This window comes from Diceros bicornis, chromosome 40 (assembly GCF_020826845.1).
Source record: "Diceros bicornis minor isolate mBicDic1 chromosome 40, mDicBic1.mat.cur, whole genome shotgun sequence".
Taxonomy (NCBI): Eukaryota; Metazoa; Chordata; class Mammalia; order Perissodactyla; family Rhinocerotidae; genus Diceros; species Diceros bicornis.
In genome coordinates this window covers 19236312-19308400 of record NC_080779.1, presented here as the reverse complement: position 1 = coordinate 19308400, position 72089 = coordinate 19236312, and the positions used below count along the sequence as shown (strand labels likewise).

The 72089-nt window shown below is 42.0% G+C and overlaps 2 protein-coding genes across 2 annotated transcripts; both read right to left on the bottom strand.

Annotated features, from left to right (window-relative positions):
* Positions 1–4219: 4219 nt before the first annotated feature.
* On the bottom strand, positions 4220–30534 carry POLR1B (RNA polymerase I subunit B). The gene is made up of 15 exons (XM_058534618.1): positions 30326–30534; positions 25761–25928; positions 25362–25508; positions 24019–24151; positions 23194–23330; positions 21975–22198; positions 20790–20961; positions 17526–17697; positions 16507–16788; positions 15387–15520; positions 11613–11783; positions 10836–10992; positions 7568–7764; positions 6589–6842; positions 4220–5683 (listed from the first exon to the last, which is right to left on the bottom strand). The coding sequence occupies exons 1-15, from the start codon at positions 30500–30502 to the stop codon at positions 4801–4803; spliced, it is 3408 nt and encodes a 1135-aa protein (XP_058390601.1). The 5' UTR covers positions 30503–30534; the 3' UTR covers positions 4220–4800.
* Positions 30535–39607: 9073 nt separating this feature from the next.
* TTL (tubulin tyrosine ligase) lies at positions 39608–71549 on the bottom strand. Its single transcript, XM_058534621.1, has 7 exons — positions 71333–71549; positions 68475–68553; positions 61763–61995; positions 54854–54989; positions 53650–53919; positions 49298–49441; positions 39608–43120 (listed from the first exon to the last, which is right to left on the bottom strand). Exons 1-7 carry the CDS (start codon positions 71487–71489, stop codon positions 43006–43008), a joined length of 1134 nt encoding a protein of 377 aa, XP_058390604.1. The 5' UTR covers positions 71490–71549; the 3' UTR covers positions 39608–43005.
* Between the last annotated feature and the right edge of the window lie 540 nt (positions 71550–72089).

Below are 72089 nucleotides of genomic sequence, written 5' to 3'. Positions count from 1 at the left end.
TTGCAATATTCTATTCATAGATGTAAGTAACATACTCAGTTTTATGTACAGCTCCATGCTTTCATTGAAGACATTTGTTTCATACCAACATTCCACTCATATAAATGACATTATGTGTCTTGTCTATGCCTCTGTCCTTTCACTGTGTACATTGATTTGTGTTATACCAACAGCATTCAAAGAGCTACATAATGTGTCATCCAATCTTCTGTATACCCCTACCCCAGGGATTGGCAAACATATTTTGTAAAGGTCAGTGTCTTAGTCTCTTTGGGTGCTATAACAAAACACCACAGACTGGGTAGCTTATAAATAAGAGAAATTTATTTCTCACAGTTCTGGAGGCTGAAAGTCCAAGATCAAGGCACCAATATGGTCAGGTTCTGGTAAGGGCTCTCTTCTGGTTCATAGCCGGGGCCTTCTTGCTATGTCCCCATATGGCAGAAGGGGCGAGTGATCTCTGTGGGGTCCCTTTTTGGGGAGCACTAATCTCACTCATGAATGGTCCACCCTCATGACCTAAGCACATCTCAAAGACCCTACCTCCTAATGCCATCATTTTTGGGGGTTAGGATTTCAACATATGAATTTTGGGGGGAACACAGACATTCAGACTATAGCAGTCAGACAGTAAATATTTTAGGCTTTATCAGCTATTCAGTTTGGCAAACACTCGTCTCTTCCATTGTAGCCAAAAGCAGCCACAAACAACACATAAATCAATGAGCAAGGCTGTGTTCCAATAAAACTTTATTTATGGACACTGAAATTTGAATTTTATATCACTTTCGTGTGTCATGAATATTATTCTTTTGATTTTTTCCAACCACTTAAAAACGTAAAAACCATTCTCAGCTCGCAAGGCATATAAAAATGTGGGGAGGCCAAGGCAACTAGAGTTCCTAAGGCAGGTACCCGACAGTAGAGATGCACCGAGAGAACTAGAGAGCCCTGCAGAGGGTCCCCTCCAGTCTTCAGCTCACAGCATGCCTCCTAACAAACCACTGGAGGCCAGGGAGAGAAGCACCAGAAGGGCCTAGGCAGACCAGTTCCTGCAGCTCCCATTGTCCGTGTTCCCACCAGCAGTAGGAAAACCTCACTGCGCACTGAGTCAAGTAGTCAAAGACACCGCCTCTGCAGTGAGGCACAATTAGCCCTGATGGCTGCTCTCTTCTCACCTAAGAAAGCTTAAGACCACCACCACAAACATTGAAACAAGCCCTTTGGATTGAAGGAAAATGGTATGAGGTGGAAATCCAGTATATAAAATAAAGATCACCAGATATGGTAAATATGATGCTAAATATTAAATAATTCTTTTATAAATCTTTTTAAAAGGTAATTGATTGATTGCTTAAGGCAAAAGTAATAGTGTATTATGGGGTTCATCACATATGTAGAAGTAAAATATCTGACAGAAATAGCACAAAAGCCAGGAGAGGGAGAAGTGTACTGTTGCCCACCACGTGTGAAGTGGTGCGATACTGTGTGGAAGCAAAGTGGGTAAGTCTAAAGATGTACACTAGAAATTTTAAAAGAAACAACTGGAAATGGAGAGGTGTTCATAAGCCAACAAAGGAGATAAAATGAAATAAAAAATAAAGTAGCTCCACACAAGTATGGCCAACTGATTTTTGACAAAGGTGCAAAAATAATTCAGTGGAGGAAGGAGAGCCTTCAAATAATGGCACCTGAGCAATTGGATATCCATAGGCAAAAAAATAAATCCTCTAACCTTACACATAAATTAACTCAAAATGGATAATGGATCCTAGATTTAAATGTGAAGCATTAAACTATAAAACCTTTAGAAGACAGCATATGAGAAAATCTTAGGGCTTGATGAAGCATTCTTAAACATGACACTAAAAGCATGATCCACCAAAACTACAAAAATGGTAAATTGGGCTCCATCAAAATTTAAATATTTTGCTCTGCAAAAGACATGTGAAGAAGATGAAAAGATAAGCTATGGACTGGGAGACAATATTTGCAGAAGACTTAGGTGATAAAGTCTATATAAAGATATATTCTTATATCTAGAATATATAATGAAGGCTCAAAATTCTACAGTAAGAAGACAAACAACCCAATTAGAAAATGAGCAAAAGACATGAATAGACATTTCACTGAGGATATACAGATGGCAAATAAGCATGTGAAATGATGTTCAACCTCATTAGCCATTAGAGAAGTGCAAATTAAAACCACAGTGGATATCACCAACACACCTATCAGAATGGCTAAATGAAAAACAGTGACACCACCAAATGCTGGTCAGGATGTGGAGGAAGTGAATCACTCATACGTTGCTGGTGGGACTGTAAAATGGTACAGCCACTTTGGAAAACAGTTTGGCAGTTCCTTCTAAAACTAGACAAACCACCACCCGACAACCCAGCAATCTCATTCTTGGACCATTTGTCCAGAGAAATGAAAACGTTATGTTCACACACAAAAAAACTGGACATGATTGTTCAGAGCAGCTTCATTTGTAAACACCAAAAACTGAAAACCAAAATTTCCCTCAACAGGTGAATGGTTACACTGCGGCACATTCATACCGTGGAGTACTACGTAGCAATAAAAAGGAATAAACTATTGATACGTGTAACAACTTGGACAGATCAAAGAGAATTATGTCAAGTGGAAAAGGCCAATCTCAAAAGGTCACATACTATATGATTCTATTTACATAATATTCTTGAAATAACAATAGAGTAAGAACAGATTAATGGTTGCCAGGGGTTAAAGAGGCGGGTGGATGGGGACGGCTATAAAGGGATAGCATGGCAGAACCTTGTGGTGATGGGACAGTTCTGTATCTTGATTATGTTCGTGGTTACATCAATCCACAAGCGATAAAACTGAACAGAACTACACACATATATAAAGTGCAGTAAAACTGGTGAAATATGACTAAGCTCTGTGAATTGTCTCAATGTCAATTTCTTAGTTGTTTCTAAATTTCTATAATTTAAAATAGAAGCTAATTTTTTCTTTTCTTTTTTTTTAAACCCTTTTTAGTGCTGCTAAATAAAACCCGGAGAGACTTGAACAACAGACCTCAGCTATGCGTTTCTGAGGTAGAGAGCCTGGAATGAGGTGGGGAAGTCTAGCTGGGATTCTACTACTGGTGGGGAAGTATCAACCAAGAGTCAAGGTATTTTTCCTTATTTTTTTCAACAGTTTCATGAAACAAAGCCAGGACATACCTTGAATGGATAGATTTTTCTCAGTCTAGCCCTATCTGCCTTATAATTAGTGACAGACACCTAAAGCCAGACTCAGGAAAGAATCACTTAGGACATTTTTTAACATCAAAAAGCATCTTACAGGGGCTGGCCCGGTGGCGCAAGCAGTTAAGTGCGCGCGCTCCGCTGCGGCGGCCCGGGGTTCGCTGGTTCAGGTCCCGGGCGCGCACCGACGCACTGCTTGGTAAGCCATGCTGTGGCGGCGTCCCATATAAAGTGGAGGAAGATGGGCACCGATGTTAGCCCAGGGCCGTCTTCCTCAGCAAAAAAAAGAGGAGGATTGGCGGATGTTAGCTCAGGGCTGATCTCCTCACAAAAAAAAAAAAAAAAAAAGCATCTTACACCTATACAAGTGTATACAAAGTTATTTACTGCCAACACTGTTGATAACAGCTAGAGAATGGAACAGTCCAAATACCCATCAACAGGGGACAGTACAGCCACACAGTGAAATACTGTACACAGAAAAGAAAAAACAGCAACTGGATTTTAGAGATTTAGTATGAAAAAACAATGTACAATATCTCAGTAAATTTTTAATATTCATTATGTGTTGAAATGGCATTTTGGCTATATTATATTAAATAAAATGTAGTATTAACATTATTTCTAAGATATGGAAACAACCTAAATGTCCATCAAGAGATGACTGGATAAAGAAAACACGCCATATATATGTACTGCATTATCAACTTATATGAAGTATTAAAATAGTCAAACTCATAGAAACAGAGAGTAGAATGATGGTTACCAGGGGCTGATGGGAGAAGGGAATGGGGAGTTGCTGTTCAACGGGTATAAAGTTCCACTTGGACAAGATGAATAAATTCTAGAGATCTGCTGTACAACATTGTTATCTATAGTTAACAATACTGTATCGTACACTTAAAAATTTGTTAAGAGGGTAGATGTCAACTTCAGTGTTCTTACCAAAAAGAGACAGACAAAAATACACAACCCAAAGGGGCACAAGGAAACTTGTGGAGGTGACATTTATTACCTCGACAGTAGCAGTCATGTCACAGGCGTATGCATATGTTCACATCCATCAAACTGTATACATTAAATATGTGCAGTTCTTTGTATAACAATTACAATTCAATAAAGCTGTTAAGAAATAGTTCTATCTTTTGTTTTTACTTTAATGTGGATATAGGAAAATATAAAATTACATATATGGCTTGCATTATATTGGACTGCTCTGCTCTAGATGGACAAATAAATGTTTGACAGTCACTGCCTGTTGAAAGCAGGATACAAAGAAGCTTGGGTTGGAAAGACTTTTCCCTGCATATCCTTCTATTTATCAGTGTATCATTTTCAAAGAAGATACTTGTGGAATTTTTGAACAAATATATTGAAAATCAACTTCAGTAGTTATTATACCAGAGAGACTCCAAAACCTTGAAATCTTAGTGGTCAGGTCTTGGTTGAGAGCTCTCACACCCTTGAAGAAGATCCAGAGTAACCTAGTATCTTCACTGAACTAAAGTTTACATTTTGTTTTAATCTGATCATTCTCCTAACGCAAGAGGCCAGCATCAAGTTAAATGACATCCAGTTTCACTTTGATGTTCATAGCTGCCAGTTCAGCTACAAAATACCGGAAAACATAAGGCACAGAAACAGTGTCAATAGTGTCACTGCGATTACACAGCGTACAGTTGTATTTTCTGTTGCGCATGGCAGACCAAGAAGGGGGTGGCTTCTCCAACAGTGGAGACAGTAAACTACCACACTTTACACACACGTGGGCTACCGATCGATCAGAACAGTTGAAGAGGCGGTCATGAAGGAGAAAAGATGTACCATGAGCTAAAAGAGCATCCCGTTCCATTTCCCCAAAACGGATTCCACCCTGGACATTTCTTCCCCCAATAGGCTGGTTAGTCACTTTGTCTCTGGCTCCTGTTGTTCTAACTTGGAATTTGTCTGAGACCATGTGGCGTAAGCGTTGATAATAAACCACGCCTATGAAAATGTCTGCTTCCAGTTCTACCCCACTGATGCCACTATATAACCTCTCGGTGCCATAGAAGTTGTAGCCAGCAGCCTTTAACATCTCACCAAAGTATTCTAAGGCCGAGTTCTCCTCTGAAAAGATGAAGGGTGTAGCATCGTGGCAGAGACCATGCAAAGCTGCAGACTTCCCTGCCATACTCTCAATTAACATACCGATGGTCATGCGGGATGGAAAACCGTGAGGATTGAAGAGAATGTCTGGGACCATCCCACTCTCAGTAAAGGGCATGTCCTCAACTGGCCACAATCTGCTCAAGATGCCCTTCTGCCCATGACGACTGGCAAATTTATCTCCGATGGTGGGGTTCCGAGGCACTCGCATCGTGATACAAACACACTTGAATTTCCCACTTCCAGTGTCATTACTGCATACTTTGATGTTATCCACAACACAATTTTCTTTACTCCTAGGAAAAAATAAACCATGCAAACAGTCAAACTATTTGCTTAAACTTATGGAGATACTTAAGTTTTATTGATATAATTAGCGCTTCATAAAGAATATTTGCGAAACTTATCCTTACCTCTATTCTCCAGTAAAAGAGAGCTATTGTCCCTAAAAGTATTTACGAATAGGGCTACTGATTATGTTCACTACAGAACTCAGTTCCTCCGAAAGAACACTAGCAACAGAGGCAACCGAAAACTAAAATGAAGACCTATTATTGATAACCAACACTGAAACAAAACTGTAAGGGCCACAGTTAAATAAAGTTATTTATGCTCTTATTTTTAATAAGAGGCATAAGGAGCTCAACATTTTATCTAGGAAACATTCCTAACAACATGTATGAGAGAGAGGATCAAATCTAGTTTTAAAACAAATCAAAGATAACTCTAACTGTAACAGACTGACAAGACATAGAAAAACCAGGGCAGTACAACAGACACAGAACTCTGTCTCATTTCAGAAATGCCAATTCAGACTGAGCCAGTAACTGAGCTACCACTTATATTTTCTCCAAAACTTCTCCTGTTATAACTTTCATCGACCTCCAGCAATTCCACTGAGAAATAGCCTTTAAAAATAGCACTGGGTAGGGGCCAGGCTGGTGGCGTAGTGGTTAAGTTCCCGCACTCCGCTTCAGTGGCCTGGGGTTTGCAGGTTCAGATCCCGGGTGCAGACTGACGCACTGCTTGTCAAGCCATGCTGTGGCTGAGTCCCATATAAAGCAGAGGAAGATGTGCACGGATGTTAGCCCAGGGCCAATCTTCCTCAGCAAAAAGAGGCAGATTGGCAACAGATGCTAGCTCAGGGTTTAATCGTCCTCACAAAAAAAAAAAAAAAATAGCACTGGATATCCAAACTTACTTGTAGTACATCACAAAGCTCTCCCCGGTGTTGAGGTTCAGGTAGCTGTAATACGGATCTCCATACTGCAGTTGTGCTCCAATAAATGGCAAGCCGTCATCATCTAACTTCTGCACAATCCGTGGGTCACCAGGTTTGACTCCAAATACCAGACTGTCATCTCCTTGTTTAATTTTTTCAGAGAGATCTATGAATTCAGACTTGTAGACACTTCCATGGGCAAAGCCTCGTTCCCAAGAGGCCTTATTTACAATCTACAAGGTCAAAGAATCATTAATTTAAGAGACTGAGGCCAAATGAGGATTTTCAAAATAAAAGGGGTTAGAATTATAATACTTGATTTAGGATAACTGGCATTTGATTTAAAAAATCTATCCATATTCTCCAAATCACCTATACTAACTACTGAAACCCAGACACATATAAATGGCTTAAAACTACAAAAAGAAAAGGTAGATACATCCAAGACAACATCTACTCATACTACACACTCAAATATGCATGATACATGTGTATCTGAATATCAGTAAATATCTTTCAAGGCCTGCCACTTTCAACTTAGAACAGGAATTAACCATTTAACAGAACACTCACACGCCAAATACTAGGCACTCAGGGACACAGAAATATTCCCTCAGTGATCTCACAGTAAACAAAAAAGTTAAAAATTAAAAACAATGGGGGCCGGCCCGGTGGCGCAGGCGGTTAAGTGCGCGCGCTCCGCTGCGGCGGCCCGGGGTTCGCTGGTTCGGATCCCGGGCGCGCACCGACGCACTGCTTGGTAGGCCATGCTGTGGCGGCGTCCCATATAAAGTGGAGGAAGATGGGCACCGATGTTGGCCCAGGACCGTCTTCCTCAGCAAAAAAAAAAAAAAAAAAAAGAGGAGGATTGGCGGATGTTAGCTCAGGGCTGATCTCCTCACAAAAAAAAAAAAAAAAAATTAAAAACAATGGAACTGCATCTCTTGGTAAAACTTACCATGGCATCTTCCATATCATAGCCAGTGTAAGAAATAACAGCAACAATGGCATTTGTCCCAATTGGATAGTTATCCATGTCATAATAATCATACATGTATGGTCTCACTAAAGGGCTTTGTGGAGTCTGAAGACGATACAGTTTATTATCTGACCGGTCTTGATATGTGAGAAGTGGAAAGCCCATAGTTTGCTTACCTACAAAGGGAAAAAACACTTTAGCATTTTTTTAAAGCCCCTTGATTAAAAAAATAATATGTAAAATTGGAAACAACTAAATATTCATCACAGTGGAATGAATAAGACAGTCATGGTGGTTATGCTTTCTGCAGACTAATATACAGCTTGACAAGGAAGCAGACCTACGTGTATCACTGCGACCAGACCCATGCATTGTTTGCCCATGCAAACAATGCTGGGCGGGAACAAGTACAGAATGACATTTAATATGATACTATTTAAAAAAAAAGATACCATTTATGTACATTTGTAACACATCCCAAACAATTCTATACCTAGTTTATAGACACATGTAATATAATAAAAGCATAAAAAGAGGATGCAAAGGATATATACAAACTGTAAGGTATTACTACTGGGGGAGAGAAGGGGTGAAAAGGGGACAGTAACTATTATCTAATTAGATTACTTTCTCATACACACATACATACAGAGCAAAATGTCAATATTTGTTAATTCTGGGTAGTGGGGTATAGGGGGTAGGTTAAGACTTCTTTGTACTATTTTACAGTACAGAGAACCAATTCAAAACAAAATGATTTTAAAAACAAATATTTTTAGTAGTGTAATTTACAATTTGTATAAATATATTTGTATTTATATATGTAAAATATATACATAGTGTAATTTTTTAAAAATACAGAAAAAGAGACGTCCAGCTTCCAGTAATAGAGGGCTACTCCTATAAGACCACCCTTAATACGTGATCCAGAAAAATACAAAACAAAAACCAACCACATACTTATATACACACTACCTGAAAGCACTGGAGAGTAACCGAAAGCAGTCAGAAACTAGAGAGGAATTCACACTTGGACAAAAACTAAACTGGGTGAGTTTCCAGCTTTTTCAGTTTTTAATGCTTTTGTTTTTATTTTTGTTTTGCCTGATGGCCCAGTCAGTGTAGTAGCTACAACTCAGATAGAAACCCACAGTCTTACTGGCCTGAAGAACCAAGAGTTCAGAGCAGGACAGCAACTAGAAAGTAAGGGGGGAGATTTCAAAGAGCAGAGAACCACAAAGGGAGAGCCTTAAATTCTGCATATAAACTGAGTCCAAATCCTTGGTGGACTCCTGAACTACGCATGCATGGGAGAGATCCAAGCAGCCCACCTAAGGCTAGAAGAGTGTACTTCAACTGCTGTGTTCAGTTAAGTTATCTACCAGTTAAATCTAAAAACCAATCCTCTTCAGAGGAACATAAATAGAATCCACAATCTTTAAAACATATCATTCACAATGTGTAGGATACAATACAATATTAGTATACATACGAAGAAAACAGGAAAACATACTCAAGAAAAAATGCAGTCAATGGAGGCTGATCCTGAGATGACCCAGATGTTGGAATTAGCAGATGATGATTTTAAAACACTTGTTAAAACTATGTTAAAAAATGTAAATGCCACCCCGGTGGCATAGTGATTAAGTGCGCCTGCTTCGCTTCAGTGGCCGGGGGTTCATGGGTTCGGATCCCGGGCGCGGACCTATATACCGCTCATCAAGCCTTGCTGTGGAGGTGTCCCACATACAAAACAGAGGAAGATTGGCACAGATGTTAGCTCAGGGTGAATCTTCCTCAGCAAAAGAGGAAGATTGGCAACAGATGTTAGCTCAGAGCCAATCTTCCTCACCAAAAAAGAAAAAAATGTAAAGGAAAATATGTTTACAATGAAGATAATCTCAGAGAAAATAGAAACTATAAAAAAGAACAAATGAAAATTCTAGGCTGAAAAATTCAATATCTGAAATAGAATGAAAAGTCAGTGAATGTGATTAGAGATCAATAAAAAGATCCAATCTGAAGAAGAGACAGAAAAAAAGATGGAAAAAGAGAACAGAAACCAAATGGCATACGGGACAACATCAAAAGTTTTAACACACATGATGCGTAACTGAAATCTCAGAAGGAGAGGAGGCAATGAGGTAGAAGCAATATTTTTAGGAATAATGGCAGAAAACTTTACAAATTTGATTAAAAATATTTTTTACAGATTGAAGAAAATCAGCAAACCCCAAGCAAGACAAACACAAAGAATATCATATCTAGACATATCATAGTCAATCTGCTACAAACCAAAAATAAAGAGAAACTCTTAAGGACAGAGGAAAAATAACACGTTATATACAGGCAAACAACAATACATGTAACTGCTGACTTCTAATCAGAAATAACGGAGACCAAGAAGAGACAGTATAACATCTTTTAAGTGCTGAAAACAAATAATTACCAAATCAGAATTGTATATCCAGTTCCTTCAAGTCAAGATTAAAGACATTTTCAGAGACATAAAAACTAAGAGAATTTGTAGCCAGTATCCTGCAACTAAAAAAAATGCTAAAGGAAGTTTTTCAGGCTGAACAGAAATTACATGCCATGGAAACTTGAATCATCAGGCAGGAATCAAGAGCACTGGAAGTGATACTGATGTGGGTGACTATAATGGCTTGTATTCTTCAAAATTTGAATCACAAGATCTCAGAAAAACCCAAATTGATGAACATTCTACAAAATAAATGACCTTTTCTGTCAAAAATGTCAATGTCAAAAAAGACAAAGGCTAAAAATCTGTTCTAACTTAAAGGAGACTAAAAAGATATGACAACTAAATATAATGTGTGTGTGATCTTGGACTAGGTGCTACACAGAAAAAGAAAAATTGCCATAAGCCATATTTTTGGGATAATTAGTCAAAATTTGAATAAGAACTATAAAACAGTATAATAATATCAATGTTAAATTTCCTGATTTTAATAATTGTCTTTGGTTACGTTAAGTGAACATCTTTGTTGTTAGGAAATACACATTGAGATATTTAGGGGTAATGGGGCGTTGTGTCTGCAACTTATCTTCAAATGGAAAACAACAGAAATGGGGCAAAATGTTAACATAATGTAGATAAAGGGTTTATGGGAGTTCTTTGTACCATTCTTGCAACTTTTCTCTGAGTTTGAAATTATTTCAAAATCACAGAAGTTACAAGCACTTTTCTTCTATAAATGGGACCACCACCTCCACTCCATCTTACCCATCTGGCACTGGTACATGTTCCGTGGACTCTGGTTGTGATCGGAGAAAGGGATGAAGTTGGCGATCACACTCAGCAGGCTGTGAGGGAAGAGCTCCTGGTGGGTGGTAACTCCAGCAAAAACCTCATCCTCAAAGATAGCAATGTTCATGAAGATCTGGGAAAGAGGAAGGACGAGGAAGTTCAAGGCACAAAACTGACAGCTAACATATTAACTCTACTATCTCTGAGAGTTTAGTACTCCAAGACTTGAAAGAAAATCTTCCCCACCCAGCATCATGAACACTGAAGGGATCCACTGTGAAGCACAAGGAAGCTTCCAGTAAGAAATATCACTTGCCTTACATATATCATTCAGAATCTACGCTGCTCAGGGGATATGAAGAAAGAAATTTTTAAGTAGTATAAAGCCCACAGTTTTGCAACTGCAAAGATATAGGCAAAGACTGTGAGTGAGTCTAATGGAATGTTTCAATCTCATCACCTGAGGCAGAGCCAGGTGCCAAGGAGCTTTTGGGAGCTGGGCAGGATGGGAAAGGCAGGGAATGCGACCACCAGCCCTCTCTCTGGTTCGATGTGATGTGCGATTGTAGTGAGGTAACACATGAAAACTGCTTCGTGCCGGTCACAGAGGAGGCAGAAAATAAGTTCTGACTTCCTTTCAAATGCAAAATTGTTATTAAAGAATAACACTTTAAAAAAGCAACAGTTACTAAGTCTCTCAAGGTTGTAACTACACAAGCACATACACCCACCAATCACACACGCTCTAGGTACCTGTTCCATGGTTCCAATTAGCTCTTCTCTGCCCAATTCCAAGTTCTGCACAGGCCGTACCAGTCTACAAGGGGTGGTAAAAAGGAACAATCCTGGGTACAGACTTGGTTTTCCTGTCATGGGGATAAGGGCCACCTCCATCCAGGGAGGAATTCTTTTTTCTCTCAACACCTGTTTTCAACAAAAAAAGAATTCAATAAAGAATAAATGATGCGTTTTACATCTATCCCCCTGCCACCTAGGAGGTGGGTAGAATGGGGAAGGAGATCACATGTGAAAAGCAGTATCTTAAGAAATTAAATTAAGTTATGCAGGTAATAAACCTAGTGCCCGGCCAGTCTCATCCCCACACGGAATGCCACTCACCCCATATCCAGAGTTGGCAAAAGCTCTACTTTCTTGGTGGCTCAGCCCTACTATCAGGCAAACCAGTAATGACTGAGACCGGGGGAAGGTAAACCAAGAATATGCATGTAGACATACTAAATGAAGTCCTGTCCTCTGATGTGTAAAACATAGTCGATTACTTGGTGCAAGGAGAAATACAAATCTAAATTAAAGAAATTTGAAAAAAAAATGAAACCTATATATCAGAACTTATGAGGATTCACAAACACTAACAATAAAGATGAATGAAAATAAATGAATTAAATTCTCAATTCAAAAGCTAAAAAAAGAACAAAATAAACCAAAAAAAAAAGCACAGGCAAAGAAATTATAAAGATAGAACCTGAAATTAGGGAGGTGGAGTACAGGAAAAGGTTCAAATTAATAAATCAATTCTCAGTTCTTAAAAAAAAACACCCAAGGACGTATACCCACTACTTAACCTAATCAAGGAAAAAAAAAACCAGGGGAGGCCTACAAATATATCGAGTAAGAAATGACAAGGGGGGAAAAACCACTGAAACAAAATTTTAAAATCATGTGTCTGCTTTGCATATCTCTAAGAAACCAAGATGAAATGGATAAAATGCAGGTTACTAAAACAGACCTCGACAGAGGTAGAAAGCTTAAAGAAGATTAATTTCCATATTAGAAACAAAGGTATGAGAAATTACCACCAAAGAAAGCACTAGAGCCAGATGGTTTCACGGGGAATTCTAGCAGACTTTGGACCAGATACCCAGTGCTCTACAAACTGGTCCGGGCATGGAAAACTTTCTAATCCTTTTTATAAATCAGAGACTTAGGAATGTCAATTTTAAAAATCTTAAATAAATTATTAATATTTAAGAAAGCATCACTATTTCTCAAATATTAAGAAAGGAATACACCATGACCAAGTGGGATTTATTCCAGGAATTTAAAACTCATTATTCATCACTATTATTAGAGAGTGATCATTAATAAGAAATGAATTAATATAATACACCTGATATGGCTTATAATTTTTCTCCAAAAATGCCAAAAAATTAAACATAGAATTTTGTATGACCCAGCAATTCTACTTCTAGGTATATGCACTCAAAAGAATTGAAAGCAGGGACTCAGTTACTTGTCCTCCCATGTTCACAGCAGCATTATTCCCAATAGCCAAAAGGTGGAAACAACCCAGTGTGCATCGACGGATGAATGGATAAACAAAACGTGGTATATATGTACATACAAGGGAATATTACTCGGTCTTAAAAAGGAATGAAATTCTGACACATGTGACAACACTGATGAACTTTGAAAACATTATACTAAGTGAAATAAGCCAGACACAAAAGGACAAATACTCTGTGACTCCACTTATATGAGGTACCTAGCGAAGTCAAATGCATGGACAAAGAAAGCAGAAGAGTGGTCACTAGGAACTGGGAAAGGGGGGCGGGGAGTTGCTGTTGAATGGGTACAGAGTTTCAGTGTGGGATGATGAAAAAGTCTGGAAGACGAATAGGGTGATGGTTGCACAACAAGATGAATGTACTTAACGCCATTGAACCATACACTTGAAAATGGTTGAAATTGTAAATTCTGTTATGCATATTTACAAAAACAAAACAAAACAAAAACCCACAGGGACTGGTCCAGAGGGTCAAATGTGATACAATTTGGGCATCAAAATAAACAATAGTAACAGAATACTCACAAAATAAAACAAGCATCTATAGATCTACGCTGATGTAAATAAATGAACAAATAAATAAATGGAGGAGAAAGGAAAACTCTCCCTCACAGAATGGCAACTAATAAGCATAGAACAAATGATGGAGTTAGGAAACAACCACTTGGCAACCATCACAGTAGTAATTAACTCAGCAAAGAATCATCAATGGAATAGTAATAATTGTGCAAAGAATTCATCAACTAGTGGGTGAAAATTTGATGAGGAAAAGGGCCTTCACATAGCTTCCAAGTATCTCTCCACAAATTATTTATTACAGAGAAAATTAGTAACAGTGCAGTGGACTAACCTAAAGAACACAACCTTCAAGTGATCAAAGTTAACATCACCAGTCACGGGACAGGCCAACACCATGTGCCCCCCAAAATGATTTATTTATTTATTTATTTATTTTTTAAATTTTATTTATTTATTTTTTCCCCCAAAGCCCCAGTAGATAGTTGTATGTCATAGTTGCACATCCTTCTAGTTGCTGTATGTGGGACACGGCCTCAGCATGGCCAGAGAAGCGGTGCGTCGGTGAGTGCCCAGGATCCGAACCTGGGCTGCCAGCAGCGGAGCGTGCGCACTTAACCACTAAGCCACGGGGCCGGCCCCAAAATGATTTCTTGAATCTCATTGTGAGGAAGCTACACACAAACATAAATTAAGAGATAGTCTACGCAGTAACTGCCTGCACTCAAAAAAAGTCAAGACAGGAAAGGCTGAGGAACTGTTCCAGATTAAAGGAGACTAAAGCAACATGACACTACGTGTAACACTTGATTCTGGACTGGATCCCAGACCAGGAAGAAAAAAATAGCTATAAAGGACATTACTGACACAACTGGTATAATCTGATTATCAGCTGTGGATTCTACCAACCTGACCTTCCCTGATTCTGATAAGTGTACTGTGGTTACTGAAGAGAAAAAATCCTTGTTCTTAGAAAAAATACATTGAAATCTTTATGGAAAAGGGGACAGACATGTCTGTACGTTACTCTCAAATGGTTCAGAAGGAAAAAGGGAGTTCTTTGTAGTGTTCAAACATCTTTTCTTTATCTAAGTGTAAAATTATATCAAAGCAAAGCAATTATAAAAACTAAAAAACCCAAAACTAAACAAAATAGAACAGAGCACGAACTACAATTTATCTTGCTGCCAAAGAACAATTCTTCTAATGGCCACTATCCAAGCAACAAAAGACTCTAGTTAGGAGGAAATTCCAAAGATAAGTTATTCAAAGAATGTCATTCTACTTGACTTTTTAAAAATGAGTTTTCAAGACCCAGAAGGCAACAGCGTATGCCTTATATCTTGCATATCTTTAATATTTATGCTTGAAATATAAATATTAAATATACTTTGAGGTGCCCTATATGCCACTACTATTTACAAAGAAAAAAAGTTAAAATTTGTTAGATTAGCAGACTAGGGCCTCAATGCAACTACCAAAAAAGTGTATACAGGTCAAATATCTGTTGCTGACCCCAACCTATGAGGTCAGGACAAGGTAGGATAAGACTCTGCCACCAGAGGGAACATACAGGCACTTTCAGAATCAGCTTCTGACCTCCAGACCCCTTGACCATTCTAGACTGCCCTGGGGCTTCCTCAAAACTAGAGAAGGACCAAAAACCTAAGATCACGAGATAAAACAATTCACAAAGACACGATCACCTTAAAATGTCGGAGAGAATCTGCAACGCTAGGAGCGAGCTCCTTGTCCACCCAGCCCACCATGACGCCATCCAGCAGGACAGGGTAGCACTCACTGTAGGGTCGGTGTGGCGCTCCGTCAACTGGAGTGACCCCTGGTGAAGTGAACAGAGTGATCACATCAGAAAGCTTTTTCTAACATTAAAAATCTCCTCCAGATGTGTTCAACAACTGCTTCTTCATCTTAGACACCTAGTCATCTTGTCGCTAAACCAGTGTTTTTGTATTGCTTGAGTATTTCTACACGATTTCAGCAAGGACACACAAGAAACTACTGACTCTGACTGCCTGTGGGGAGAGGAGCAGAGGGACAGGGGTGCGAGGGAGGCTTTTCCTGTACATCTTTTGTATTTTGATTTCTGAGCCATGTAAATATATTAATTTTCCAAAAAAATCTAATTACATTTGATCCTCATTATTCGTGGATTCCACATCTGCGAATGTGCCTACTTGCTAAAATTTATTTGTAAGCCCAATATCAATACTAGTGGCACTTTCTCGGTCATTCAAGGACATCTGGTGAAAATTTTGAGTTGCCTGATACACACATTCCCAGCTGAGGTCAAACAAGGCAACGATCTGCCTTCTTGTTTCAGCTCATACTGGAAATAAGCATCCTGTTTGCAGTCTGTTCAGTGCCACATGTTTTGCATTCTTGTCCTTTTTGTTGGTGACTTCACTGTTTAAAATGGCCTTCAAGTGTGGACAACCTTTTTAACTGTCTTTCTGCAAACCGACACTCTTTCCTCCCTAGAGATATAGTGGTGGACCCAACAGATGCAGGGAGAGTGACCCAAAATGTTACTTCCAATATTAAATGCTGGTCTATTTCAAATGCTTTGCCATCTTTTTTTTTGAAAGAACAAAACTGCAACATTAATTTCTCCTTCATTCATTTTCAAAGAATGCATCTGATCTTCTACAGAGAACCCAAGACAGCAGCTCAACTCCTGCACAGAAGAGTAAAAAGAACTCTTGCAGGAATTCTCTGCTCAGCTCCCAAAGTAGCATAATTTAACAGTTTGCACCTGTTAAAACCCCCACACTCAACCAAGACTGTTCATCACGGAACACCACATACCCAAGTTGCAGAGCAAAGCTGGAATAGATGCTGTATACACAAACTGCGTGACAACCTCACATATGGCAGTTAAGTGGTTCATCAGACCGCAGGGCTCCCCGTCTGGGGTGTGCACGGGACAAAGGAAACCCCAGGACTCCGGCAGCAACCTGCGTACTGTGGTGGTCCTCATCTTGGCAAAATCTGCCCCTCTGTGCACACAGCGGAAATGGGAGAGATAGCGTATGAAGTTCAGCTTATCAGCCACAACACAAAGTCCAGAATCTTGCAGGAAGCCAAGACCTTAATAAAACAAAAATCATTCAAAAACGGGCTAAACTTAAAAAAAAAAAAAAATTATTATTTTAGGCTCTGACAACAAAATCTCAGAGCGTACTATAAACATAGAGGGCGTTATTATCAAGTTTACCCTATTAGCTCTGATGAGTGGGAAGAGTTTACAGAAAGTATTAAGAGTCTCCAGATCTCACAAATGGTATTAGCCCTGACTGGTTCCCTATCTCCTCTACCACTACTTCCTTTGTGGGAAAACATTAAATGAGTAATAAAAAAACAAGAAATTAAATGGGATTAATCAGCGAGGGCTGGAAAATACACAAGAAGTTGTTAGTCCTAAAAGAATCTGCATCAGTATCATCTGTTAAAAAAATGCAGATTTCTGGGCCTTCAATTGCCACTCTTTAAAGTTCCCCATGCCATTCTGATTGGCATGTGTAACATCCCTCCCAGACTACCTGTCTAGGTAACTCTTCCCCAGAGATCTAAGTTGTCTTCAGTTTTCTAGAAGAAGGCACAGGAAATGTATTTGATCATTAGACTTGGATTTCAGCTCTAGAGACACCTTGTCTAAAGCCCTTCAGACTACCATACACTTGTCAAAACTGACAACATGAAATCCGTCTTTAGTGAAAGGGAGAAGTTCACTTTTAAATAGAACCTCTCTCAGTGATACATAAATCTACATTAAGCAAATAATTTGAAAAACGTAACTAAAATGAAGCCTATCTATTGAATTTCACCTGTTTTAGAACGCAGATTCCCAGTAGCAAGAAGATATTCAAATGGTTTTGTAAGGTCTGTTCCCAGATTAAAAATCTTCATCAAATTTTCAGTGTTTATGGACACATTGGTCTTCTGAGACTTCTTGTCTATAGCTATTTTAATAGACACTAACCAAGCTTCCATTTTTTCCTGAAACAAGAAGAAAATTTAAATTACATGTTTTAACTATTATAAGTTTCATTATTTACTCCCACATAATCTGGACATCCATAACAAAGGCCCACTAATGTATACATACACTTGACATGGAAAATATCCAAACTATAAACCCGAGAAACAGCTTTTCAATGTACTAGTACAGGTCAGGCATTTCCTAAAACAGGAGCTATAAGCTCCTGTAGGTCAGGGTTTCTTAACCTTGGCACCACTGACATTTTGGCTGGATAGTTCTTCGTGGTGAGGGGCTGTCCTGTGCATTGTAGGCTGGTTAGCAGCATCCCTGGCCCTTAACCAATGGATGCCAGTAGCACTCCCCAAGTTGTGACAACCAAAAGTGTCTCCATACATTATCAAATATCCCTTGGGGTGAGGCAAATTTGCTCCCAGTCAAGATTATTCACACTAATGGAAATCAAAACTGGTTTGCCTTGGCATTACAAAAGTTTTTAATTAAAAGACTCTTATCAAGCAGTCAGAACAGCTTCAATCCCAGAAACAGGCAACAACAAAGCTTTAAGACCAAGCAGCAGCCCATTGTCCCCAAAACAAAAACATTCAAGAGCAAAACCTCCCAATTACATGCAACATACAAGACAGCTGACAAACTTGTAGGAAAGAGGGAGAGCGTCACATAAAATCTGAAATATAATGGAAAAGGAAGAGAAGACAAAGGGGACAGAAAAGAAGAAAGCAAGCCCCAGAGATGAGGAACAGACGTGGGTAAAAGCTGTAACCTCAGACAGGAGGAGGCTGGAGGAATAAGGAGCTCAACTTTCTCTCCCTTGGCCGAGGCCTTCCTATTGTCTCTTTATAGTTAACTTGCTAAGGCAAGGAACCAGCATTTATTGGGCACATACGAGGATCTGGCAATTTGTGTATTTATTTAAGCCTCACGACAAACTTTTCTTCAGGACCACTGAAAACCCTTGGGCGAAATGTATTTCAGTATTAAGAATTTTCCAGACTTTAGTAAGGTAACAGGTGCATAAACCTCCATCAAAATACCCATGATGGAGACTGAGGCATTGGCTTGTAATCAAACACATTTCTACAGTGAAACACCGATTGTCACACTAAGTAGAAAAAATAAAAGTTATAAACAGCCTCCCGTCAGTTCAGGTCAGGTTTTGCTGCCAACTCGCATTTTTGGGGTTTTAGCACTTTGGGATCTGGAACTGCAGATGAGACTTGGGGGGACTTGCATGTGCAGCCTGCACACATCAGTACAAGCAGAAGCGAGCGAGAGACCTCTCAGAAGCCTTCCTGTGAGGTTCACCAGTCTTGCTGGTAAAAGGTATGGAAGTATGAAGCTGGGCCAGTCTGCAAATGCGGATGGCAGAGAGGGAGACAGCACAGAAATGATGAGCGGCACCTACATTATCCATTATGAAAGTTCAGAAAGGGCAGCTCTTCAATGTCCCCCCCACCCCTTGTTAAACAGTCTCTGAACCAGTCACATGAGTCACATAGGACACCTCAATTGCTGCTGCAACACTCAGTGAACTGGCTAAAGAGTCCGGAGTTCATTATGTCACTGTCATGTACCTTCTGAAGATCTTGTGCCTCAAATTCAGAGATTTAGAAGCTTAAATATAGGGGGGCGAAAAGGTAAGGAAAGTACACACTTTTAAGCAATGAATTCTCTGAAAAAGTCTCATCAACTTTCTCTGTTTTGCCTGTTGCTGAAACAGGTCACCTCAGCAATGCCTCTCAACTTAAGATACATTTCTAACACCGGGAGGGTCCAATGAGCCCACTATGCTTCAGGTTAAGTAGAGGCACAATGTAAACCAGCCTTTACTTGAAAGGTTGCTGAAATTACCAGTAACAGAAAACTTCTGCCTGATTTCAATTTTTATCAGGGAAATTCTAGACTGCTGAAATTTTTCAATCTAATTTTATGGATAGAGCAGACAGAAACAAAAGTTATTACCTTTCAGTAAGAATTTAAATAAGATTTACTGACTAGATAAGGAATTAGGAGAGTTTTACTTCATTCTTCTCCATCTTCCATCCCACTGTTATCTCTTAGATTAAATCCTTTTTAGGGATAACATTCGAAATATAAAATACCACCAAATCAACTTTCTTATGAAATCATTTTTGTGCCATGCCAACACTCTCTCCCCATACACAGACACACACACAGAACTCTCTCATTATTAACAATAATTACGTTTCTGTAACATTGCTGTGAACACTGAATTAGTGGATATTGAACCATTGCTTCAAGAGGAAATATAGGGTTAGGTTCCTGCAAATCTCAGGTCACAACATTTTCGACACCAATCAATGCATAAGCTTGTTTTGTGCGTGTTTCTGTTGAAAGACACCTGATTCTATACTGCTGATTAATCACTACTGAACTCACAGCCAACAGCACTGTAACCCATGCCTGACCAGAGCTTACCTAATACACATATTTTCTCTATAAGACACATCACAGCCTTCTCGTGCTTAGGAACACTAGACCACACTTTAGCGCTACGCCTGTGGGCCACTTTAAACAGCAAAATCACCAACAAAAAGCACAAAATGTGAAAAATATGGTACTAAATAGACCCTTGTTTATAGTACAAGAGCTGAAACAAGAAGGCAGAGCATCACCTTGCTAGAGCTCAGCTGGGAACATATGCATCAGGAGACTCCAATTTCTTACCACTCTGTGCATGTCTGTGAATGACACGAAAGTGCTGCGAGTACTCCTATTGGGGGTACAAATAAATTTTACCAAGTAGGTGAATTTGCAAATACAGACTCTGCGAATAATGAAGATTGACTCTATGTACCTATATAGGCCATTTACACTTTATCATTAATGTTAGGATGAAGATTTGATTTTGTCTTTACTTAGCCTATATAAAAATATTAAAGATAAAAAATATTAAAGAAATTTCTGGACCTGGTATAAAATAGGATCTTTGATTAAGCCCCTTACTGCTAAGTAAACAAAAATACAAAAAAGAGACTACGTAAACATGCAGAAAACAATACTGCTGGATATTGTCACACCATTCCACCAGAGGTCCAACTGGCCCAGAGTGAGGGCAGCGTGCATTTACCTTCAGAAACATGAGGAAGAGCTGACCAGGTGTAAGGACTTCTTGATTCACTAAACTATCGGGATTCTCCTCCATGCACTCTCCTTTGGCTAAAGCGAAGAGCTTCCGAGTCATGAGACAAAGTACATAAAACTTTTCAGTATTGGATTTCAAGTGGATACAGATGCACTGGCTGTCCAAATAAAAAGAAAAACTGTTAACACTACTTCATGTCCTACTAACCAAGGCCCCCAATTCATGCTTACTTAAAAGTCCTTACTCATTTCCAAAAAATTGGTTTTTACCTTTACTGGCAATATTAGCAAAAGAAGAGAATATAGTCACAAAGTCTAGAGCTGTGTTGGCAAACATTGTAGCAACACAACACATGTGGCTATTTAAATTTCCATTAATTAAAATGAAATACAATTTAGAATCAGGGGGCCGGCCTGGTAGCACAGTGGTTATGTTCGCATCCTCTGCTGCGGCGGCCCAGGGTGCGCAGGTTCAGATCCCAGGCACGGACCTACGCACTGCTTATCAGGCCATGCTGTGGCAGGCGTCTCACGTACAAAAAGTAGAGGAGGATGGGCACGGATGCTGGCCCAGGGCCAGTCTTCCTCAGCAAAAAGAGGAGGATTGGCATGGATGTTAGCTCAGGGCTGATCCTCCTTACACACACAAAAAAAGAATTCAGTTTCTCAGTTGCACTGGCCACTCAAGTGCTCATCATGTGGCTCATGGCTACATAGGGGACAGCGATGGTCTAGAGCAGGGTTTGTCTAATGATTATACAGTGGTTACATAAGACAAAGTCCTTGCCTTGGGGAAAGAAAGGGACGAGATGCAGGCAACTGTCAAGTGGTGCAGAAAGAAAAACGTTTATCTACGTACAGAGAAAGAAATAAAGCAAATGTAGTAAAAGTGTTAACAACTAGTGAATGTGTCTAATGTACTATTTCTGCAGCAATTCTTGAAGTTTGAAGTTATTTCAAAATAAAAGAAAGTACCGTAAAATAAAGCTACCACAAAAAGAAAGAAAGGTGAGGATGGCAACAGAAACAAAGCTAGCCCCTACTTTGCTAGATCAGAATTCTACCCCCAGGTCCATTCCGATTCCCAGATGACTCACCCAAGTACCTCAATACAAAGAACCGATGGGCACCCTCCACCCCTCTAGAACAGGGCAGACAGAAGTACACATACTTAAACAGAAACTCTGCAGCCTGCGCATCTGGATACCAGTCAGGAAGGTTGAGTTTTACCCTGAAGCGTTCACCTAGATAGTTAAGGACCTGTTTTTGTGTGGAACAACCCTCTTCCATTACAATCCTTAACATCTGAGAAACAGAGTTCCTGAAGAAAGAGTCATCCTCTTTTCCTTTGATGAGCTCCTGAAAAATCTGATAATCGGAAAAGCTGACAAGTGCCTAGAATAGAAAAAAAGGGTTTCTTTTTAATAGCTAATAATAACTAAACCATCTAATTCATTAACACTTATCTCCTATTTTTTTAATAGCCAAGAAAAATGACCACTCCACTATTGCTGAATTGAAGTGAATTCTCCAAAATAAGGGCATTGCTTGTATGATAGACACCAAGATGGCCCCAGTGATCCTCACCTCCTGGTATTCACAACCTGTGGAGTCTCCTCCCACACTGAATCAGGGCTGGCCTATGTGACCAAGAGAATGGTGAGGAAGACGATGTGTGACTCAAGGCTAGGTCATAAAAGGCATGGCAGCTTCCACCTCGGTCTCTCGGCTAACTCTCCGGGACAAGACAGCTGCCGCAAGCAGCCTTGAAAAGACCCGCGTGGAGAGGAACTGAGACCTGCCAAGAGCCCACACTGACCTGCCAGCCACGAGTGAACCACCTTGGAAGTAGATCCTCCAGCCCTGGTTAAGCCTTCTAAACGACTGCAGGCCCTACTGACACTCCTGCAACCTCCAGAGACCCCCAGCCAGAACTGCCTGAATTCTAAGCCACTTCCAAATTCCTGACCACAGAAACCTTGAGGGAGAAATCTTCAGTGACGTTTTTGTTTTTTTTTTTTAAAGATTTTATTTGTTTATTTATTTTCCCCCCAAAGCCCCAGTAGATAGTTGTATGTCATAGTTGCACATCCTTCTAGTTGCTGTATGTGGGACGCGGCCTCAGCATGGCCAGAGAAGCGGTGTGTCAGTGCGCACCCGGGATCCGAACCCGGGTCGCCAGCAGCGGAGCCCGCGGACTTAACCGCTAAGCCACAGGGCCGGCCCTTCAGTGACGTTTTAAGCCACTGAATTTTGAGGTAATTTGTTGTGGAGCAGGCGATAACTAGTAAGCCTGAACTCTGATGAGGAGAACCTATCTGTGTCCTGCACAGGACACGACCTCCAATGAATCTCTTCATAACAAAAGAAATATATTCAGTAAGTCACACCTTAAGTGCAAATCCCAAAGGAAGAAAAAACAGTTCTTTCCGGTAAATAAAGTTCAACATAACTGTGCCATTTTCTAAGTAGTGAAGGTTCATATTGACAGCAGAATGTTCTTCCCTCACACAGTGCATTGAAACTCCTATTGAAACAAAGCAAAAAGTCAAAAACTCCATAATACTATAATTGCTTCAATCATTATTTTTTTTCTGAATTATTTTTACCCTCTTGGAAATAATTAGAGCCAAATCACTAAGTTTAGCCAAGACTGTGGCAACCAAAAATGTCTCCAGATTTTGCCAAATGTCCCCTAGGGTGCAAAATCTCCCTGGGTTGAAAACCACTCAAAGTAACTGAAGCTGTGAATTTAATGAAACTTCAAAGTTTCCGTCCAGAGCAGGGTCCATGTCTTACAGCACTTTATATCCCCAGCACCCTGTGGAGTCTGGTCAAGAGATGGTGGCTTGATCCAAGAGTTCAAATAGGAAAAGCAGAATTTTATTTTTATTTTATTTTATTTTATTTTGTGAGGAAGATCCGCCCTGAGCTAACATCTGCCAATCCTCCTCTTTCTGCTGAGGAAGATTGTCCCCGAGCTAACATCCGTGCCAATCTTCCTCCACTTTGTATATGGGACGCTGCCACAGCATGGCTTGATGAGCGGTATGTAGGTCTGCACCCAGCATCCAAACCCTGAACCCCAGGCCACCGAAGTGGAGCACATGAACTTAACCACCACACCACAGGGCAGGCCCCTAGATGCACCTACTTTTTAAAAAAATGGCTTAAAAGTTTTCTAAAAGAACATTCCAAAAACCACTACAACTTACCATACTGAGTATAGCCAGGCCCTCTGTTTTTCCATTTTGGTCTTATCATTGCAATGGGGAAATTTCTTCGAGGCATAATCAACATTCGGATAACTTTCTCAATGCCATTGATTATAAAATAGCCTCCCATTTCCTGCCAAAGAGATGAATTACAGTTTGTTAAACAAAGATACCTCACTAACTGTACACATGAAACTGACTAACTGCAGACATCCACCTCACTCCTAGCTAGATGCAGTACCACGTGCAGAAGAGGTGCATGCAGGCGAAAGGGGTTACACATCCCTTGGAAACTGTCAGTGTGTCAATTAACAGTCATCTCAAGTAAATTAAAAAGGTTCTAGGGACCCGGGAGAAAAGTATAGAAGGAAATCAGGGTACTTCCCTCTACTAGACAGGCTTGATCTAACTTGCCTTTCTGTCCTCTAAAATGACTTCAGTTGTCAAATGACATTTAAAAAAAAAGCTTACTCCAAAGAGAAGTCTAAAGATGAAAACTATAACCATTTTGTTTCCAGATGAGTATAGTTTCCCAAGTAAATTAAAAAACTTTTGTATATGAAAGCTCTGGAAACTGGAAATTCAGACTAGCTAAAGAGGAGAATATTTGTGATAGCTCCAGTTAATATCACACTGCTGTAATAAATATAGAGCTACTATATACTGATTGCCTACTATGAAGCAGGCATATCATGCTAGGTGCGCTATGTTATCATAACACTTAATCCTCATACCAATGAGTGGGACAGCTATGTGCCCATTTTCAGCAGAGGAAACTCAGGTTCAGGGAGATTAAAGTTCCTGAAGCCACACAACTGGGAAGCAGAGCAGCTGGGTGTCAAACCCTGATCTGACACCAAAACCCTCTTCCCACCACATAACAGTCTCCCTACTGCAGGCCGAGTCTGTACGTCTTCATTACCTCAACTCAGTACTGCAGAGCCACCTAGCACAGCTGAAGAAATGCTGAAGGGAAGGTATACAAAGCACTTAATATGCTCACAGTGTCTTACTGCTGGTAAAGCAGACGTTTTAGACAATAGTTTTGTGGGTTAAGACAGCTTAAAAAAAAACAAATACATCTCTAAACATGTATCATTCAGAAAATCAGGGAAAAAATTACCAATTCTTCCCCTATAATATTCTTTAATTGTACAGCCACTTTTTCATTACGAGCCCTCCACAGTACGCAGACAAGATATTAATGCCCCATTCTACCTATCCAGAAATTGAAGCAGAGAAAGAAAAACTGACTCCCACTGACAAGCTTCACGTCTTCGCACTCCCCACTCAGGCCTCTTCCCCTGTCAGCCGGCCTCTGGGCGCACTGGCGCTTCGGTTACCTCTGCCTCCTCGTGGTGCCCAATGAGGGCTCTTGGAGGAAGGCTGTGCAAGTTGCAAAGCCTGGACTTCACCATGATGGGAACATAGCCAAGACACTGTTTAATGACTCCTTTTGGGATTCCACTCACTGACCAGCTGATATCTGCCTAAATGAAAATAAGAGAGAAAAAAATTACTTAAGAGAAAAGAAAACATCTGGATCTACAAGAACAAATGAGTTTTTTAAAAGAGTGAGGAAGGAGACCATAAAGTAAATGATTTTATGCTTTAACTTAAAAGATGAAATCTCTTGGATGACAGTACTAAGAAAGCAAAATTCTGGTATAAACTTTATTAGGCACCAGCCTTATTCTCAAAAATGTACAGTGTGCGAGCCACACACTGTTACTTGCACTCACTGTCAACTTTCCCCGGTAGGTACTCCTTCGGCCCCGGCATTCCGCTGGATAAACGTTGAGCTCTTTGCAGATGCTCCCCTTTGGAACGGTGGGTGGACTGATGACAGCATCCACAATAGTAAGAGAGATGCGCTCATCTTTGAAAGCAAATTCAAAGGGAGGTATAGCCTGAAATACAATTCACACGATTAATCGCTTGCATTTCCAAGGCACTTTTTCACTAAGACTCTTCCAAATCCCATGTGTTTTCTACATTGTTGCCTACAGTGCCAATGTGACACATCTAAAGACAGTTAAAGCTACATCCAGTCTACTCATACCCTCACTAAGTACCTAAAACTATAATGCGTTAACGCAGACTTTTTTGAGCGTCTATTACTTGTCAGATTCTGTGGTAGGCTCTAGGGATATGGTTGTGTAGAGAATAAAGCTGTTCTTAGAAACAAGTGCCTGCCTTGTCTAGTCTCACTTTGTATGATCTATGCACAGAGCAAGACAAATGGGACTGGTGCCCACAGAGCAAGGATATGGAAAGGTCTCCTGAGTTAGGACCAGACACTCTAACGCCATTCTTGAGGCTGATATTTGCACATTTCGTTCCATGGTGGGCTCACACTGGAGCCACAGCCATGCAAAGGGGAAGGTGGTGGCCACGGTGGTTTTTCTCGTTCCGTAACAGTTGCTTCTCTGTCCCACTTCCCGGGGGAAGCTTTGCTGTTCTTCTGAGGAAGGGGCACCACTGAGCTCTCCTACACATTAACCGTGAACAATCTCCTAGCCTTAGTGCTAGAATAACAAGAATGCCAAAAACAGAGAATATCAAGAATATCAGGGAGGTTCTCCACCCTTACATGAGCTCAACTGACCTTTTCTAAATTTTTGAGTTTTATCTAAAGCTGGTATTATTTTAGAATTTAATGTTTTATTATAAAATAAAATTTTAATATATTTCATATTTAAGGTTGGAGGATTAGTTAAAAAAAGGGAGATTAGAAGATTCTAAAAAAGCCACAGCTGCACTATCTGTATCTCAATTCAGTCAATTCTAGTTATTTGAGATAGGTATGGTCTATAAAGTTGCCACAAACACTGAATTAGTGGATAGTGAACTACTGCTCTTACAAGAAATACAAAGTTAGGTTCCTGTGAGTCTCTGGTCACAACATTTTGTCAACTGATCAATATATAACCTTGTTTTATGTGTGTTTCTATTTAAGGACATCTATTTAATATATAGCCAGTCCTGGTGGCCTAGTGGTTAAGGTTCGGGGCTCTCACCACCACAGCTTGGGTTCATTTCCCAGTCAGGGAACCACAACACCTGTCTGTCAGTTGTCAAACTGTGGTGGCTGCATGTTGCTGTGATGCTGAAAGCTACGCCACCGGTATTTCAAATACCATTAGGGTCAGCCATGGTGGAGAGGTTTCAGCGGAGTTTCCAGACCAAGACAGACTAGGAAGAAGGACCTGGCCGCCCACTTTCGAAAAAAACTGGCCACGAGAGCCCTGTGAATAGCAATGGAGCATTGTCTGATACAGCACCGAAGTGAGAGGATGGCACAAAAAGACTGGCCAGAGTCCCGCTCTGCTATACACAGGGTCACTAGGAGTCAAAATCCACTTGACAGCACTAACAACAAGTTTAATACGTATTGTTGAGTCATTAGCATTGAACTCACAGCCAACAGCACTAACTCATGACTGAACAAAGGTTATCTAACATATTTCTCTGTAAGGCACATCACAGCCTTCTTGCACTTAGGAACGTTAAACAGCACTCCAGCACTATACTTGAGGGCCATTTTAAACAGCAAAATCACCATCAAAAAGCACAAGAATGTGAAAAACTGAACAGACCTCAAAAAGGAGACCTATCTACAGTATAAGAGCTGGGAACGAGAAAGCAGAGCATCGCCTTGTTGGACCTCAGTTGGGACGTGTGCACTGGGTAACTCAAATTTTTCGCCACTCTGCACATGTTGGTGAGTACTGATTTTGGGTTACAAATACAATTTAGCAAGTAGGCAATGCACAGATATGGAATTCCAGAATAATGGGAATCAACTGTATTCTGAAAAGATGACTGTGACAGACATATCAACTTAGACTCACAGAATGGAGGAATCTACTCCAAAGAAAATATGATAGAGGCTGTTTTCCCCTTGCCTCTATAAATGTTAGTCACTTACCTTACTATGCTTTATAAGACAACATTTTCAAATCGTATTATGGTACCAGCTAAGCTGCAGTGTCAGGATTATCTGTGTGGGGCCCGATTTTCTCATGTACTTCAACCAAAACAACATACCGTAAGAGACTGAATGCAGAAGCAGATATGAGAATCCAGCTGTCTTCTAATAAGCCAGACATTTAAAAGATACACAAAAATATCCTTCATCTGCTAATTTCTTTTTTGCTTTAGAAAATATTTTTAATAAAAAAATAAATATATTATTGGTTTATTTTTAAATGAATTAGTATTTTTAAAATTTCTCAATTCTAATTTCTTTTTTTTTTTTTGAGGAAGATTGGCCTTGCACTAACATCTGTTGCCAATCTTCCTGTTTTTTCTTTTTTCTCCCCAGATCCCCAGTACACAGTTGTGTATCATAGTTGTAGAGTTGTAGTTCTTCTATATGGGACGCTGCCTCAGCATGGCTTGATGAGCAGTAAGCAGGTCCCTGCCCAGGATCCAAACCCGCAAACCCCAGGCCGCCAAAGCGGAACGCATGATCTTAACCACTACACCACCGGGCCGGCTCCAATTCTAATCTCTTATAGAGTAAATATTGATAAACAGAAGCTCTTTGGGATACCTCAAGAATCTAAAGAGTGGAAAGGAATCCTGGGACCAAAATGTTTGAGAACCGCTGGTCTATATATTACTCCTTCATAAAAACTCTCATGGACATGTACTCCTTTTTATGTGTGTATTTATTTATTTATGTATTTATTTATCTGAGGAAGATTGGCCCTGAGCTATCATGCTTGCCAATCTTCCTCCACTTTGTACGTGGGACACCGCCACAGCATGGCTTGATGAGCAGCGTGTAGGTCCATATCCGAACCCATGAACCCCCAGGCTGCCGAAATGGAGCATGTGAACTTAACCACTATGCCACCAGGCCGGCCCCACTCCGTTTTTATTTTCGAGTAAGCCCTCCTTCATCATCTCAATCTTGGACTCTTTTTTTCATTGTTTTAATAAACCTCAGTGCCAGTTAACTTTTAATTGGATATAATTTTTCTCATAGACAAGATACAATAGGAGTCCAGGCATGACATATGTATTTCCCACCAGTCCTGTCTTTTGCAAAAACATGAGGGAGTATTAATCTTCAAAGAAACCTCAGTGGCTCTCATATTATTCACAAAATAGAGTTCAAGTATTAGAGACTGGCAAAGCTCTCTCTCCACATTATCTCTATCCCTGTCTCTCACAACACAGATCCTACCCAACAAAACCACAGGACAGTGTCCCCTGAGCTCTGCTCCTTCACAGCCCCTGGAGAGAATGCACTCTCCTCCTCCCTTCAATTCATCTAACCCTGCCCTTTCTCAAAAACCTGGATTAGCTGCACTCCCTAGAGCTCCCCAAGTACCCTACACAACCCCTTGGCAGAGCAGTTCTCAAGAGCATTGGCAGTGACTACTATCATGTCCCCACCACCGCCGCCCCACTCCCAAAACATGATACCGAGCACTCAAAAGCAAGAACTGCGTCTTACACGGGACTGCCTCTTCCTCGCCCTCAGAGCCTGGTGCCTGGAGCCGCTGGGATGCTTACTAAATGAGTCCTTCCCCCACCATCCTCACTTGAACTCTGCTACCATTACCCTCTAGAGCAATAACTTACTGATGAGCAAATGTCACCTAACAACGCTATTGCACTTTCCTACTGAATCTCGCTGTTATGCCTCATTTTATCCTCCTAATCCCGCCTCATTCAGAACAGGTACCCAGTACTTTCTCCCTCGAAAGCTCTAAGAGAAGAAAACAGTGAAGGCTGACCTTACCCATCACAGTCTATCAACCAATAGGTTTCAGAACCTTTTGAGGTTTTGGATAGGTAAATCTTCAAGTGCTATAAAAAGCGAGTGCGGTCGTGCCTGGTTGTCGGAAGCACACCCCACACGGGCCAGTTCCACACGCACAGCACCCGTAAACCGCCCTACAAAACACCACGGTTCCCGAGCACACGCACATCCAGGAATCACAAATACATCTCCCCCTAGTCGACTCGACTCCAGGTGCCAGGGCCTACGCCCCGCGCTGAGCCTGGCACGAGGAAGGAGCACGACTGCTGGGGACAACACTGTGCCCTCGCGGCCATCCCTGTGGGACCTGTCGCCGGCCTGCGCCCTGCTCCGCCCAGGGCCCACTCAGCGCCGCCTCCCGGACCTCCCCGGCCCCGTCCCAGGCCGCGGGGCGCCCTCACCCCGCCCCGCGCCCCACACGCACCCCCTCCTGCAGCCCCGCCGCGCCCCTCGCCTCCGGCCGCCCGGGCTCCGCCGCGGCGCCGGCGAACGCAGGCCCGAGGGAGCCGGCGCGGACTCCGCGCTCACCTGCACCGCGTGGCCGAGCCCCTCGCGCACAGCGTGGTTGAAAGACTCGACGTGCGCCCGCGTCAGCTCCTGCAGCGCCGGGTGTTGCTGCTCCCGCGGGACCCCGTAAGAGGGGTCAGTCAAGTGCTTCAGGCTGGGCCCGCTGGGCAGGTTCCGCCACCGGCCGTCGGGATCCATGCGTCTGCCTGCGCACCGGCCGCCGGCGACCGCCCCGCGCGCGCGCGCCGGGAAGAGAGGCCGGCGACGCGGCGCCCACGGCCTGCCGGGAAATGTAGTTTGTCTAGTTCCGCCGGCCCTTGGCCCTTCGTCTTGATGGGGTCGACTTGGAACCAGAACCGTGGAGGGAACGGGCCGGTTTAAGACTGTGCAGAGCCAGCTCGCCGCCCCACCCACGCCCCCCTCGGCGAAGCATTCCTGAGGCGGAAGCCCGTTCCACCGCCCCTTCAGCGAGTGACCTCTTTGGCGCTCATTCGCCCAGTCCCTTAGGACCGGAGAGCAATCCTCGAAGATTCCCGTCTGTTCCCCGACCGCCCTCCGGATCCGATGCCGATATGACCCTGGGGAGACAGCCAGCGGGGGGCCGGCTCCGGGGAAAGAGCAGATGTTGCTGGGCACCGGGGGGCTCTGTCTGTGGTGGGAGATCAAGATTTGGCCACCCTGAAATCTATCTCTTTACCTTGATTGTTTTCTCTGAGGGACATTTGACCTCCCCCACTAACTGCCTAAAGAATTTGACATGGTGGCTCCTTCCTGGAACAGATCTTCTATCATGATGGCTGTAAAGATAATGTAGGATAGAGGTTACAACAGGAAAGGCACCAAGCCTCTTTTATCAAAAACTCTGTCTCTCCCTGACCACATTATCTATAGATGACCCTGAAAAGAATTGTCTTCCTGCCCTCTGAAGTCCCAGGCCACTACCCGCCCCCAACACGGTCCTCGCCTTTAGCTGCAATACTTAAGCAAGCAGCTGAGACAGAGGGACGAGTTGCTCATTTCTGAGTTTCTCCCATGTATACATGTTATTAAACTTGGTATTATTTTCTCTTGCTAACCTGTCTTGTTAATTATTTGGCCAGCCAGAAGAACCTTAAGGGAAAGGGCAGAGGGAGATTCTCCCTGTTCCCCCCACACTGTCCAGCCCTGAAGTCGTGACGGCTCATCACGCGACAGCCATGCAGCGGTCTGCCCTCACTGCCCCTCTCCCCAGACCCCCAGCGTCCTGCGGGGTGGGGAGGGGGATGGCGGGCCTTACAGCCTTCAGGGGCCTTACAGCCTCGAGAGCCTTTAAGTTTCCGAGTCCTATGAGTCAGTTATCGCCCCCCGTGTAGGGTTCATTAGGGAATGCCTGCAGATGTCTTTCAACTGCATCTTTTGTGTGTGTGTGTGTGTGTGTGTAACAGGTATATTCTGTATGGCAGTATAATTGACAGACAATAAACTGCACACATTTACATTGTACACGTTGATAATTTTGACCTGTATATACACCCATGAAGCCATCACCACAATGGCATTAATGAATTAATCCACCACTCCCAAAAGTGTCCTCCTGTCCCTTGGTAATCCCTCCCTCCCGTCAATTTCACCTGGGTCAGCTGGTAATTTTCATTCCTATATCACTTTTTTTTTAAGTTATCTCCTGTTTCTATCTCATGTTGACATCATCAAATCTACCAAGATTTGTGCAGCTGTAACCTAAATTCTGCCTTTGCTTCCTTTATAATGTCTTTGCTCCTTTTAAGGAAAACGCTTCCTTCATTCCCTCTCCCCTAGTCAAGGGCTCCTAGAAGGCAGGAGAATAAAGGGATTATCGGAGGAGCAGTCATTTCCATCAGCATACAAACTTGCTTGAAAAACTCTTAAAACAAAAAGAAGCAACTCGCTGATTCCTTGTCCCTTTCAGCTACCACACTATTTCTCTGCTCCCCTGTAGAACACAAGTCTTAAAAAGTTGGACCATCCTCACCATCTCCCCACTGTTTTCAAGGTTCATCCATGTTGCAGCATGTATCAGCACTTCATTCCTTTCACGGCTGAATAATAATCCCTTGTATGGTAATACCAAAGTTTGTTTACCTGTTTACCAGTAGATGGACATTTGGGTTGTTTCCGCCTTTAGCGATTAGGAATAATACTGCTATAAATATCCATACACAAGTCTTTGTATGGACATATGTTTTCAATTCTGTTAGGTATTATAGCTAGGAATGGAATTTCTGGGTTATATGGTAATTCCACGTTCAAGTTTTTGAGGCACTGCCAAACTGTTTTCCAAAGCAGTGGTACAATTTTACATTCCCACTAGCAATGTTTGAGGATTTCAATTTCTCCCTACCCTCACCAGTATTTGTTATTGTCCTTTGATTATATCCACCCTAATAAATGTAATTAGTATTTAATTGTGGTTTTAATTTGCATTTCTCTAATGATTAATGATGTTGAGCATCTTTTCATGTGTGGTTTTTTTTTTTTTGTGAGGAGGATCGGCCCTGAGCTAACATCTGCCAATCCTCCTCTTTTTGCTGAGGAAGACTGGCCCTGGGCTAACATCCGTGCCCATCTTCCTCCACTTTATATGGGACGCCGCCACAGCATGGCTTGCCAAGCGGTGCGTCAGTGCGTGCCCGGGATCTGAACCGGCGAACCCCGGGCCACCGCAGCAGAGCGCGCACCCAACCACTTGCGCCACCAGGCCGACCCCTTTTCATGTGTTTATTTGCCATTTGTATTTTTTTTTTTTTGAGAAATCTCTTTTTAGATACTTTGCCCATTTTAAAATTGGGTTGTCTTTTTATTGTTGAGTTGTAATAGTTCTTTATATATTCTATACCAGTCCTTATCAGATATATGATTTGCAAATATTTTCTCCCATTTTGTGGGTTTGTCTTTTACTTCCTTGATGGTGTCCTTTGCAGCACAAAAGTTTTTAATATTGATGAAGTCTATTTATTTTTTTCTTTTGTTGCTTGTGCTTTTGCTATCATATCTAAGAAATCATTGACTAATCCAAGATCATCAAGATTTATACGTATGTTTTCTTCTAAGAGTTTTTTAGTTTCAACTCTTACATTTAGGCCTTTGACCCATTTTGAGTTAATTTTTGTATATGGTGTGAGAAAGCCATCCAACTTCATTTCTTTGCATGTGGATATTCAGTTGTACTAGCATCATTAGTTGAAAAGACTATTTTTTCCCCCGTTGAATTGTCTTAGCCCCTTCTCAAAAATCAATTGACCACAGATATGAGGTCACATTTATTTCTGGACTCTCAATTCTATTCCCCTGATCTGTATGTCTATCCTTATGCCAATACCACACAGTCTTGATTAGTTTGGCTTTAGTGTAATAAATTTTGAAATCAGGAAGGGTAAGTCCTCCAACTTTGTTCTTCTTTTTTTCCAGGTTGCTTTGGCTATTCCTGGTCCTTTGTATTTCCATATGAATTTTAGGGTCAGCTTGTCAATTTCTGCAAAAAGGCAGCTGAGATTTTTGATAGAGATTGTGTTCAATCTGTAGATCAATCTGGGGCCTATTTTCATCTTAACAATAATTGTCTTCCAATCGATGAACATGAGATGTCTTTCCATTTATTTAGGTGTTTAATTTCTTTCAAAGATGATTTTTAGTTTTTGGTGTATAAATGAACTTCTTTTGTTAAAGTTATTCCTAAGTATTTAATTCTTTTTGATGCTGATATAAATGGAATTGTTTTCTTAAATTAATTTCCAAATTGTTCATTTGTAGTATATAGAAATACAATTGAGTTTTGGATATTGATCTTGTTTCTGGCAACCTTGCTGAACTCATTTATTAGATCTAATAGGTTTTGTAGATTCCTTAGGATTTTCTATATATAAGATGTTGTCATCTGCAAAATAGAAAGTTATATTCTTCCTTTCCAATCTAGATGCCCTTCTTTCCTTCCTCCCTTCCTTCCTCCCTCCCTCCCTTCCTTCCCTCTAACTGCTCTGTCTAGAACCTTTAGTACTAATGTTGAATAGAAGTGGCAAGAATGGACATATTTGTTTTGTGTCTGATATTAGGGAGAAAGATGTCAGTCTTTCACCATTAAATATGAAGTAGGCTATGGGTTTTTCCAACGATGCCTTTTATCAAGGTGAGCAAGTTCCCATTTTATTCCTAGTTTTTTGAGTGTTTTTACAAAGAAAGTGTTATGTTTTGTCAAATGCTTTTTCTGTGTGTATTGATATGATCATGTGGCTTTTGTCCTTTGTTCTATAAAAATGATTACATTGATTGAATTTTGAATATTAAACAAATTTTGTATTCTTAGGATAAATCCTACTTGGTCATGGTGTATAATCCTTTTTATATATTGCTGGATTTGGTTTGTTAGTATCTTGTTGAAGATTTTTTTCATCTATATCCCAAGAGATATTGGTCTGTTTGCTTTTCTTGTGATGTCTTTGTCTGGTTTCAGTATCAGAGTATTAATAGTGGTCTCATAGAATGAGTTGGGGAATGTTTCCTCTTTGTCTATTTTTTGGAAGAGTTTGTGAAGGATTTGTGTTAATTCCTCTTTCAACATTTGATAGAGTTCACTAGTCAAGCTATCTGGTCCTGGGCTTTTCCATCTGGGGAGATTTTTGATTATTAATTCAGTCTCTCTACTTGTTAGGTTTATTCAGGTTTTCTATATCTTCTTGAGTTGGTTTCATCAGTTTTGTATCTTTCTAGAAATGTGTCCATTTCATATAGGTTATCTAATTTGTTGGCATACAGTTGTTCATAGGATTCCCCTATAATCCTTTTTATTTGTGTTGTGGTAATGTCCTCTCTTTCATTCCTAATTTTAGTACTTTGAGTTCTCAATTTTTTTTCTTGGTTTTGTCTATTTTGTTGATCTTTTCAAAGCACAACTTTTGGTATTATTGATTTGTTCTATTGTTTTTCTATTGTCTATTTCATTTATTTCCACTCTAATCTTTATTATGTCTTTCTATTTAATTTGGATTTAGTTTATTCATCTTTTTCTAGTTTCTTAAAGTGGAAGAAACCTAACAATTATTAATTTGAGATCTTCTTTTTTAATGTAAGCATTTAAAGATATAAATTTCCCTATAGGCACAGCTTTAGCTGTATTCCATAAGTTTTGGTATGGTGTGTTTTCATTTTCATTTATCTCAGAGTACTTTCTTATTTCCCTTGTGACTTCTTTCTTTGATCCACTGGTTATTTAGGACTGTGTTTCATTTCCACATATTTGTGATTTCCCCAAATTTCTTTGTTAATGATTTCTAATTTTATTCCATTGTGATCAGAGAACAGATGTAGTCTGACTTTAATCACTTTTAATTTACTGAGGCTTGTTTTACAGTCTAGCATATGGTTTATTCCAGGGAATGTTCCATGTGCACTTGAGAAGAATGTGTATTTTGCTATTGTTGGGTGGAGTGTTCTATAGACATTTGTTAGATCTAGTTGGTTTATAGTGTTTTCTATTTCCTTGTTGATCTTGTGACTACTTGTTCTATACGTTACTGAAAACGGGGGATTGAAGGCTCTGACTGTTATTGTTGAATTGTCTATTTCTCTCTTCAATTCTGCCAGTTTTTGCTTCAAGTATCTTGGGGCTTTGTTGCTAGGTGCATATGTTTTCTAATTGTTAGATCTTCCTGATGGATTGATCCTTTTATCACAAAAAATGTCCTTCTTTGCCTGTAGTAACAATTTTTTTTTCTTAAAGTCTATTATGTCTGATATTAGTATGGCCACTCGAGCTCTCTGAGTTACTGTTTGCATTGTATATCTTTTTCCATCCTTTTACTTTCACCTATTTGTGTCTTTGAGTCTAAAGTGTGTCTCTTGTAGATGGCATAGAGTTGGTCATGGTTGATTATTTTTTAATCCATTTTGCCAATCTCTACCTTTTGATTGGAGTGTTTAATCCATTTACATTTAATGAAATTACTGATAAGGTAGGATTTATGTAGCCAGCCCTAGTGGTCTAGTGGTTAAGATTTGGTGCACTCACCACCATAGCCTGGGTTTGTTTCCTGTCCAGGGAACCACCCATCCATCCATCAGTTGTCATATTGTTGTGACTATGTATTGCTGTGATGCTGAAAGCTATGTCACCAGTATTTCAAATACCAGCAGCTTTCAACAGAGCTTCCAGACTAAGACAGACTAGGAAGAAGGACCTGGCCACCACTTCTGAAAAAAATTGGCCATGAAAACACTAAGAGTAGTAGTGGAGCATCGTCTGATATAGTGCCAGGTGAGAGGATGGTGCAAAAAGACCAAGCAGGGTTCTGCTCTGCTGTACACAGGGTCGCTAGAAGTCAGAATTGACTCAACAGCACTAACAACAACAAGGATTTATGTCTGCCATTTTGCTGTTTGTTTTCTATATGCTTTATATCTCCCCCACTCCTCTGTTCCTTCATTACTACCTTCTCTTTTGTTAAACAGATATTTTCTAGTGTAACATTTTAGTTCCCTCATCTTATATATTTAAAGTCATTTTCTTAGTGGTTGATGTGTCTTGGTGTGGCTCTCCTTGAGTCTATCATACTTAGAGTTTGCTGAACTTCTTGGATGCATTTTAGTGTTTTTCATCAAAGGGGGAAAGTTTTTGGCTACTCTTGCTTCCAATATGTTTTCTGCCCCTTTCTCTCTCCTCTCTTCTAGGACTCCTGTTACATATATGTTGGTATACATATATGTCTCTGGACAGATCTCTGGGGCGCTGTTCATTTTTATTCATTCTTTTTTCTTTCTGTTCCTCAGACTGGATAATCTCAATCGACTTCAGATTCACCAATTCCTTCTTTTGCCAACTCAAACCTGCTTTTGAACACCTCTACTGGATTTTTCGTTTGCATTACTGTACTTTTCAGTGCCAAAATTCCTACTTGGTTCTATGTAAAAAACAATTTCTATCTCTTTAATGATATTCTCTCCCTGGTGACACATCATTCTCATAGTCTCTTTTAGTTCTTTAAAGATACTTTAAATATCTGAATTAAAGTCTTTGTGTAGTAAGTCCAATACCTAGGCTTCCTCAGGGACAGTTTCTATTGACTGTCTTTTCCCGCTATGGGCCATACTTTCTTTTTTCTTTGCATGTCCCATAATTTGTGTTGAAAATTGGAAATTTTTAATAATATAGTGGAGCAACTTTGGAAACCAGATACTCTCCCCTCTCTAGGGTTTATTGGTGTAGCTATTTATTTAGTGACCTTCCTGAACTAATTCTATAAAGCCTGTATTCTTTGTTGTGTGTAGCCACTGAAGTCTCTGCTCAGTTAGCTTAATGGTCAACTAATGATTGAACAGAAATTTCCTTTAATGCCTGGAACCAGTAAGTCTCCCAGTCTTTGCCAAGGGACTGTGTGTGTCTGTTGGGCATGCCTTCATGATCAGGAAGGGAGTCTGCAGCTCTGCCTTATCTTCACTTCCTGCTTGTGCAGATCCTCTTGGTCAGACGAGATAAAAGCTGAGGGAATTCAGGTCTACCCTGGGCATGCACACAATCCTATGCATGTGTGTGGCCTTCTATATTCATAGGAACATGTTGAAGCTTTTCAAACCCTCCTATGGATATCTCATTCCCCAGCTTTTCCTTCTAAGTTTTTTAGTCTTCTTGTTGTTTGTTCCAAATGTTATAACCACCTCAGGAAGCCGAGATGTTAAACAATTGCTGCTGATTATTTCTGACAAGTGCACCCAGGGAAAAGTCTGTTCACACTGGGGATACTCTTAAGACACATCAAATAAAGACAAGACCTAAGATGCGGACTCACATGGAACTGCCAGGCAGGTCAAATAATGACAATTCACCAGGAATGGACTTTAGAGGAGCTCCAACTCCATTCTGTACCCTCCAATGGCTACTAGGTTGCTAGATTTCACCATTGATTGTGGGCTGTTGTTTTTCAAGGATACTGTGGAGTTAAGGAAAGCAGGGTGAAAATAGGGCCAATTAAAACATCACAAAGCTTCCTGTTCTTACTGAGATGCAACCATTTTTCTTTAGTGTTTCCTGGATTGTTGCAAGCTTTTGGTTAATTTCCAGACAGTTTTTGCTGGTGTTCTCATTGCTTTTACGGAAGAGAAGATGTTTAGAGATTTCTTACTCTGCTATGCCCACTGATGTTCTGTCATGTGTATTTTGAAAAGGAATTCTGCTTGCAACAATCTTCAGGTTGTGCCACCAAGTATCCTATGGCACAGGGGCTCATTTGCCTTTGCCTTTAGGGATGCTTTGGGGAAAACCTCTTTAAAGTATTATAGGACCTCTGGGGCCACGAGAGAACTTCTAGTTCTTGAAAGAGAAGCAGCAGCTACTGACAGCAAATGGAACCAGCCTGTGGAGAAGTCCTCCAAAGGCTTTGAACCTGTCCATTCTCAGGATCCTAAGTAGCCGCCTGCCTGGGTCCATGTCTGCTTATCCCTGTACCTTGCCTGTGCAATCTCCACTGAGTCTGCTGGGCATGTCGTCATGTCACATCAGAAACTTGTTTGGAGTGGGGTGCTTAAGACAGCGTTTCTCACGTGGAAGGCCCCTTCTCTCTGCCAGGAGTATGTTTACGGAGTCGAAGGAGCTATGGAAAGCGGGCCAGCCATACATGGGAAAGGAGTGCAAAGCATACAGCCTCATCACACAAGAAGTCACAAGTTAATTAGAGTTTACGTAAATGAAGCCCTTTCTATGTGCCTGAGGTATGTGAGATTTACAGGTGTTTAATCTACCTGGCCTTAGTGAAGTCTTAGTAAGGACTTCTTGGTCTTCTAGCTAATTGTGGAAGTATCCTCCTTTCAGAAGCCCCTCCACCTCCATTCCATGTTTGAAGCACACATAACTCCTTCACAACCATGGGTCTCACCTCACAATTTACATCATGATTCAGACAATGGCCAAGACATGTAGGAAATGATGGACTGGATGTTGGCAGCCGAAATTGTTTCAATGCTTCACCCTGGAGAGGCTCATCACAGTTTTGAAGAACAATCTGTTGGCTTATGTATTGAGTAACATGCTGGGGTCAGCAAATGACAGCCGTATCTGGCCTGTTTTTGGCAGGCCTATGAGCTAAGAATGTTTTTTATATTTTGTAAGAATTGGGGAAAAGATAAGGAAGACTATGCAACAGAGACCCGGTATGGCTTATAAAGCCTAGAATATTTACTATCTGGCCCTTTACAGAAAAAGTCTGCCTACCTCTGGCTAATAGAATCATGGATTCAAATAACCAGAGATATCCTTGGACAGTCAACACCCATAATATGATAGAACCAAATGGGACAAAAACATTTGAAATATCATTACTTTACTTTAATGCTCCAGGCATTTTAAACATTCATAAAATTGCCTTATTTCAGAATTCATTTCTTCTTAGGTACAGATTCTGTGCCCAGGATCAGAGACCAGTGTATCACTGAATTTTCTCTACAGCACCCACATGATGCAGGGGACCACTCTGGCACTTGTCTTCTCTAGTAGAGTCCCCCCACCACACCCACAACAGGGCTGGATCCACCCTTGCCTGACACAGCCTCAACTGTCCATGAAAACACACTTGGTAGCTTCACTGCCGTCTGCGGGTTCTGAGGATCTCATATGTTTCCAGCACTACCAGATACTTCGAGTCGGTGACAATCATCCCGAGGCCTAGAGAAACATCACGTCAGCTGGTAAGTATGCCAGCACCCGCTCCACTGGGCCATACACTGAGGCACTTAAATGTTCTGGATAAATTGGAGTTTATAATTACACAGGAGTTAAGTGTGAGGGAAGGAGCTTTTCTCTCAATAATTAATAAATAACCTTAACGCATATTTAGCAGATTTATAAATTCATGGCTGTTTACATTTGTTGTCAAGGCTTCATAAACTGTTTGCGTAGCTGAAGGCATTTTGAGTTTTCAAATGCTGTGACGAGAAGCAAAGAGAGAACCTGCTGCAGTAGCACATGCTTGTATCATGAACACATATGTCAACACCTGGTCATTCTTAAATGCCTGTTCTTCCAAAAGGAATTTTTTTTAAAGCCCTGGGCCTCATCTGATTCTTCCAAGGTAATAATGTGTTTGTCCTTCCTTCTCAAGCAATGGTTCAAAGCATCTCAAAGCACACTGATGCCTGAGGTCCTGATTTAATTGTCAGGGGTAGGGGAGGGGGGAAGGTGTGGACACCAACATTTTTAAAAAGCTTCCCAAGTGATTCCAGCATATAGTCATCTTTGAGAACCTTGGTACTAAAGGTTCTTGAGTCTTCCTAATGTCATGTGTCCTCACTAAAAGCCCTTGAGGTAGTCTCTGGGTCAGGCAACGAACTCTTCCTTGAGGTAAGAAACTAAGGCACAGACAGCTGAACAGGCCCATCTGACACCGTGCAGCCACACGACAGAGCCATGGTTGGAATCAGCATCTACGAATGAGTAACACCTCCTCCCCAGCCACCGGTGACACAGACAAAGACTACACGTATGAAGACTGACTGCAGAGCGAGGCATGACCTTCTGTGCCAAGAGTTTCATGGAAGGGTACGGAACAGTTCTGAGCCAACCATCCCACCTGATCAGAAATAAATGCATAAAATACTTATTTAAACCATGTGAGGAATGAAGCATAACTTTTTTTTTTAAAGCCTTACTTCCCTCATATTTATACTATTAATTCAGGATTCTTAGGAAATCCATCAAGATCCACAATCTTCCTAACATCTGAATTCTTAGCTCTGTCACTGAGAGCTGAAAAACTCTCCAATGTCCCTGTAATTTAGGTCCAAAAGATCATTACAAGTCTGCGTTCGCATGTGATAATACTACAAAACCTCCATGCTTTCCCCATCACCAGACTTTCCAAGGACCCAGTGCCCTACACTTTCTAGATGGGTGTGCATCTTCCCATGATCTGCTCAGAAGTCCCCAAACACTAACCCATCAGCTGTGTGGGGCCTCCAGGAGCGACTTTTACCCCTGACTGTTTTATTTTGCTCTGGACGCAAACTTCGTTTTCTGTATTCTGTGTAACCACCAAGACTTTTATTTTTAATTCCAAATTCTCATGAGAGCCAACCCAGTTGGACTTTCTCCACTTCACCCTGACATAATACTTTCACATCCTACACCCATTGCTGCATCTATTAAATAATTTTCATCATTATTCCTTTTTTTCCCTGTAAGCTCCCACATCTCATCATGTTTGAGGAGGTGTTGCTTTTTCTTCTCTTTTTAAAGAAGTATCCCCTGACTGCAGAACTGTTTACTTGTGCCAAGTAGAAATGAATAATGGAGCACACATATGCACGAAGGAAGAACACAGCACGTTCTGGGGAGAAGGGTGCCTTTTCAGTGGTTTGGCTGTTGTTCCCAGTATACTCTGGGCCTGTTCACTCAGCTCACACTGAACACAAATGGCATCTTATTCTTCCCACTGCTAGTAATGTGGCCTCCTGAAAAGTCTATAGAATATTCGTCAATCCAGTAAGTGGAAACTACACCTAACGCGGCACATTTGTTGACTTACAAGATGCTGTGTGGTGCTCTGAAATCACCTCCTTCCCGTTTTAGGAGACTCTCCCATTCACGCGAGACATACACATTCAGAGCCTCTCCCTGATGTCGAGAGGCACAGGAATCCTCCCTGGAACAAAACCTGCCCTTCCAGCTCCTGCAGAAGGTGCTTGGAGAGCAAGGAGAACAAACTGGGGGAAAGCTCCCTGTGTCTGGGGCAGTGCCACCTGGGTGGGGGGCAGTGGACTTCTGCCTTCTCCTGACCCCTAGAGGGGTTTTTACAAAAGTTAAAACAGAAACAAAAACAAAAAGTGAAGAAAAGGGAACTTTGCAAAAGTGCACATAGAATTCTGGTTAAAACAAAGATAACTGAGAATCATCATATTTCAAAGACCCATCACACCCAACTATTAAGTAAAGCAAGACATCGTGTTTTTTCTCTCTCATGCTTATTTGATGCTTACGGGTTTGCAGCAGACCTGCTGCTTGGTTTCTGAAACATGCAGAGAGCAGACTGAGAGCAGCGTTTGCTGTTTAGGTGTCCAGCCCACAGCAACCCTGACAGGTGCTTGACCCAATGCCATCAGGAACGTGATGAGGAAAATCCCGTTTGCTGCGAGGTGGTGCACGGCACAAAACCAAGGACTGTTGGTGCACGCTGTCCAGATTTTCGTGGGGCAGAGCGTCATGGAGGGGGACGAGCAGGGAACACATTGGCAACCTCCCAAATGCTCTCACGTCCAATCCTTGTCCAGACAGAAGGGTTGCAGCTGGGCACAGAGCTAAGGCACTAAGGCTGCAGCAGGTGGAAAGACACCAACCAAAGGTCCAACGGTCTGCAATCCTCGGAGGAGAGGCGCTGCTCACAACGCTGCCTTAGGATAAATAGCAGATTTTTTAAAGGATGAGAACATAAAGTAATCAAACCCCTGTTTTTTTCCCCACAGAATATTTGCTCCCCCTCCTTTTCAGGAGGCCACATCATTGCAGTTTTCAGATCTCAAGAGCAGGGTTGAGAGCTCCACCTGGGAACTCTGAGCAACCATTCTTCGGGGAAGCCGCTTTTTCTTCTGATGCTCTCTCTTCCCTCACATCTTTGCGAGTTACCTCTCTCTCCTGTTTTGGCTTGATAACTAGCAATCCAGACATTTCACCTTCCCCTGGAGCAGGCTCCAGCTCTGCACGCCTCCCTCAGTCACAGCTTGATGAACGCAGCTGGCTGGGTCGGCTGCTGCTCCGTGTCTGGCGGCGGAAAGACACTGGATATGGCTATGTCCACAATGCCCTGGCACAGTTCTGCATAAAGCTTCCTGAAATGGGTTTAAAAGAATATTGTTGAGGATGTTCATCAAAGTGCAAGCAAAAAAAATCAAAGTTTTTTTCGCCGGGATCTGCCCTAGAAATTCCATCTCACAACCGCATTTACAAAACTGGTTTCCACTTCCACACTGCAGGAGGCACTGAATGAAGATAAAGCATCCCCTTAACAAATATTCCCTGAAGGTCTCGCAGGTGAACAGACAGGCAACTCCTGCTCTGAATTGAATTGCAGGGAAGACAGACAATTCCAATAGAGGATAAGAGCCATCTTGTCTGTCTGTGGTGGGTATAAACGGAGGGGCAGGCACTCCCCAGGGAAAGCACCAGAGGGGACCTTAGGAAAGACACACCAGGAGTGACAGCTAAGCTGAGACCTGGAGAATGAGTGAAGTCAGACAGAGAATGGATGACAGGGTAGAAAAGAGGATGAAGGGAGGGGGGACGGACACAGAAAGAAAGAACAAGGGAGGGAGGGGAAGGGGAAGAGGCAGGGGAGAGGGTGAGTTGGAGGTGGGGGGGAATCCGAGGGGCAGCACAGATGGAAGGAGTAGCTAGCATGCACCAAGGAGAGCGAACTCAGGGTATCTGGCGCAGTGGATAAGTGCAGTGTGAGGCTGGGACAAGGCAGGGGCCAGACCACGTAGGGCCCTGATGCCATGTTCAGGAGTCTAGACTTCATCCAGAGGCACTGGAACCACCAAAGCAGAAAAGCTGAGGAGGAAAACTTCCTATCCAGTCTCTTCAGAGTCGCAATGGGGCCCTCTATCTCCCATGACTACTTATCCCCTATAGGATTTCTGCCCATTTCATGTGGCAGCACATGAGGCCCTAGAGCCAGCTCTCTCAGGACTGACTCTAATGCAAGGAAAACCCAAGACGTGTAGTCCAAAGAGAAAACCCACATCTGAGATGATGCTCTGGGCCAGATGTGCCCACCCACTCGACTCACTCAAGACACATTTGGAATCCAGGAGGCTGGAGCCAAGGGCAGGAGTCCAGGCCAGCCCGACCTAGAGAGACAGAGGTCTTTACTCTCCTGATTGATCTCCAGAAGATGCTATATTCCAATCTCCACCAGGTAGGAAATCCTCACAATCTAATTCCCATCCCTCCTCATGCAATGGCAAATCCCTGCTATCATCCGCCCCACCATAGAACCTTTTCTCCCACCCTTGTCCCTTTTCACTGCTGTTGGGGCGGGTACTTCCAAGTTCCAGCCTCTTGGAAGGCTGTCTGGGAAGAAAGCCCATGAAAAGCTTCCATTATCTGTCCCGGGAAGTCCTAACTGCTGGCTGACGTTCGTCTCCCCACTAGACATCTGCTCCTTCCCTCTCCCCTCTCCCCGATCCCACAGCCCCTGTCTCTTCTGTGTACACAAATCAAGTCCTGTTTTCGATAAACAGGCCAAACCACTCAACCTCCCACTTCTGACAAGGAGGCCCGCAGGGGAGTGACGGCGGTTATTAAACTCGGGACTCGGCAAGTCACCGAGAGCCACAAACTGTCAAAATATGCCATATCCAGTGTTTCATGATGCTTGTTACTAACAACCTCAGGAAGGCACTTTCCAAAGGGAATGCTGGGGAGGAGGAGAGGACGCAGAGCAGCTTGCATGGTCAAGTCAACTCACATCCCAGGTATTTCTGGTGTAGGAGGCACACCATATGCAGGCAATAGTACGCCTTTTGACATCCTGCTCATTTTCATATAACAAAATGAGTAAATCATGAGACCCATCTGCCTTGTGCCTCTCAGTCTGGCCCAGGTCCCCCGTGGCTTTCCAGGCTACCTCACTGTAAGCCCCCCGCCCCAGGAGCTCTCCCCACTCAAAATCATGCACCTAAAAGATAGAATCTGTTTATTTGTTATTACAGCACTTGTAACACAATATGATTCATACATTAATTGGGCAGTGCCTGTCTCCCTCCTCCAGTGGACTTCCTTGAGGACATGCATCTTTACGTGTCCCTAAACCCACCACTCCCCTAGACCTCACTGCTCTCGTGAGGACTCTGAGCACAGAAGGAATCCAACAGACGTTGAGTGGTTGTGTGGGAGCCAGTGGGAAGGAGCCCAAAGAAGACTGTGAACACTGATGCACGATCGTAGGGTTCTATCATCAGAGGCCTCCCTCAGGCTCCTGCATCACCTGACCTTACAAAGCACTTCAGTGAAACAGTGAGCATCCACCAGGCGCATGAAAGGAAAGAAGTGAAAGCCACTACTCAACACTCCGACTGAACTAAGGAGAAGTTGCTGTTTCTTCACTCTCTCCTCTAACTGGGTACCCTTCAAGCCTTCTATGGAAAAAACAGGCAGATCCACCTTTTCCAGTACAAAGAGTGGGGGTCCACCCTTGGGCCAAAGCCCTTAGGGCCGATGGTAAATAAAGGGTCCAAACTCTATTGAAAATGTTTAATCTTATAAGAAACTACACCAGATAACCTGTATCTTGACCTAGGACTGGCACTTAGAATCAAAGAGCTACCCTGGAGAAAAATGCTTAGTTAACATCCGAATGTGTTTCAGGAATAAAGTGAAACAGAATCACTTTCCCCCCACAGGATAGTGGGATTGTTTTATTCCTTTCTCACATCGTATACTTGCATGCTGACTGCATTTTATATTCTGGTCCTTGGTCCACTGTCGAGACGTGATGGCATCCTTGTCTTTAATATGCATACCATGACATTTAAACCACTTTTAAACATTCTCAAAGCTCTTTACAGTAAGCAGACAGAACCTCCCTGCTCCCTGAAACCCCATCCTGGTTGATATAAGGATACGCCTTAATGATAAATACATCTTATGCATTTAAGCACCAAAGTCATTAGGGAACAGAAGGAAGATATAAAGACATCTCTACTTAAATAAAACCTAAGCAATTACTGAATCAAGTGAGTAAAAGTGTTGACCATGAACACACTCTTTATTCAACTAATATTTACAGAGTACGATGTGCCAGACACACTGCCAGGCACTGGGACTCAGAGGAGAACAAGAGAAACAAGGCTACTGCCCTCACACGTTGCATATGTTCTGGAAAGAAAACAAAAACTGGTTAATTTGATGGCAATTAGTGTAATGAAGGAAACCACTAGGCTCTGGCTGGAGAAATCAGAGATAGGATTGCTCAGGGAAGGCCTCCTTGAGACGCCATTTTGGTAGAGAAGGAGGCAGCCTTGATGAGATTGGTGTGTGTGTTGCAGGGGTTCCACACAGACGAAGGAGCAAGCACAAAGGCCCCACAGCAGACAAGAGCCAGCAGGGAAATGGTGGCTTGGGGTGAGGCTGGAGAGGCAGGTGAGGCAGTGGCTTTGCAGGCAGAGGGAGGGGTCTGGCTTTTATCCCAGGAGCAATGGAAAGTCTAGAGAACAGCATGGCCTGGTTTCCATTTTATCACTCTGGCTGCTCTGGGGACAGTGGATTTTATTGGGGCAAAAGCAGAAGTGGAGATCCCAGTGAGGAGGCTCTTTGCGAAATCCTCCAGAACAATCGAGGATAACCTGGGAGAGCGAGGGCAGTGAGAGAGGCGGGCAGAGGACTGACGAGGCTGGAGGCAGAACTGACAAGGCCCTGATGGGCAGAATGTGAGGGTAATGAAAGGGGAGGCAGGATCTCTGTCAGGCTTTCAGCTTAGGCTCTAGGGGGAGGGGAGTGAACAGTCACTGAGATGGGCCACCCTGGGGGGAGGGGGTGCCTATCACACATCATTGCAAGATGCCGGGAAGGCAGATGCAGACACCTGTCTGGAACTCTGGGCTATGATGTAATTTGGTGTTTTTAAAATCATGAAGTTGAATAAGATCACATACAGGGAAAGTGCAGCAGAGAGAGAAGACGAATACCCAGGGCTAAGGTACTGACTCAGGTCAGCTGATGAGGAACAAGAGGCCAATCTTGCCCACACCTCCTCGGTCAAACCTTCCCATACAGAGTGCGCCCGAAGCCACGCAAAGAGCCTCGGCAAGGTGTGGCCAGCTGCCTCAAATGTAGCTGAGAGGTCCGGGGAAGTAAGGACTATAAGGGGCCACTGGGCTTGGCAGGGGACCTTCGTTTCTGTGGGGCGCTTGGGCTGGAAGTCAGGCTGGAATGGCCTGGCACACAGACACTGCTTTCTAGAAGTTTGGCTGTGAAGGGAGCAGGGAGAGGGAGTGGTCACTGGAGCAAGAAGTGACATCAGGGAGAGCTTTTTTTTTTTAAACACTCTTTTTTTTAAAATTTTTTTTTTTATTTATTTTATTTTTTTCCCCCAAAGCCCCAGTAGGTGGTTGTATGTCATAGTTGCACAGCCTTCTAGTTGCTGTATGTGGGACGCGACCTCATCATGGCCGGAGAAGCAGTGCGTCGGTGCCCGCCCAGGATCCGAACCCGGGCCGCCAGCACCGGAGCGCACGCACTTAACCGCTAAGCCACTGGGCCGGCCCCAGGGAGAGCTTTTTTTTTTTTAATAGCTGGGAAAATCTGCTGTGCACGCACACGCTGATAGCAGGGATCTATGCAGCAGTGAGGGAGAAAGGGTGACACTGTCGATGAGGAAGGCGAGAGGACAGGGAAGGGAGGGGAGGGAGGGGACAGGGTCTGGAGCACGATGGAGGATGAACTTGTGCTAGGCAGGACAGGAGGAAACGGGCAGCCCACTGTGGATGTGGTGAAGGGAAGATGTGAACATTCTGCTCTCCTCCACCCTTAGCCTACTTACCTCTCCTTCCTCCTCCAAATCTCAGTGCCAAACATCACCTCCCAATGGGGGCCTTCTGCTCAATTATATTACCTTTTAACATCCTTTATTAAAGCGCTTGTCCCAGTTTTTAATCTATATTTGTCTAGTCCTTTGCTTGCCCATAGTCTCTCTCTACTAAGGGCAGGGCCTGTGTGTCTTTGCTCACGACTGTGACCCAGGGCCTAGCCCGAGGCCTGGCGGGTTGGGGGGCAGCTAAAGAGTACTGGGGGCTGGGGCCGGCCCCGTGGCTTAGTGGTAAAGTACGCACGTTCTGCTACTGGCAGCCCGGGTTCGGATCCCGGGTGTGCACCGGCGCACCGCTTCTCTGGCCATGCTGAGGCCGCGTCCCACATACAGTAACTAGAAGGATGTGCAACTATGACATACAACTATCTACTGGGGCTTTGGGGAGAAAAAGGAGGAGGATTTGCAATAGATGTTAGCTCAGAGTCGGTCTTCCTCAGCAAAAAGAGGAGGATTGGCATGGATGTTAGCTCAGGGCTGATCTTCCTCACAAAAAAAAAAAAAAAAAGAGTACTGGGGCCTGACGAATGAGACAGAATCACACCTGCCGTGTCACAGCCACCAAGCAGGGGACAAAGGCCTGGCTCCTAATGAAAGAACGACTTGCGTGTTAACACTGCCCCTTGTAGGTACAGGACTCTCTCCTTAACCTTTGGAAAATCACCTCAATTTCTCCAAGACGTGGACGTGGGGAACCATGAAAGGGTCCTGACATGAGGAAAGTGCATCTTCAGAAGAACCAACGGCCTTTGAGGATTAAGTCTGAATGCCTTTGCCTCACACTGAAGGCCTTCTACCGTGCAGTCCCAACTGACCTCTTCACCTTCATCTCCTTACTCCATGACACTAACCCCACACTGCAGCCAGGCTTCTCCCCAGGAGGAACAGAAGCTCCCCGAGGGCAGGTTCTGTGCATCCGCCATAGAGCCTGGCACAGACGAAGGTCCCGCTGGATGCTGTGTCCCCTTTCTGAAGGCTCTCCCTCCCCTCGGCACAAGTGATGCTCTTCTGTTACATCCCAGTTCCAGCTCCACTGTGTCGACAAGGCCTCCTCAGACCACTTCCCGCCTGGGGAGCCCCAAACTTCTTGGTCATCACTGTCCTCCCCACTCACAGGACCCTGCTCACTCAACTTGTCACAAGAGGGTCTCCCTGTGGCAGTTATTGGCTTTGTTTGAAACTCTCACGGCAACTACCACCCACCTGAGCACAGACTTACCGCTCAACACACATGGGGAAACGGGAAAGGAAATGACTCAGCAAAGCCCCCCGCCAGCCAGGACCCTCCCACCGCTGTTACACCCTCCCCGACAGCAGGCTAAACACGTCAGTCACGGGAGCTCAGCACCTGGCCAAGACAGGCTACTCCAACCTCGGAATCAACTTCCCACTTGTTAAACACAATCGTGTTCACGCTTACTGAGCACAAGCAGGGGCACCGTTGACCTCGATGAGCCAGACCTTCAGCTCCTCGTCCACCATGAAGTCGAAGCCAAAGAGCTGGAAGCTCTGGTAAGGGAGGTGCCTGGTGCTGATGGCGGGCTCCACGCTCATGAGGCAGCTTCTGTGGGGCAGAGAGAGAGAGCTCGCTGAGAATGGGGTGATTGAGGGAGAGGGAACACAGGAGATGTGCTTGGATGGTTTCATATCAAATGTATGGATAAAAATTGGCGTTGACTTAATTCTCTCTTTTAAATTTATTACCAATAGATTATTCAAGATGATGCTACTTATCAAGCAATTTGTTAGAAAACTCTGCGACCACTCACGTTCTTCCAGGTAGAGGCTGCTTTCCCAGCACAGCGCTAAGTCACTGTGGTTGCAGAGGTGCGTGTGGATTCCTCCAACAGGAGGGCTGCTGCCACAGTTATTTGTAACAAAGAAAACACTTTCAGGTATTTTTGCCACATAAAAGAAAGGGACCACCATCCGGTGAAGAGCAGACTTTGCAAAAAGAATGCTGGCCTCATTCATTTCTTTTACTAGCTCAGTCCTAATGCCAAATTATTAATAATCAAAAGATTTAGAGCTATATATACAGAATCTGAATACTGAAGTATAGAATAGAATTGCTAACACCAACTACTGTGTGAAAAAATTAGAAGATTTTAGTGACACAGAAAAGCAGATGAAAATGAATCTCAGAAACATAATGAATAAGTACATGAGGTCTGAGGTCCAGCTGCCGAGGTCAGAATCTCAGACAAGGTTTTTAACTTCTCTGAGCCAAGTACTGATTTCCTTACCCATAAAGCTGGGGTAAAAATAATACCTACTCCTAGTGCTGAGAAGGTTCAACAAGATAATTACATAAGGAACTTGGCATAACTCCTGGTAGCCAGGAAATATCTAAGAAATGTTAATACTATGAGCAAGCATATTTTATTACTTTATCATTAATTATGATAATCATAAATCTATTATTTATGAATAATAAATCAACCATCCCAGAAAACCTATGCCATTTCTGCTTCATGAAGATCTTTTCTGATTTTTCCCTGAACTGAATGTTGGGGCAAAATAGTTACCTTAGCAAGTAAAATACGTTATGACGACTCTACGGTTACCAGAGATAGCTGTCCTTCTATGCAGCTGTATATTCAGAAGGAAAAAGATGCGGGGAACTGGTTTCCATGTGACTAACTCTACGGTGTATCCTTCCATATAGGTTTTGACTCAACACTCAGAACTGAGGCCTCCGTGAACTTGGAGCCAGGGTCTTGCTCCCTGCGACCTCCCTCTACCACCACCCCTCACTCCAAGCATCAATTTCCTTTTCTTTTTTCCCAAAATGGAAAATATTTCCACAAATATGTTCAAACTTTAAAAAATAATTTTGGACAGTTAGCCATTTAAAAACCAATTGGGGGGCCGGCCCCGTGGTGCAGCGGTTAAGTGTGTGCGCTCCGCTGCTGGTGGCCCGGGTTCGGATCCCAGGCGCGCACCGACGCACCGCTTGTCAGGACATACTGTGGCGGCGTCCCATATAAAGTAGAGGAAGATGGGCACGGATGTTAGCCCTGGGCCAGTCTCCCTCAGCAAAAAGAGGAGGATTGGCATGGATGTTATTTCAGGGCTGATCTTCCTCACAGAAAAAGAAAACAGCTGGAATAAGCATTGCTTCTCCCATTCATTTTCGACCTGCATTGGCAAACCACATATCACATTTTTTTTCCTATATCTTATCTCTATTCTGTGAGAGAACACTCTTAATTTTTGTTTTAATTAAAATACCCTTTAAAATATTACAATTAAGAAAGTTTTAAAATTTAATAGATGCTCATGGTAAAAAAGAAACAGGAAAAAAACCAACAATACAAAAGAATAAAAAGTGAAAGAAACGTTATGCTCTGACACATAAAGGGAAAACCAAGAGCCAAATCAAAACTAAATATTATTTTTTATCTGCTGGAAGCTCCAGATGAATAATTCACTTGAAAGAAGTTTTTTTCATCATCAGAGACTTTACACAGTACATCTTTTTTCAGCTGGAGTGGGAAGTTAGGGGGAGGCTAGCTGCTGAAAAAAAAAAACCAAGAGAGCTGTAAGGAGTATTTATAGCACCAAAGCAGCAATACTCTCTGAACTGCACAGAACAATGTCGGGGGGAGGGAGTAGGGGGGCAGCAAATATCCAGGAAATCTTTTGCGTAAAATAGGAATTCTTTCTTCAGCATACTCAGTGTATCTGGTGTCAGAATTCTAATCACCTGTAATCCCTGAAGAAATGGGACTCCAAACTCTGTAATTATTCTGCTAGACTCTATGTAAGAATACATCAAGAAAAAAGTCTCAGTCATCATGACAGGGTGGTAATGACAGGGCACATAAATAGACCAATGGAACAGAATGGAGATCCTGGGAACAGACCTTCACATGAATGGTCACCTGATTTATAACAAAGGCACACCAAAATGCAGTGGGGGAAATTATACCAGAGAGAAACCTGGACTTCAGGACTGAAGGAAGAGCCAAAGAAATGGTAAATATGGTAAATATCTGGGTAAACAGGAAAAAAAATTTTTTTTCTCCTTTTATATTTAAAGTGAGCTCCTTATAGACAGCATATAGTTTGGTCTTGTATTTTTTATATCTAACCTGAAAATATATCATATGTATAAAAATACATACATGACTGTTGATAGCAAAAATTATAACATTACAGGCTGGAGATTTCAATGTATGTAGATGTAATACATACAACAACTATAATATAGAAAGGGAGACTTAAGTGAACTGTAAGTTTTCTGCATTTTATTTGAAGTGGTAAATTATTAACTCCAAGAAGGCTGTGAAATATTAGGTATGTATATTGTAATCCCTAGATTAACCACTAAAAAAAGAAAAAGAGAGATATAAACACTCAACAGAAAAATTAAAATGGAACTCTAAAAAAAATATTCAAATAATTCAAAAAAGGCAGGGAAGGAGGAAATGAAAAAAGAGAGGATAAACGGACAACCAATAATAAAATGGTGGATATAAATCCAACCAAATCAATAACTACATTAAATTTAAATGATATAAACACACCAATTAAAAGAGAGATTATTACACTGAATGAAAAACAAAACCCACTTTACATATGGAATAGAACATAGAATAGAATAGAATCAAAGAGATGGAATGAGACATACCATGGGAACACTGATCAAAAGAAAGGTGTTCTACTAATATCAGACAAAATAGACTTCAGAATAAGAAATATTACCAGAGACAAAGATGGAAATTACATAACGATAAAGTGATCAATTCCCCCAAGAAGAGATAACAATTCTAAACGTATATGCACCTAATAACACATCTTCAAAATACAGGAAGCAAGAACTAAAAGGAGACACAGACAAATCTATAATTATACTTGCAGACTTCGATGGTTTTCCTCTCAATACTGGACAGATTAAGTAGAACAGAAAATCAACAAGGAAATAGAAGACTTGAAAAATATTACTAACCACCTTCACCTAATTGACATGTGTAGAACACTCTGCCCAGCTGCAGAGGAATAAACATTATTTTTGTACACATGGAACATTCACTAAGACAGGCCATATTCTGGGCCATGAAACAAACTTTAACAAATTTTAAAGATGTGAAACCATACAAAGTATGTTCTCTGACAATAATGGAATTAAAGTGGAAATCAGTAAAGATATCCGGAAAAACCTCAAATATTTGGAAAATAAGCAAAAATTTCTAAATAACACATGAGTCAAAGATAAAAGTCACAAGAGAAACTAGAAAATATTTTAATAAAATGAAATTGAAAACACAACATTGCAAAATCTGTGATGCAGTTAATGAGTACTTAAGAGGGAAACTGACAGCACTAAATGCTTATATTTTTAAAAAAAGGAACTCTCTTAAATCAATGATCTCACCTTTCACCTTAAGAAAACTAGAAAAAGAAGAACAAATTAACCCCCTCCCTCAAAAAAAGAGGGAAGGAAATAATAAAGAGCATAAATCAAAGAAATTGAAAACAAAACAATAGAGAAAACCAATAAAGCCCAAAGGTGATTTTTTTAAAAGCTTAATAAAATTGAGAATCCTCTAGCCAATCTGTCCAAGTAAAATAGAAGATATAAATTACCAATATAAGCAATGAAAGAAGTGACATCATTATAGATCCTATAGCTATTAAAAGGATAATAAAGGAATATTACAAATAACGCCCTTAAATTACACAACTTAAATGGAACAATTCCTTGAAAGACATAAACTCCCAAAGCTCCTTCAAGACTCATAATCAAACAAGATACAATTAAGTTACCTTATTATATGTTTGATTTGTAGTAAGATACTACTCTCCAGGGTAATGTTCAAAGCACTTGTTAGGTACTGGTTGAACTCTTCAAAGAACATTTCGTTCCCTTCTTCATACTTCCCATAGTTCTTTGAGTACTCCTTTTGAATGCAGTGATTGGTCAAATGGCAGGTTTTGTCTTGGAAATTATCAGCATGATATGGTTCTGAAGCAGTCCGAAGCACACCTTCTCTATAGAGGTAGATATTATACAGATGATCCACCAAAACCCAGCTTCTGCAAGTCAATAAAAACACTATTTCACTCAATTCACCCAAAGTTTCTCCGTATTATATATATCATCCCTACACCTTGACTTTTTGGAGGGTTAGTAGAGGAAGGAGGCAGGTTCTAAAATTACACAGGGCAAATCATGACAGTTAGCCAAGATAGTGCGTTATTACCATAATGAGGCAAACAAAACACTTCACCATAAGTGACAAGGAGACTTCGATCCATTCAATACAGAAAGCATTTTGAAGAGATCTGAATGGGCTGGTTTTTACGGTTAATCTATGAAACCTCCACTTGCCATGGCTGCTCTTTCAGTAATCTTAAGATTGTTCCTCCTGAAGCTGATCTGACATAAGATTGGTGTTCAAGAAGCAGCAAGTCAATATGAAGGTATCAAGGAGACAAAGAGTCCTCGATGAGGAGAGGAGAGCAAGGCCAAGCTGGGGTGAGGGCTGTTTAGCTTTAGAAAGCTCCATGCCAGGCCCTTTGCCCAGAAAGCTAATATCCAAAAACCTGAAGTGTGTTAATGAAATCCTTAAGAAGTCGGACACAAACAATGAAGTGAGGACATATTTGGCAGGGCCACATGATGTCGTGTCTGAATTGTGTGTTTTATGTACATCTCTCAGCTTCTTCCATCAGCAAGCCCCATACATTTAGACTCTTCTCTTTGGATCCACAAGTCATTTTCATTAAAGAGAATATAAAAAAAGAAAACCTATAATCTTTGTAACATTTTCTAGAAAGAAAAGAGAAATACTGAAAGAAAAATAGAAAATTAGGTACAGACGCTCAGTTCCATTCAGCTGTGCTCAATTTTGGTAACATATTAAACACGGTCAAATGTTTCCTCACATTCCATGTTGCCGTCCCCGTCACACACCACTGCATTTTTTTCAGATTAGCGAAACAAAAACTCCAGACGCTGATGCGTTACCGAATGTCAAACTTGCGATGACCTGGCTCCAGAAGCAGTGGGTGCTCAAGGTATTTCTGGATCACGTGCACCTGGCCCTGGTTGTCTATGAAATCCAGAAGCTCTGTAGCCTCCGAGGAGATGAGGATGCCTTCACCTAACAGGGCAAAATCAAAACAGAGATTAGTCCAGCTCATCCCAAGAGGAAAAGCTCTCCACAAAGCCAGAGAGAAAATTCTGACAGCAGGAAAAAGCTGATGGGCTTTTATTGGCCCGCTCACTCTTTTCTTTCTCCAATCTCTCACACTCTCCCCTCTACCCACAAGAGCACCAGGATTATTAACTCTTTCTCCATATAGGATTGTAAACACTATCTTGGCAGCCTCCAACCATGAAATTTCATTTTTACAGACATTCAAAATATCTAAGCACCCTAAATAAATGCCACTCTATATCGGTCACTGATCACCACAATAAAGACTATATATTGTCTATGACCGATAAACCCACTTCTAACACTACATCTTACAGAAATATCAGGAAGGTTAAGGCATAAACACAAAGGCACAAGTAGATTCCCTGAAGCATCGTAAAAGAAAAAAACTGGATACATGCAAAGTGTCCACCAACATTAAATAAGTGACATAATATCCTCTTTCACAGCTTTATTGAGATATATTTTACACACCACAAAATTCACCCTTTTAAAGTGTACAATTCAATGGTTTTTCGTATATCCAAGAGTTTTGCAACCATCACTACAATCTAATTCTAGAATGTTTTCATCACCTCCCCCAAACAACCCATGTCCATCAGCAGTCACTCCCCATTCCTTCCTCAACCTAGTCCCTGACAACCACTTATCCGTCTCTATGGATTTCTCTATTCCACATCTTCCATATAAATGGGATCATACAGTATGTGGCCTTTTCATGTGTGGCTCCTTTCAGTGAGCACCCATGTCGTAGCATGTATCAGTACTTCATTCCTCCTTTCTATGACTGAATAATATTCTATTAAATGGCTATACCACATTTTGTTCATCCATTCATCAACTGATGGACATTTTGGGTTGTTTCCACTGTTGTTTGGCTATTATGAATAATGCTGCTATGAAGATTTGCATAGAAGTCTCTGTGTGGACATGTTTTCAATTCTTTCGGGAATCTACCTAGGAGTGGAATAGTTTGGTCATATGTTAAACTCTACGTTTAACTTTTTGAGGAACTACGAAAACAGGAACTACCTGTTTTTCAAAGTGGCTATGCCATTCTACATTCCCACCAGCAATATATGACAGTTCTAATTTTTTCACATCCTTGCCAACATTTGTTATTATCTATCTTCTTGGTTAAAGCCATCCTGGTGGGTGTGAAGTGGTATCTCATTGTAGTTTTGATTTGCATTTCTCTAATGACTAAGAATGTTGAGCATGTTTTCACGTGCTTATTGGCTACTTATATCTTCTTTGGAGAAATGTCTATTCAGATTCTTTGCTCATTTCTTAATAGGGTTGTCTTTTTATTATTGAGTTATAAGAGTTCTTTATATATTCTGGATACAGGTGCCTTCGAAGATATATGATTTGCAAATATCTTCTCCCATTCTGAACAGTTCCATTATTGCATGGATCCCTCAAGTTGCTCTTTTAAAGCCACACCTACCTCCCTCCCCACACCACCCTCCTGACAATCACTAATCTGTTCTCAATTTCTATAATTTTGTAATTTCAGAAATGTTATATAAATAGAATTATACAGTATATGATCTTTGGAGACTGGTTTTTCACTCAGCATAATTCCCTGGAGATTCATCCAAGTTGTAGCATTTATCAATAGTTTCCTTCCCTTTTATTGCTGCGTAGTATTCTATGGTATCAATTCACCACAGTTTGCTTAGTCACTCAGCTTTTGAAGGAATCTGAGTTGTTTCCAGTCTGAGGCTATTACAAATAAAGCTGCTATGAACAATCATGTACAGGTTTTTGTGTGAATGTAAGTTTTCATTTCTCTGGGACAAATGCCCAAGAGTGTCCAATTGCTAGGTTGCACGGTAGTGGCAGGGTTAGTTTTATAAGAAATTGCCAAACTATTTTCCAGAATGCCTGTACCATTTTACATCCCACCAGCACTGCTGGAGTATCTAGTTTATCCTCACCCTTGCCAGCATTTGCTGGCATTACCATTTCTTATTTTAGCCATTTTAATAGGAGTATAGAGATAGCTCATTGTGGTTTTAATTTGCTTTTCCCTAATGGTTAATGATATTGAAAATCTTTTCATTTGCTTATTTTCCATCTATAGAGCCTTTTCAATGGAAAACATTCTCATGTCTTTTGCCCATTGTCTAATTGGATTAAAATTTTTTTTTCACTATTGAGTTTTGAAAGTTGTTTATATATTCTAGATATGAGTCCTTTGTCAGACCTGTGGTTTGAAAATACTTTCTCCAAGCCTGTAGCTTGTCTTTTCATCCTCTTAATAGGCTCTTTCACAGAGCAAAAGTTTTTGATTTTGATGAGGTTCACCTTATCAACTTTTACTATGGACCACACATTTGGTATCAAGTTTAAAAACTCTTTGCCTGGCCCTATCTCCTATTTTTTCCTGAAAAATCTTATAGATTTATATTTTACATTTAAGTCCACAATCCACTTTGAGTTAAGTGTTTGTATAAGGTGTGAGGTTAGGGTTGAGATCCATTTTTTTGTCTATAGATATCTACCTGCTCCAGCACCATTTGCTGAAAAGTTTACCCTTCCTCTATCGAACTGCTTTTGCACATTTGTCAAAAATCAGGTGGCATACATATGGGGTCTATTTCTGAGTTCTCTGTTCCACTAATTTATGTTTCCATCCCCTGGCAATACCACAGTGTACTGATTACTGTAGCTATATGCACTTTAGCTGTACACTGTACCTAAATACACTTAAATATTGGGTACAGTGATTTCTCCCACTTGATTCTTTTTTCAAGATTGTTTAAGCTATTCTAAGGCCTGTGTCTTTCCAAATGAATTTCAGAAGAAGCTTTATGTCTACACAAAAATCTGGTTGAGGTCTTGATAGCAATCACATTAAACCCACAGACCAATTTGAGGTGAACTGACATCTTTACTATGTTGAGACCTGCAATCCATGAACTTGGTATGTCTGTCCACTTATTTAGGTTCTCTTTGACTTCTTTCACAGTTGTTTCATAATTTTCAGCATACAGATCCTACACGTTTTGTTAATTTTATACCTAAGCATCTCATTTTCTTTGGGGTGACTGTAAATGGTATCGTGTTTTTAATTTTGGTTTCCACATTCAGTGTTAGCATAGAGAAATGTGATTGAATTTCTCAGTTGATCTCATATCCTGTGACCTTACTAAACTCACTTTTCACTTCTAGGACCTCCCAGCTATGCTTTAGATTTATAGCTTATCTCTACTCGGGGCTCACGCTTTGAGCACAAATCAATTTAATTTAGCTCATTAATTTAATGATTTGTCTTTCCTAAAGCCAACCCCTTTTTAACTGCCTCATTTCTGTCACTTGCTCCACCATTTGGTTAGCCTCTTAAACAAGAAACTGCAAATGAACTTGGAAAAGCTCCCTCCCTCTCTTTTTGTATGAACATGACTCATTCTGTTTCAACTCCCTTAGGAACCACACTCAGATATCCTGGTTCCTCTTTATTTCCACTTGTCAGTTCCTCATTACAGACCTTAGTCTTTCCTCCTCTACAGCACCTTGCATACTACTTCTGGAACAATCATCCTAAAACTCCACTTTCCTACTAATGCCCTGAAACTATCTCTATCACCTCCTAAAGGCTTGCTCTCCACAATCTGGTCACGTTCCTTCCAATACACTCCAACCTTATTTTCCTTATGCTATTTCCTTATGTAAACTATTTCTTACTGAAAATTAATATACCTAATGCATCATGATAGGTGGGAAAAATAATGGGAAGAAGGTAAGTAGATAGATACACTTTTATAACTTTAAAAAACTACTATCATTGAAAAACCATGACGTTAAAGAGAAATTGAAAAGTTACCCATAGTCTTATTTCCTAATATAATTATTTTCATCTTTTCATATTACCTTCCTTTACATAAGGGCAAAGACTGGGTCAATCATAGTGAACTCATTTCATATTCTTTTTTCACTTTATATTGTCAATATTTTCACTGTTTCTGCATTAACTTCACAATTATGTTAGCAGGTGAAAAAAATCCCATTGTGTGGATGTACAAAATCACACATTTGTTTACTGATTGTTGGACAGTGCAATGGGGTTGTTTCTAAATAATATTTTGCTATTACAGGTAACATAGTACTAAATGTCTTTGCTGTAGATCACTCTTGTTTCTGTTAAAATATTGCCTAGAGTAAGTTTTCAGGAATGAGATTAGTGGCTCTTTATTGCTCTTCTCTGTGTTATGGTATGGCTTTTTCAAAGGGCTATGTATCACCACTAAGGGGGAGCAGTTCACAACAAACTTTCAGCATCAGTATCACTGAAAGGTTTTCTTTTCTCATCTTGTAGGTATAAAATGATACATAAAATCCACATTTATTTTGTAAGTTTTGGGTACCAGTGTAGCCCATTTCCATGTGTTTGTTAACTGTATTTCTAATATGATTTGTTTATGTCCTCACTAACTAAACCTGGAGAAATCATGAAGGAACTTTGGGGTTCTTCAAGGAGCTTCAAGATCACAGTCTTTTTTTGTTCTTTATTCACATACCAACTTTTAGCTTATCTGGAAACAGATGCATCATTAGCCTTCTTTCTGGCTAGATTGGATCCATAAGGGCAAGAGATAATGTCTGTTTCATTTACGCTTGTATCTCCAAACACTCATCACTTCTTCTATTCATTCATTCATTCACTCAATACATATATTGAACCTTTGCTGGACCCAGGCAGACAGTGCTGAACACAGATGTGACATGGTCTGATGGTGCTTTAAGAGGATCTCTGTCTGCCATATTGTATGTAGACTCTGGACAATGGCCACAAGCAGGAAGACAGGGAGCAATTCCAGAGGTGAAGGTGGCTCAGATCCAAGACGGGCAGTGGAGGTGGTGAACAGCAGCTTGATACTGGATACAGTGTGAAGGTCAAGCCAACTAGACCCAGCAGGTAGTAGGTATTAAACATTTGTTTAACAAGAATAAAAGTGATTCATTCAGCCTATCGGTTTTATTTTGTAGTTCCCAGACAAAACAAATGCATACTGCTTATCTCTTCACCTCCTAAAGCAAAATTTCTTTTTTGTTTGGTATTTTATTCTCTCTTCACCTCTCTCTGCTGCTGAGTATCACTCTATGTCTTGTCTTGGTAAGGGTCCAGGGACCACCTAGGTAGGATCACTGCCACTTTCACCAAGGGCCCTGCCTCACTCCTAGTTCTCACTCCAGTCAAGACTCCATGACACCAAGCCCTCCTGACTCAAGCCCAAATCCACAGGAGGAATCTGGAATACTATGGATGTTTATTTACTCTTCCAATTCCCCCATTTAACGTTAGAACCTAGCTAGGGGACAGTACTTGAGAAGAGGACACAAGAGGGGAGAGAGAAGTAGAAGAGGTACCTGGCTTGCGGCGAGAGTCCAACTCTCCCACTTTCAGGAGATTCCAGGTGATCTCTCACGGTTGTTAGAAAAGAAGGTGAGGTCCACTGGCCCGAGGATAGAAATGAGTACCAATGACCAGACGGTCTTCCAAGGCAATAAAAGAAGTGAGCTCAAAATGGAATGGTTTTAGAAAGAACATATGATGGTAGTGAGAGAGAGAGAGAGAGAGACTGTGTTTATGTGTTTATTAGATTGGGAACTGCCTAGATTTTAAGCCTGAGTAACCCTTCTATGCATTCATTCAACACATATTTATTGAGTGCCTATTGGGAGGGTACAGAGATGAATAAGACAGAAACTCTGTGTTTACATAGAGCTTACAGTATGATAGCGGAGACAGACAGACAAACAAATACATAATACAGTGCTAGGAAGAGGTTAGTGCAAGAAGGAAAAATAAAGCTGTGAAGGATAGAAAGTAATGGGCACAGAGGCTATTCTGGATTAGAAAAGTCTTCTTGGAGAAGGCAACATTTGAGCTGAGAGAAATAGAAAATAATCCATGTAAGCGCATTCCAGGCACAGAGACAAATTTAGAATATTTGCAGGATGCCAGGCAGGCGTGGCTCCAGTACAGTGAGCAAGGCCAAGAACAGAAGATGAGATCAGAGATATGGGCAATGTCAAACGGTGTAGGCTACCATCAGGGATCTGGAGTTTATCCTATTGCATTGGGAAGCCTGCTGCTAAGTCTTGAGCAGGGAGTAACATGATCAGATTTATGTTTTTAAAACATCACTCTGTCTCAGAGGAGAATTGACTATGAGCAGGCACTGCAATTACACAGACTAGAGAGAATAGTAGCTTTGACTTCAAGTGAGAGCAGTGGAAATGGCAGGAAAGTCTAATTCAGAAGATATTCTGAAGGTAGAGCTAGCAAGACTTGCTGATGCATTAGGTATAGAATGTAAAGAAAAAAGCAGTCAACCATGATGAATCCTAGGTTTTAGGCTCAGAGACTGGGTGAAGAGTGGGATCACATACTAAATCGGAAGACTGAACGAGGAGCAGGCAGGGTGGGTAAAGTTGGGAAGGAAATGAAGAGTTCTATAGCAAACGTGTTCAGTTTGGAATGCCTGCCACTGGATTTGGAGCTTAAACGGAAATACCCCGGTTGGGTATTTAGAAGTCATCAGTACTTAGATATTTAAAACTATGTAACTAGACGTGGTCTCTACCCTTGAGGATTCAGATTAGAATAGTCACTCATCTAAAGACATCATTAAAATCTACTGTACCACTGAACAAAGCACCTGGGAACCTACAGGAAAGGGAGAGGGACCGCAATGCCAGCTCACCTTTGGCACCGGCTGATGACTTTGCAATCCAAACGCTGCCCTCTCCATCTTCTTTCTTTCTGTTATAAGAAGCCAGGAAGAACTCTCTTTCATCTGTCCTTGAAGTATTGATTGGTGGGTGGATTCCATTCTGCGCTGGAGCAACTGGGGTCTTGAGATTAGTTGGATAAATCACATAGGACTCGGGGAACCATGTGCAGGACTCAGCCAGTTCTGGGCTTGTCTTGATTAGCCTGGCAGATGACAGAGGGTCAGTCTCCTTCTTAGCACACACTCTGTCACTCTACTCAGAAAAGCCAGTGCCTTCCCCCAGAGCTCTTCAAGGAGGCAGGGCATGGGCAGGGCCAGGAGCTGGTCTCCTTGTTATCCCACTCTTTGCTTCTTGGCCTCCCTGGGCCGACCTCTAATGCACTATTGGGCATCACATAGCCATTCCATGCAACCCTAAAGGCATGCTCCAGTTAATTCAAAAGCGGCTTAATGTCTAGAACTTTAGCTCCTTTTAAAATGCACCTCTACAGAAACTTAACTTGAAGTACTCCTGAGCCAATACCTTTCAACAAACATGTTGTGGCTGCGCTAGACACACGCTAAAAAAGTGGAGAACTGAGGAAACTATTTGACTTACTAGCAAAAATACTATCCTGGCCCAACTCTCTGGAGAGAAAAAGTTACTACTTAGGAATATGAAAGTTCTTCGTTTCTTGCTTTTAGCCCAGCCTGGCTTCAATGACAGAATAAAGGAGAAATCTTTCTAATAGGACACAGGGCTCCAGTGGCCATAACTAAACATACCTCCTGCCCCCCAAATACCATCACACAATGGAAGATCAAGTCAGGAGGGTAAAACACAAGAGCTTACGAAGGGCTTCCCACTGTATCTACTCTCCAATCAGACCCCCGAGGGGGAGGCACCAGCATCACATTTCACAGGTTAGGCAGCGGGTCCCAGAGAAGCAAATTTCCCAAGACCACAAAGTTAGTAAAGAAACAGCCATTATGTAAGCCCTAAACTCCCAAGTCCTGGCTCTAAACTTACCCTTACTCCCCAGGAATCAGAGGCGGCGGGGTGGGGCGGGATGGGGGTGGGGTGCAAAGACATTTGCAGGCCTTCCCTAAGCTGCACCCCCTCTTCTGTCTAGAACAGAACTCTTAACGTTAAGTTAAGCCTGTGTTAAAATTCACCGACAGAACCCAGTCTATGAGCAAATGACAGAAATAATGCAAACAAATTATGAATTGAGATTTAAAATGAAGTTATTTTTAAGTTGAAGACAACAGAATTTGGGAGTTATCTGAACTCAAAGGAACAAAACATAGATAAATTTCTGACTCACTGAATGCTCGGCTCTATCCGCACTGTCCAGCGCGGCGGCCACTAGCCGGGTGCGGCTTCTGAGCACTTGAAATGTGGCCAAGGAGGACTCAGGACACGGATTTTAAATTTGGTTTAGTTTTAATTTAAAAACTGAAGCATCGTAAAATATTTTTCCATTAAGCACAACTTTCCTGTTTGGGTAGGACGACATTTCACTTAAGCCACTGCACGCCCTAAGATACTTTTGCTGCACTGCAGTGTGCATGTCAGGCGCATGTGTTGTTTCTAGTATTATATATAAACACATTGCTGTTCTACTCAGGGACAATAGATTGATTCAGTTCAAGTGATTTTTTTCCCTGTGCACTGATGAAACATTATAATGTGTTTATTATGCAGAGAGTATAAGTTACAGTGATAGCTATATAAATCATAATTAGTAACAAAAGTGAAATATAATTATTTTTCTACTTAAAAAATAAGTATGGACAGGGGCCGGCCCCGTGGCATAGTGGTTAAGTGTGCGTGCTCCGCTGCTGGCAGCCCGGGTTCACACCCTGGGAGTGCACCCATGCACCGCTTTGTCAGGCCATATAAAGTGGTGGCGTCCCATATAAAGTAGAGGAAGGTGGGCACGGATGTCAGCCCACGGCCAGTCTTCCTCAGCAAAAAAAGAGGAGGATGGGCATGGATGTTAGCTCAGGGCTGATCTTCCTCACAAAAATAAATAAATAAATAAATATGTATGGACAAATTTTTAAATTTAAAACAAAGGCATGGTACTGATGCAGAATTGAGTGGGGACGCAGAAACCATAACTATGACTACAACAGTAAAGAAAAACAAAGAAGTGGGAGAAGGTATGTCACAAATCTCACAATGAATGGCAAATGCAGTTTGCTGTGGCAGAGTAAAACGAAAAAGCAGTTTGCTGTATAGAGAAGATATTTTCAGCAAATACATAATGAATTTCATAAGCAGTTTCCTCTCCACAGTAAAGAAAGAATCAATGAAATTAGCAGCTGAAATCAGAATTAAATACCCAACAAAAATTTTTTAAACAAATTTTTAACAGGCTCTGAGCTTGTTAACTTCGGTCAGTTACAAAATGGCTTGGATTCTTGCACAAAAAAGGCAACCATTTTAAAGATTTTATTTATTTATTTCCCCCCCCAAAGCCCCAGTAGATAGCTGTATGTCATAGCTGCACATCCTTCTAGTTGCTGTATGTGGGACGCAGCCCCAGCATGGCCGGAGAAGCGGTGCGTCGGTGCGCGCCCGGGATCCGAACCTGGGCCGCCAGCAGCGCAGCGCGCGCACTTAACCGCTAAGCCACAGGGCCGGCAAGGCAACCATTTTAGATGGAAATATGGCTAAAGGAAATATTCTCAGGAAAAGAGTAAAAAGGATTATTCACAAAAAGTGAATTATCTTTAGTTAAGTCACGAACATTGCCATAGAGTACATAACCTTTCTAACAATATCAAAGATTGATTCAAAATTTGAAAAATCTTGAATATTTTTCTTTAGCTTTAGTTGAGTTGTGTGACATGGAATGCTGCCCAATTAATACTTTGGGTATGTTTTGCCTCAAAGAATTTCCAAATATATGAAAAAATATTGTCAAATTGCAGCCTAAAAATATCAACCCGTGGTGGAGATATTTTTGCATCTTTTACATCTGCCAAAGAATTTCACCTACACGTGAAAATTTAGTTTCTATCACAACAGACAGTCCTTCAGCTAGGTTGGGTTAAAATCTGATTTACTGGGATTTTAACAGACTGATGTTTCTTTTATTGCTTCATTCTACTGCATGATACATACTGGAAACATTTGCTTCTGTCTGATACATATTGAAAACATTTGTGCTCAGGTTCCTGAAGCCCACTCTGTGAAAAGTATCATGGATACAGTTGTTCAAATGGTTCAGTGTATACTAGAAAATGCTACAATGATCACCAGTATGGAAATGCTGAAAGAAACAGAAGACAATGAATTTAATGATACTGTTTTCTCTGCCAGTGCTCACCGATTGAGAGATAAAGGAGTTTCACAAAGATTTACTGTACTGTTAACTCCAATTCAGATTTTCCTGATAGGAGTTTTCTATCCTGATTTCCTTTTATAGGAATGCTTGCCAAATCATTATTTTCATTCAACAATTATTTCATTCATTAATCAAAGATTAAAAAGGCAGTTTGATTTACATTTTCCCACCTATATCCACACTGAATACAAATAAGATAAATTTAAAGCTCCAAGGAAGGGAAAAGATCTTATTCATGACCTAGCCAGACAGGTGTGAGAATTTATGTTCCAACTTCACGATACAAATCAATAGTAATGATTTTACATATTTTTATAACATGACTCAATATGCAAAAGATTTAAATTGTAATAGACAGCTTATGCACATTGGCTGCAAGAACTAAAGAAAAATTTGAAGACACTGTTGATATTGATAAATTTAGAGTTTCTTTTCAACTTATTCAATATCTCCTTTGAATTTGATATTAAGAATACTGAGTTGACACGAGAGTTGGTGAATTTACTTAACTTGTACATAGTTTTGATAAGTCAAATCAATTTTTCTAAAAATATGAACCAGTTTTGTCAATGTGCATGTGAATATTAAAGGAAAATTATTTTTTGGTATCCACTTCAGTTACTGAAAATTTTTTATGTATATGGGAACAACTTGGGCATGTAAATCTACTTTTTCAACCATAAATTTTTATGAAATCTAAATACAGATCGAGGGTTTCACATAAAAACTTAGTGTCTGAATTAAGATGTTCTATAAATGCAAAATGCACATTTTAATGTAAATTAAATGTAAGATGCTTATTACTTGTTTTTTGTATTAATTTCATGTCAAAATGATATTCTTGATTTATTTGGTTAAGTAAAATATATTATTAAAATAAATTGCACCTGTTTCTTTGTACTTATTTTAATGTGGCTCCTAAGAAATATAAAATTACACATGTGGCTAGCATTCTATTTCTGTTGGACAGCAGCCTTTGCATTTGTTCCATTTCCTCAAAAGCCTGTCTGGAAAGAAATCACAAATGCAGATTTATTTACACGAACAAGGGAGGAACTCTCACAACAGGAAAAGAAAGCGTCTACCATGGACCAGAAGAAAAGCCATTCAGAGCTCTGCGATTATGGCCTTAGGACCTTGATGCATTTCTGAAACTCCCTGAAGTGACGGGAGGAAGGTGCTTGCTGTACAGGGTCCAGTGCAGAACCCTATCGAGGCTCTGGGAACCTTCCAGGGGACGCCCAGTCACACTGCCCACAGGTCCCATTTGTACAGATTAGAACTGCCCTGACTCAACGCTAACTGCTATGGCCATGGGCAACCCAGTTTCCTCTAGGAGCTGCCATTTTGTCCTACTGAAATGAGGGAGATGACATTGTTAACTCTCTGGAGTCCTTTCAAACCATACAAAATTATGGGAGAGAAACAAAATGACAAAGGAAACCATCACCTCCTGGAATTACTACAGTCTCTTGCAGGACACCTGAGAGAATTAAAGCTTATGAGGATGATGACAACCCCCAGCCTGCATAAGACGTGTCACCATTTACAAGGTGCCATCACAGACCATGTCACACGCCACAGAGGGGCAAAGAGCAGATATGATCACCACCATCCCCATTTTACAGAGGGAACACTGGGACTCAAAGTGGCACTGTCCAAGGTCACAGAGATCTAGATACCTACTCAGACCTGGTCATGACTCCAGGCCTGTCCTCACTACACCTCATTATAGCTGGTAAACATGCAAATACGTAGAACATTTTATATATATATATATATATATATATATATATATATGTTGTTTTTTTTTTTTTTACAGCATCCTCTGTTCCTACTTATAAAAGCAAAATTCTACCTTTATTATTAGAGGAAAAAAAAATCATAGTAGAAAAAAGATTGAATAAACATTTTATAGAAATTTCTAAATGAACAATCTGGATAAACAATCATGTCTCATTTCTACTCCTAGTTCTGGTGAAACAATCTTTTGCATTCTAAATACATAAATATGTAATAAGAAGATTTCAGAAGGCCTAGCTCTCCTTTAGGAATAGCTAGTGACTCATGGAAACCCATCACAGAGAGAAGTGGATACGTAAGTCACTGGGGGCAGTGAGTCTGAAAAAAAACGTGAAATATTCCTATGAACCCTCAACCTAGTAAAAACCTATGTAGAGCTCAGAAAGAAATAAAGGAGGGGAAAAGAGCATTTACATTGAGTCATATCTTCCAGGGTCTTCTTACCTAAATGATTTGTTTGGCTACACACACATGCTCACTAGTCATCATGGAAAGGATACTGGAGGTCTGCTACAGCCCTGATTTTAGGGGCCACACCAGTGCTTCCCTACTGAAATGATAACAATAATAGCAACGACAACTATAATAACAGCAATAACAATAAGAAGAGCTCTCACGTATAGAGTGTGCACTATGGGACAAATATTATTCAAAGCCTTTACATAAATTAACTCAATTAATCCTCACAACAACCCTGAGGTAGTTACTCTTATTATCGCCATTTTACAGAGAAGGAAACTAAGCCACCGAGTCAAATGCTCACTATGAACCACCATGCTGCACTTTACACACATCACCTTATTTAACCCCACAGGCACCTTAGGAGGGAGGTTCTGAGGCTTAGAGGGATGACAAAATTTGCCCAAGCTAATAAGAGGAAGAGCTGGGATTAAAACCCAAGATGCTGATCCTAATCACTGTATTACTGCTTCCTTACACCTTATGATACTCTTCGTGTGACAGAGAGATGGGCAGTGCAGCAGACACTCGTATACCCTGTGCCCTTCTCCAGGGCCCCGCCCTGCCCAAAAATGCCAGGGAAGCTATGTGTTCCACTTCTCCCCACAGCCAGTGGCTGACTGATATTGGAGTACAGAAGCCTGGTCCCCTTGCCTCAAGAGGCAACAAGTCTGAGGCGTCATTCTCTCCTGAGGCCCATGGAGTCAGGCTGAGGCAAGATTTCAGCTGAAACAACCTCTTTGCTTGGCTTCTTCCCCTGCAGTCCCGCTCCCATTGTTTCCAGATAAGTTTCTCCTGAGAATCCTCCCCCCATAAATCACCTACACAGGAAACCCTGTCTCAGGCTCTGCCTCTACGGAGGCTCACCTAAGAGACAGACAGGCTAAGTACAAACAGCAAAGTTTTGGATTGCAATCAAAGTAGCATAGAGGATGCTCCAGAACTAATATTTGTTGGCTTTTTAAATAAAAGAATATTTACCCTTTAAAAAATAATCCCACATTTTCACTTAAGTGCTTCAGGATGAAAGCTAAAAACATTTATGTAAAAAATTGAAAACACAGGTCTTAAAGAACACTTACTTCACTAAAGAAGCTTTGCGACACAGTTTGTCTGCCCCCCTGTAGTAATTCACCAACTGCATCAGCCCAGGCTCGTGACCTATGAGGGAAAGAGGAGGCTCAGAAGAGAAATGGGACAGGTGGCAAACAACAACGTCAGCAGCAGCATGCAGGAGAGAGAACAGCTGTGTCACGCCTAGCTTCTCTTTCTCTCATTTCAGGACTGGTTGTTGGAAACAGAACAATCTGTCGCCCTGTACCTGTATCCCCCTTTCTCCTCATCCCACTGGAAACCCTCACCCTCCCCATAGTGGATATTACAATATCAATATCACAGGTCTGCAGAAGACCACTGCTGCCTTTGTTTTTTCTTCTTAGGGTGGAGGGGTAATTTCGATTTCACCCCTCCTTGATCCCCACTGCACCCCACTCTCGGCTTAACACATAAGGACTTATCAGTAACCTCTGTACAGTAACAGTCTGCAACAATCATGCTTTTGACACCCCTAACCTTGCTTCTTACAGCCATCAAGGAAGGCAGAACTATGACACTGCTGTTTTCAAGCATGTCCACCTCTGCAAGCTTCTAGGAAAGCCACTAGAAGATGAAGGAAGGTAGTGGAGAGGCCATGTCTATAAAATCAGAAAGCCTGAAGACTTGCTTCTCTGCATCCTCCCACAGGGAAACCCATTTTCAATAGATGTTACAGGGGCCAGCGCAGTTGCATAGTGGTTAAGTTCACCAGATCTTACTGCATGCCCCCTCCCCTATAAAATTAGAACAGAAAGGACGCAAATAAAAACAAAAACCTCAATTTTTGTTCAAAATCCTAACAAAATGCACTGAATTTCCAGCAACAAAAATAAAAGTAAAACCAAACAAAAGGAGTTTGAGTTGAAGATGCCAGAGGTAAGAATAATTCATCTGAGAATAGCATACCACCAAAAAGTTTTAGGTACTACCTGGCTCTCACTGTCTCCCTGGGACAGACACACTTGGCTCACCCCTGAACCGCCTACTTTCTCATCCCCATGGCACCAGCAATCCTGAGCCTTTACCGGGCTCTATAAGCCAGCTCCTTGGGTTTCACACCGTGCATTTAAGCGAAAGCTATACATCCCTAACAGTGAAGGCAGATAACCATTTTGGTTGTGGGATGCTGTTTTCTTTCCCATAAAAACCAAATGGTCACTGACCATCTGCTGACTTCATGGTAACTGTTTAGGATTTGGACCCTCTAGGTGTCTGCTCCTTCTCCCTAGTCCTGAGCACCAAAGCACTGCAAACCACCCCTGCTCCAGCCCCGGCAGAGCCATTTTTGTCTCTTTTTAATATCAGGATTCCACTTCAGCTTTTACAGCCAGGCACTGTCCAGCCCAAAGAGGAAGGTCAGTCAGTCAGGCAGGGAAGCAGACAGAGCAGGGAGGAAATAAATGCTCTTGACTATAAGCAGTTTTCTTCTCCTTTCAGGGATGGTATTCTCTTTGCCGAGAGCTTCCTGGGGAGACAGTTTAACAAAAGGGAATCTCTAGGCACATTCCCCAGATTCCAAAATTTCTGGGGGTTGGAATCAGCCCTTCCATGGAGTCCCCATCATGCAGCATAAACTTGCATAACAAGAAAACATTGTCTATGGTACCATTGCAAAAAAAAAATTTCTGTGAGGCTATGCCACAAACCATTCCTCAAACCATTACAATTGTACATGTCCCCCACCCCAACACTATGTAAGCTCACCAGTAACCAGGGAGTTCCAAATGGCCTAGTTTCAGTCTTTGCCCACTCAACCTCTCCACCCTCTGACCACACCTCTTTCTAAAAACTTTCTCCTCTCCTCAACACAGAACACTGCTCTCTCTGGTTTGCTTTCCAAGGCAAAGATGACTTTTCCTCATTATCCATCCTCCCATTCTGTCTTTGGCAATACAATTTGGTCCCCACCCCAGGAGAATTTTGGCAGGGAATGTGGCTAGCCAGAGAGAGGCTGTACTCCCCGGATGACTGTGCAGTGAGAGGCCATAAGACTATGTTCAGGTCAATGGGATGTGAGTTGAAGCGATCTGCACAACTTCCAGATTACGTCATCTAAAAAGGCTGGTCCTCTCCTTTCCTCTGTCCCTTCCTACCAGCGGGTATGTGGATACGGTGGTGCCAAGCCAGCCGCAACCATGTGAATGAAGGCAACTCCCTCGGGGAAAGAGACGGAGGGATGGAGGGTGAATCCAGTGTCATGTAAAATCTGCATTCATCGCGCAATTGTGAAAACGCGTTCTTTGGTGAAGCTAAGAAAAGGTCTCAAATCAGACACCTTCCGCCCGGGGCAGACTCGGCTCACTTCTGAAGCTCCTGCTTTTGGAATCCAGAGGTCTTTTCCAAATCCCCTGACAGTTTATCTGAGCCTTCGGGTAGCTGAATCAAGGTTTCCAACACACACAAGGACCCCTCCCGCGCCAACACCAGGCGGGGCGGAATCCCCAGCGTAGAAAATGTGCAGGATGACCCCAGCCAGACGTCAGCCACCGGCTCTGCGGAGCCCCGCCCCGCCCCGCGCTCGGCCCAGCGGACCTGCCCGATTTGGGGGCGTCGGGCCCGGGGGCGGGGGGAACGCGCGGCCTCAGCTCCCCGCCCCAGCGGCTGATGCCCCCGGGCTGCAGGGACGGGCCATTGTCAGGAGGCAGCTGCGGCCCCAGTGGCCGCACCGCGACTCCGGCCCCGAGTGCGATTTAGGACACGAGAAAGCATTACAAACGATGGGTGTAGAGCTTTATGGATCCATTTTTTATCTGCCTGAGGGGCCGGAGGGGAAGATTTGTGACCTTAAAACAAAAGCGCTCGTTCCAGCGGGCCGCGGAAGGGCGGGAAATGGGGAGGGGCTCACCCAGTCTCCCGAAGGGCAGCCGGTTCCTCTCTCCCAGCATCAGGTTGAACCGGGGGTTGTCTCGCCTCAGCCTCTTCCAGTGGCCGGTGGCGAGCAGCCGCCGGGAGACCTCGGCGTAGACGCTGCTGTTCTCGTCGCGCACCACGAAGGTGTACATGGCGAACGGCCGCGCGCCGCGCCGCCCAGGCAGCCGCCGCAGGGATGAGCCGGCCGGGGCGGCGGCTCAGCGTGCAGGCCGCCCGGGCGCCCGCTGCGTCCCGGCCCCCGCCGTCCCCGCCCGCGCCCCGCCGCGCCCCGGCCGCCCGCGCCACTGGGGAACCGGCGGCGCCGCGCCCGCGCGCCCGCCCACCCTCCTCGGGCCCCGCCTCCGCCCCGAGAGGCCGCGCGGCCGGCCCCGCCCGGGGCGGGGGGAGGCCCGGGCGCCGCGTGCCGCCTCTGCGCGCGCCCCGGGCCGGCTGCGGGCCGCCGCGGCGAGCGCAGCTTTAGCCGCAGCATTGGGAACGTGCAATGGATAGAGACCGGGGACAGGGGCGTCCTCCTGAGCCCAGGGTCACAGCCGGCGGGGCGGGGGGGGGACGGTGCCAGTGCAAGATCCCTTTTTCCCGGGTCACTGCGGATCTTCCACCTACTGTTCCCAAGGGACGTTTTATGGATAAAAACAAAAAGTTCTAAGGCACGATCCTGTGTCCAAAAAGCGCTTCCTTTCTTTTCCTGCTGAAGGAGCACAGAGAACCCGGAGCGTTCTGGCGGCTGTTGG

What these genes read in the sequence shown, in the direction of transcription:
- TTL (XM_058534621.1), bottom strand. Translation starts at nt 71,489, where the DNA reads ATGTACACCTTCGTGGTGCGCGACGAGAACAGCAGCGTCTACGCCGAG. An exon ending in CAAATCAAACATATAATAAG is followed by an intron (nt 49,442 to 53,649) that starts GTAACTTAATTG and finishes TCTGCCCCACAG; the next exon opens with AAGCTGCCTCATGAGCGTGG. An exon ending in GGTGCCCCTGCTTGTGCTCA is followed by an intron (nt 43,121 to 49,297) that starts GTAAGCGTGAAC and finishes AACCCATTTCAG; the next exon opens with GAAGCTTTATGCAGAACTGT.
- POLR1B (XM_058534618.1), bottom strand. Translation starts at nt 30,502, where the DNA reads ATGGATCCCGACGGCCGGTGGCGGAACCTGCCCAGCGGGCCCAGCCTG. An exon ending in GGCTCGGCCACGCGGTGCAG is followed by an intron (nt 25,929 to 30,325) that starts GTGAGCGCGGAG and finishes ATTGTATTTCAG; the next exon opens with GCTATACCTCCCTTTGAATT. An exon ending in GAATCTGCGTTCTAAAACAG is followed by an intron (nt 16,789 to 17,525) that starts GTGAAATTCAAT and finishes TGTTTTATTAAG; the next exon opens with GTCTTGGCTTCCTGCAAGAT.